Genomic DNA, 60,948 nt, shown 5'->3' with positions numbered 1-60,948 from the left:
GTCTACGCACCCTAGGGCTCCCCTCCGGCCTCTTGTGTCTGATGGCTTTATATACCCCCAAAATATCCCTCAGAATTATTGACCAATTACAGTGAGCCCCCCTTTTCTCTCTCGGTCTATCACAGGCATTAATTCAAAAAATTCTCGATAAATTTCCAACAACAGATAGATTCAAAATTTTGTATTGATAGGACAAATCCATGGGGCAGCAGATTCAACTTCTTTATTTATTGAGAGCAAGATAGACATACACTTGAAAACAACATACAATGGCTACAACATCAACCCAACAATAAACTGGCATATCATCCCCACACGGACCTACATAGTACTCCAAGACAATTATATGTCTTGAAGCTCACATATTTGTTCTTTATCGAGACACACCACAGGACATACGACCACATACAATACACACAAAAGACGTAGGCAAGGATGGAACTAAAAGAAAATGACGCTTCAAGTTCAGGCCGTACGTACGTCTTAATGATTCATCTCTTACCATCTGCCCCCCACATGAAGATTTTAGTTCAATCCTCGGAGGGTTTTGCGACTCCGCTTGCTTCAGGGCAACAAAACCATGTAGCAGGGCTGCAGAGGCAATCCTCAGAGGGTTTTGCGACTCCGCTTATTGGAGGGCAACACCACCATTTTTCAGGGGTGCAGATGCAAAACTCGGAGGGTTTTGCGACTCCGCTTGCTGGAGGGCAACACCACCATGTCGCGGGGCTGCAGAGGCAATCTTCGGAGGGTTTTGCGACTCCGCTTGCTGGAGGGCAACACCACCATGTAGCAGGGCTGCAGAGGCAATCCTTGGAGGGTTTTGCGACTCCGCTTGCTGGAGGGCAACACCACCATGTAGCCGGGCTGCAGAGGCAATCCTTGGAGGGTTTTGTGACTTCAGAGGTTGAGCGCTCCTGCTCTGCGAACTGCAGGAGCGGAGCCGATGCATCAGTAACTGCCTGTTGGAGTTAAACACGACTCAATCCCCTGTTAGTCGGTACGTGTTTAGGTTGGCTTGCATGCATGTATCCGAGTAGTACAAGACTTGGTCTCCGAGTAGTATTGTCCTGGATAACTAGGTGCTAGCACTATTTATATGCGTGTAATCAGCCATGTAACTTGTACCGTGGGTTTGTGAAGTAATACAAATCAGAACAGGCTCGATACGAGCCTGTGGCAATACGCCGGCTTCGTGTGCATGCGTGTTGAGTATCGACCAGAATCGATCAATCGTGAGATTGATCAGGTTGCTAGCTATCTTCTGCTAGTAGCAAGTAGTACACGTCCAACTAGAAGCAATCAAGCTTGGTGCTAGTTTGGTACGTGAGTCTCTAGCCAACTTGGGGCAGGATCCAAGTTAATCAGCGTTGCTTCGCTTCGTCGTCGTTTGTCGTCGATCGTCACCGTCGCTGCCGGAAAGTACTCGGTGCCGGCCAAAACTGCCATCATCTGGCCCATGGTCAGGACCAGCACACAGAGGGCAGCTAACTTGAGACCATTAGCGAAAGCCATGACGACCGTAGCTAAAAGCTCGATAAGATTGTATATATTGTACCGTTCTCGAAGATTGGCGAGATGTGTGAGTGAGGTGTGAGATGTTACTAAAACTTCACTCCCTTTTATAGACATCTCGTGAGCGTGCACGACCCCAGCTTACATGTTAGTTAATGATATAGTAAATCAGTTGGCGTAAGCGTTGCGAACTGTTCGGTTTGGTGCCTGTACGTGCCAAAGCTCGTTAAGCCATCTCTGGCTACTTTGATATTGTCCAATCACCATTTGACTAAGACATCTTGTCCGAGTGCATGCATGTGGGTTACATGAAGAGATCCATCACGTTCGTGCACGCAAGTGCCACATTTTACAAATTATAAAGGCCCCTTTCACAGTCTTCATATTGAATCAGACGTTTGAAAGTATCATAAATTATCTCGATAAAAAGGTTTTGTGTACTATAACCATCATTAATAACAACAATCATTAGATCGCACATATTTCAATGTTTCTAACTTATATGCAATTTCCGTTAAGAGAATATGACCTAAAGAACCCCTGATACTAAAAAATTATCAATCTTTGCCCTTGTAAAAAAGAAACCAAACTACCCAAACACCTACTTCTATCTGAAAAAACATATATTTCTCTATTAGCCACTTATGGCATCTCTAAGGCGGGCCTGCAAACCTCCCACAATCGTCCGGATCACGCTATCCGGACCGCGGAAGTCATCCAACGCCGGTCTGTATCGGTCCGAACGCGATTTCTCCCACAAACCGGAGACACAAGTGGGGGAGGGTTTGTGGCAGTCCGGACCGCCGCCAAGCCCGCTTCTGACCACCCTGGCCCATCAAAAAACCCTTTCCCCTTCCTGCGCTCCCGCCCGGCGCCACCTGCCCGCATTCATGCCGCTGTAGAGCGCACGGCTCCGCACTGAAGATGGCTTAGGCGGACGCGGCGTCTCACTGCCTCCGCCATTGAAGCGGCGCGCCGGCCGAGGGCGTCGGCCGCTACACGCGTGGCTGAACACGCCTCCTCGCCGTATTCATACACCCCCATTAACTTTGTGTGGAAGCCGAGAAACCTACTCCAACCACACGCCCGTTCATGAGCGGCCAACATTAAACGCAACGCCGGCCGAGCTCCTACTGTCCGCCCTCTATTTAAACGAGGGCAGACGTCGGGCAAGAAGCACACCCCTCCACCGCTTCCCCAATCTCCCCCTCAACCACTCTTTTGATGGCTTCTGAAGAGCAGTTCTCCGGCATACAAGCCAGCTGGGTGGCCGCCGAGCCGGCCGGATACGAGCGAGGCAGCTCACTGCTCCACCTCCCGAGCCTCACCCGACGGAGCAAGTTGCCGCCCCAAGCCGCCGCGTGGTTCAGCAACTCGCCGCTCCAGGCCCACTCGATGAGGAGTGGCCAGTTGCTCGACGCCGGCACGCTGGCACGGGCGTCATCGCTGTTGTCGATGACCGCGCCTCCCGCGTCTATGGCCGCGCCATGCAGGCAGATGTAGAAGTCGGGTGCGCCGAGAGTGACGAGTCGGTGGCCGGCACCTCCGCGTCCGCCACCATTATCGAGGAGAAGTAGAACACGGGAGTTCGCCGCCGCTTGGGTCCCACAAAGGCCACCGCCGAGGCGACATCGGTGTACACAACCGGTGTCTTGTCCAGTTCTTCTCTTGCGAGCACCTTCTTGCTCCCGCATGGGCTTCACGGAAGCGTAGGCGCACCCTCCCCCTATCGGTGAAGGATCAGCTGCGCGTTCACTCTGATGAGCAGTGGGGAAGCGAGCCGTCCTTTGCGCTGAAGCATATATCTCCGGGGGTCCCGGCAGTCCGGTGATCGGGCTACCAGACATGAAGGAGACAAAGGGATCCGCGGGCGGCGATTTAGATTAGGTATTAATTATACCTTCAGAGCCAGACTAGCGCCGTTGATGTAAATGTACTGAAATCCGTCATGTTTATATGAAAATCTGGCTTTTTTATATGAAAACCGTCATGTTTGCATGAAATCCGGCCGTGTTTGCACGAATTTCTTCGGTTGATTTGAGTTGTTATGAAAATGTATGCGGCTAGCATTGGATGGCTGTCTTCCGTATCCGTGTCCGTGGACTGATCCCACCTGTCCGCGGACGGATGCGGGAGGTTTTTTCCGGGTTGCCGTTGGAGATGTCCTTATGCCATTATATAAAAGCCAAGCCAAATAATTACTCACATATACAATTATAAAAAAATAAGCACAAACAGTTGTTGTCTTGGACGATTACACATGCTTAAGAAAATCTATATAGACCAGTCACATATGAATAGCCACTGTCCCGAGGACGTGGGCTGCAAGCCTGCAAGGCTATACCTCGCTATAAGAAAAATCATGTTTCGGTGTTGTTCTTGTGTGTGGTTCGTTGTTCTATGGCATCTCTGATCTTGTGCACTTCCATGTGTCATCTACCAATGTACCAGTACTTTTTTTTGAAGCACCAACCGTAGAACAATTGTTCTACGGTATTTTCTATTAATATAAAAGATATTTACAAATTATACAGAAGCAAGGAGCAAAAGAATCTATCCTATTCCAGCTTTTTCTAACATGTGGACAGATACAAGACTAAAAACTTCTTAAGGCATCATTCTAGATGATCCCTAATCCACTTTTGCAAGGTGCTTAGATGCTTTGCTTTTATCCTATGAGCCAAAAGGCTCAGATCTTCTTTTTAGTCTGAACTTCCAGCATCTTATACTGTATGCTTCATTTCTGAATTTTTTTCCATTTTTTTGACACCAAGTTGCCCAGCATCCTTGAATGATAATCTCCATGGCAATGCCTTTGGGTAAAAGTTGGGAAAGGAGTTGAATGTCATCTGATGAAGATATTCCCAGTTTTCTTCTAGGCAACACACTGTGCCAATAGCTTTGAGCAAAATCTCAATCCCAAAAGAGATGTCTCAAAGTTTTTTCTGTCCGATCATTACACATCACACAGTCATAACAATCCAGATGGAAGCTTTTCCTGTTTAGCAGATTCCTCGTGTTGACTCTGTCATGTAGTAACAGCCAGAAGAAAATTTTATGCCTAAGCCTACATGCATTTTTCCATAGCTTTTTGAATATTATTTGCTTCTCCTGCTGTGGTATCAAGTTGTAGTACATTGTAATCAGGTATCAAGTTGTACCAGTACTTTCGATGGTTTCCTATTAACATCTTTCGATGGTTTCCTATTAACATGAATGCTTAATCGACTAGCCCAACGAGAGCGTCGAGGATAAGAACGACGACGGACCATGCATGCAAGATTGCAAGTTGCATGCTTTGGTGATGTGTACCCACCTCTTCTTTTTCTTCTTCTTATCCTACTATAATTGCAAGAGAGCGTCGTCGGCCTTGCAATTTCTTCATCCGCATTTAAGGAGCTATCTCGATTCATGCATGCTCGAGTATACTTCTTTTCGGGGAAAAAAAGCTCGAGTACTTGGACGTACGAGAGAGTGGTGATCCTTTACATCGCCCATTAGAGCAACTCCAAATGGGGCGACCGTTTGGGTCGGCGCGGACAAAAAAGTCGGCCCAACGCGCCGACCCAAACGGACGCGCGTCCGCTTTCGTCTGTCTGCCGACCCATTTCCGGCCCATTTTTGAGCCGGATTTGCGTCGGCGTGGACACAAGACGGACGCGCGCGCTCCCCCTTTTTCCTCACCGGGCCCGCTGGTCGGTGGCACATTGAATTGGCCTCTCCATATCAAACAGCACACCCTCGCCCGCCTGCTTCGTCGTCGACGCCGCCGGCCATTTTTTCCGATAAAAATGGATACATAGGTAGTTCTAGCGTACACAGATAAAAAAAGACCAACTACTCGTCGCTTTCCGACTCCGACTCGGTAATGTTCTCCTCCGACGCCTGAATGTAGGCATCAGCATGCTGCTCGTCTTCGAAGTCCCAACCCGACGTTTCTCGTAGCTTCAGTTTCAGTTGAGCGGCCTGCTTCCGCGAACGCTTGTCCTCCCGATAGGCGGCTCGCTCCGTCCTCCTCGCGTCCCTCTCCAACCTCCTTTGCTTGTAGAACTGGCGCTCGTCGACGATGTCCTGCGGGAAGCGTTCGCGTCACACCACCATGGCTTCCACGTCCATCTCAGCGATGGCGAGGCGACGCTGCCGCCTCCGGTGGACACGACGATCCTCGCCGGTGAAAAGCCGCGGGAGAGGCGCCAGATCCTGCGCCCGCAGGCTCGACACGTCAGGAAAATTCATATCCGGACGAGGCCTCAGGAGGCGCCACGCCGCCACGTCGTGCGCGCGGGCCGCCTCCTTTGCGGTGTCGAAGGTGCCGAGGATAAGGCATTTCTAGCGAAACCAGATCTCGGAGGAGAAGGCGCCGGAGCGGCGCTCGCGGACTCCACGAAAATCCGAAGCGTCCAGGCGGCGGATCGATATGGTGGCGCAGAGGCGGCGAGGCTAGTGAGAGGGGGCAAGACGAGTGGGCGGCGGACAGAGTGTGGAGGGAGTGCCTTCTTATAACGAGCGCCGGCAGCAGCGCGCGCGAACCTTTTCCCACGCGCTGGAGCGCGAAAACCAACGTGCGCTAGGCCGCTTTCCCACGCACGCGAACCTTTCCCGCACGCTGGAGCGCCAAAACCAAGGCGACGGCATAGCCGCTGGCATGATCTAAAGCGCGCACGGTTATGAAATGAATCGGCCTGTTAGGCGCACTGCCGACCCAAAACTAAAAGAGGACGGACAGCAGACGGGCGGCCGACCCAAACAGACAAAAAACGAAGAAAACACCATCCATTTGAGTCGACCGTTGGAGTTAGCTTACATCGCCGGCATGGATAAGAGACGGGGGAGGCCACGCTGCTATAGTTCATTTCATGTGTCCCCGTTCTTATCCTAAGAGCATGTCCCGTTGCCATCCACAGTGGCCGCTTTATTAATTTATTTACTCCCTATTGCATGCATATGGGCGTGGAATTATCACCACACGCAATATTATTATTTGACATTTTATCCCTCGTGCATGCTTATGGACATGTATAGAAAGCAGAGAATTATCAACACATGTTACCTTGAGGAGCCGTATTTATCAACACATTTTACCTTGAAGTAGTGTCAGGGCATCTCCAACGGCGACATGCAAATCTCCCGTATCTATTTGGACCGCGCAATTCGAACCGAGGAAACCATCTAACATGGTCTTGTACCGGTCCGTGGCACGGTCCGAACGTGTTTTCTCCCGCAAACCGGAAACAAACGTGGAGAGGTTTGCGGGAGTCCGGACCTCCATTACGTCCGCCTCTAACCATCCTGGCCCACCAAAAACCCCTTCCCCTCCCGCGCGCACTTTCCACCCGTCGCTAGCTACCTGCATTCATACTGTCATAAAGCGTGCCGCTCCACGTTGAAGGCGGCTCAGGGCGGACGCGACCTCTCACTGTCTCTGCCGTTGAAGTGACGCGCGCTCGCTGCACGCCCGACTGAACATGTCTCCTCACCGCATTCAAACACCTCCATCAAACCCGCGTAGAAACCGAGAAACCTACTCCGTCCACACGTCTGTTCAGGAGCGGGCCGACATTAAACACAACACCGGGCAAGCTCCTTCCGTCCGTCCTCTATTTAAACCAGGCCAGACGCCGGGCAAGAATCGCACCACTCCGCCACTCACCATCTCCTTCTTCCATCATTTTCTCCACTCTTTCAATGGCATCCGACGAGTAGGAAAAGCAGTTCTCCAGTATAAAAGCCGGTGGATGGTCCACTGAGTCTGGCGGATGCAATGGGTATGAATGCAGGTCCTATTTCTATACCCATGGATAACTTTTTGTCCCATACCCTTGCCTTAATAGGGTTTTTACCCGCAGGGTACGTGGGTAATGGGTACCCATTGCCATCCTTAGATGCAAGCGAGGTAGCTCGCTGCTCCACCTCCCTCACCTAGCCCAACGAAGCAAGTTGTCGCCCTAAGTCGATGCGTGGTTCAGCAACTCGCCGCTCCAAGCCAGCTCGCGGAGGAGTGGCAAGTTGCTCCAAGTCTGCACGGGCTTCGTCCCTGCCTCCGACGACACCGCGCCGTACCGCACCTTCAATGCCTGCGACCGCATTGTCCGCCGTTGACGCGCGCGTAGCCGTGCCATGCAGGCAGAGAAAGAAGTCGGCTGCGTGGATGTCGACGAGGTGGCAGCCAACACGTTCGCGCTCGTCGCCATCATCGAGCAGAAGTAGAACACGGAAGGCCGCCGCCGCTTGGGTCCCATGAAGGCCACCGCCGAGGCGACGCCGATGTACACAGCTGGTGTCTTGCCCGGTTCTTCTTCAGCATAGACCATCGTCGACCCCCGCCTAGGCTCCATGGAGGAGGAGGTGCCCCTTCCCCTTCGGATAAAGCATCAACGGCGGTTCCACTCTGATGAGCGGTGGGGAAGCAAGCTGCCCTTTGTGCTGAAGCATATACCTCCGAGGCTCCCGGCAGTCTGATGATCAGGCTGCCGGACATGAGGGAGACAAATGATCCGCTGTGGCCGGCTATAGACTGATGTAGTGTATCCGTGTCGTGGGAGTGTAGCTCCGCGCGACCGTACATGCACATAGTTATACCTTTTTAGTTAAAATATGTTCAAAATGTAGACGTTTTCGTCTGGTTTGTATGGAATCCGTCATGTTTATATAAAATCCGGTCGTGTTTGCACGAATTTCTTCCGGTTGGTTTGAAGTGTTGTCAAAATATATACGGCTACCTTTGAATGGCAGCCTCCCGCATCCATGACCGGGGGCTAGTCCCTCCTGCCCGCAGGTGGATACGGGAGGAAATTTGCGAGTCGGTGTTTAAGCCTTCATAATGGACACCGTAAATGTCCGCAGACATATAGGAGAGGGAGCCATCCATTGGTACCCCACGCATTTTTCATAGTTGTCTGGTCCCATCCAATGCCATGCACTGGTTTTTGAAGAGAGAAAGAGGGGAGAGAGGAGAAGACGTAGTGTGTGGGGCACATGGCGACTTTTGATTCGTCATCTAAATATCCAGACTCCTTCACTGCTCTAGGAGATTTTCTTTCAATATAGTGAATTTCGGACTAGTAGTCTGGTACATGGACAGTTAAAAGACCACGTTGGGTAGCAAAAGCAATCCGGACACTGCGGTCCAAAAAAATGTATATGGACATTTTGAGAGTCTACTTTGAAGATGCCCTAAACCCACATAATGGCACGTTTAGAGTTTTTAAGAAGCGCACCTTCCGGTTTGTAAATACCACACGTGTTCCTAGATTAACAATTCGATTAATGTAATGCGAGTTGTGTATCATTAAAGTTATATCATTAGAATGTAGGCCATTATAAGTTTCGAATGGTAGTACAATTTTTTTTGATATATAAACTATATTAGTTTGGTCAAATTCTCAGTCCAGGGATACACATGGGTCTTCCAAACCGGAAGAGAGGGAGTATAACAAAGAGGTATTAGTAGATCTTCGCTTAGCACCTGGGTGAATGGATCACCCAATTTTGCAAATGAACCCTCACTGACAGGTGAAAAATTGCCTCGAGTGACGAGTTTTACGACCAAATTCTATTTGACGAGTTTGTCAACATAGGGGCACAAACATCCATGTCGCTAGTAGCTAAAGTTAGCCCAATTCGATGGTTCCCGTTATTCATCCATTGCGCCCATACAAAGACTTCTTTTAAAATTTCTGGTCTTATGTTTCCTTTCTCTAGGTTTTCCTTTCCAGTTTTAATGTCAGATGCCTAAAAATGTCGGTAGAGCAGCGGCTAACAACATATTACACTCGTTGGTCAGCAAAAAGGCAAGCCGATAGGATTAAAAGAAATCAGACTGATGAAAATGCAAGGAAATGAGATCCGGCGGCCGCAAACACTAGTAGCCTGAGATGTCCGGAAAGATGTTCAGTTTTAATGTCTTTGAAAGCAAAAGAAGCCAGCCGAGGTAGGGATTAAAAGAAACCAAACGACCAAAAATGCACAGAATTGAAAATCCGACGGCCACAAACACTAATAGCATTAGATGGTCTGAAAGATGCACAGTTTTAATGTCTCTAGATATGATATGTATGGTAAAAAGCCCTAGAGATACACAAAGAAGTAAAAAAACTACTATTTGCTTTTTCATAGGAGAAATCTACATTTTGGCCACTAGAAAGAAGAAAAGTACGACTCTAGTAAGTCCCGGAGGGACAAAACGTCGAGTCCGTCGCGGATCAGCTAAAGACTAGCCCATAAAGGGAGGAGCTCGGTCGATTTGAATAAGGAGAGTAGACCGTTACGAACTCATATTGATATAGTTAATTGTCTACATGTGCGCCCGACGCCCCTTTTGTCCAACCGCCACAATTACATTGATCAAGATTTGTTTCCGATTGACATTGCAACTTACTAGAGTTTGTACCCTTCTAGTTTCAAGTACTACAAAAGCTCAGCGATATCCTATTGCCGACCGGTCGAGTTAACTAGTTAGTAATTTCTTTCATTGTTGTATGACAAACTCATCAGCCGCGCTTGTAGCCAGTCAAGAAACCTCATTGCAGACATGTCTAATTTGATTGTCGTCGGCTTTTTAGTGGATGTAAGGGCAGCGACAACCTTCGATGGTCATCAACGCCAAGGCGCCAACCTAGCCAGCAGGAACAACTTCAAAACCGAAGGTAGAAACATGAATTGTATGAAATAAAATCTTGTTTTATACTAAAATGCAATAGGATATTCTAGTTTTTGTGGTCATAAAGAAATTTATACTAAAATTTTATACTTTATTGTACATAACTTAGCATATTGTAGTGGTAATGAGTACATTTTTTTTATCACTTATTGGCATTACTTAATCATATAACAAAGTTGTTACATATTAGTTTTAATGGTATTTGTTAAACAACCGTAACATATATTATTGAGAAAGACTTGTGTTGTGCTAGATTTAATTGTATTTTGTAATAAAATTGTGTTCTTCATTTATTTTTTGGCAATTGCGTCAAGTACATCTCGTGTATCATATTTATGATAGAAATGTCTAAAGCATTTGGCCTGAAAGTTATCACAATAGCAATTTTTAGTGTTTGATTAGGTAAGTGTACTTGTAGAGTATAAATTGAACCATTGGCATGATTGTTTTAACTCTTCTTCCTAGTCAAATGTTTCTTGCAATTCAAGATACGTTCAGTAATAAGCTAACAACACGATATTTGGTATTGAAATACGTTTAGTATTCACCGGCAAATAAAAAATGTAATGGATTTCAGAGGCACTTGTAGAGGATAAACTAACACCCAGTGTCTCTTCTCAAGTTGGACATTAATAGGTAGGCTTTCAAATATGTTCGATGGGAACATTTGTTCGATCTTATGCAGAGAAGAAGGTTCCCTTCGACGTGTTTTGATTGGTTGGCATGGTGTTCTAGGCAGCTAGCATGGTTGCATGAGAGATGTCTTTGTCAGGGGGATACTTGTGGCCGCTCTTGTTTGTTCCCGCTATTTATCTACTTCAACACGTTCTAGACATGGCCACGGCCAATGTTGCCCTTGACAGATTGCGAGGTCGGGATGCTTGTCCCGGCACCTGTTTATACACAGACAGTGCAACTTTTTTTGTTGTGCCTGCTGATCCACTTATGCACATTCTACACTTGTATGGAAAGATCCAGAGCTTGCTTTGGGTGGGTTAGGGCTATCTTTGCGATGATGTACATATGGATAGTTTCTATGATGTGACTACCATAGCAATGAAAGATTGCAATTGTTTGGTTCTCTCCTTGGATTGAGGGACACAAGCTGAAGGATATCATGACGTTCATTTTCGCAAGCTCTAAGTGCAAAAACCCGCAAAAAAAAAAAACTCAAAGTGCCAAAAGATCATTGCTAACAGAGCTTTGGAGCATAGCCACAGGATTAACAACATCAATTTCAGCACCCGCAAAAAACAACAACATCAATTTCAGCTTGGGTCTCTCGGCCCAACACATCAATTACTATTTGTTAATCTATGGGTCAAATTGCAAGACACCTACCTGGCTACCTTAGCAACGACATCGTCCAGAACCTCACCGCTTCGGGTAGGTACCCCGGTGCCGTCTGCATACTATTCACAACTTGAGACAAATTATGTTTTGGTTTTTATCTTTTTTGTGCGGCTGATTGGTTGTAAGTGAACAGGGTGGCCGAGTTGTGGCTATGTCAATTGTGTAAAAGGGAAGGGAGTCAGCCGCACTTCTGTTGTGCAAGTGTAGATTTCTAGGTGCATTTTGGTTGAGATTAAAGTTTGGCTATGCCTTGATGAGATCAATACCAAGCATTGCAACAACTTCAAATCGGTCATGGATTGGTGGTGTTCCATGATCATCATCAATGGCATCATGCCCGTCGTTTCAAAAGGATACACCAAAGCTCATTTCAAAAAAATGGAAGAAGAAAAAAAAGAAAGGCGTGGAGAAATCTTATCTATATGTCGGCCGGCCACGGGAAAGAAGTAGAATACGAGTCCAACTAACAAGTCGATCGAGCAGCAACAAAGCTTAGCCGCCCATCCGGGAGAAGGAGCTCGCCCGATTGGAACAAGAAGAGGAGACGCTGACCGACCGACTCGGATGGACACACACGTTCGATCGCCTGCATATATTGCAGCCGTCTAGCTGCTTGTACGATTCCGTCAGGTCATCAAGAGCGTAGGTGAAGTCCTCGAGGAGCACCACACCACCGCCCACCGGTCGACTCCACCAAGAGCGAGCAGCTTCTGGCGCTTGTGGGGGCAGCGGTGATCCTCGACGAGCAGGCGCGGTCGGGAAGACGCCAACAGCAACAGCTTCTGGACCTCAAGGCGGAGCTGAAGAAGCATCAACAAGCTGTACAAGCGCAGGTCAACATGCTGCTCAAGGAACGCAACGGGAAATAACTAATCACCCTGTAATGCGTGCTGCTCCCTTCATGTTGTTACCGATACGATCTCCATTACCTAGAAAGTATATCTCCTTACCTTGGCTTAGTTTATGGCCAAAATAAAATGATTGTTATGCATTCATGATTACTACTCCCTTTCCTTTTTTTTTTTTGAGATAATTTATTTTTCTCTTCCAGCCAACCCAAGCGTTCGTACTTCACAAAAATATGTCTTTGGAAACCAGAATACTTTTTTTTCAAAACGGAGACAAAATATTTGCCTCATCTATTAAATAAGGAGGGAATAGAGAGTACTACAGGTGAACCACAATCACGGCATGACAATTACTCACACGATAAAATTACCCCCAAGCTTCCTCTAAGATTACCCCAAAGTTTTGCCTCTAAGATTATTTTAAGAAGAATCAGTGGTGGTGCACTCTTGTGGCGGAAGATCCGAGTGAGAAAGGTCATTACTCGTCTGTCAGGATTTTGCATGCTGGTTCTCTTGTCCCACCAATCTTCAAACGGAATCATGTGGAGGTGTCCATGTGGACAAGAGCCAACTTGTCAATGACCTAATTCCAAAGTCTAAGGGTGCAACGACATTTGAAGAAGAGATGTGCTCTCATTTCTTGCTCTTTTGCAAAGTTGATAGAGACCACAATTTTGCCAACCCCGCTTCCCCAACCTATCGGCGGTCCAAATCCAATCTTGTAGAGCTAACCATGCAAAGAATTTGATTTTTGGGGGCACAACCTTAAATCCTAAACCAGAATACTGGGAAGTGCACAGAAACATGGAACCGCTGCTGCACCAGCGGGCGCACCTATCAAGCCAAATAACCAATGGGTGCAAAATGTGGCGGAGCATACGGCACACTAGCTCAAAGCATCCGAAAGCACCGCGCGCGTACAGTAGGCACCAAAAAGGGCAGGCTACAGCCATCATTCATTCATGCAGCCACTAAATTACACAATGCGCTCCCGAGTAAACCATTTTGAGGAGCAGCCAAAATTTATTACCCTATCGACACGCTGTGAAAGGCGAAACCGCCTCTCTGAAACTCAGACGCAATCTTTCCGTCGCCGCGAAAATGCTGATCGCTACGCATTGTAAGAGTGAGGAGGTAAAGTTGAGAAATGCACAACACGAAGAAAAAAGCGGTGTAGGGTCAATTGGGTCAGCTGCCTTTCTCAAGATTCTCAGCTTCTCGCCGCTGCCTCTCTTTCGCCTCCTCCCGTAATCTGTCCTCCTCTCGCCTTAACGCTTCGGCTGCCTCTTCCTCGGCCTCCTCTCGCTCCCTGCGCTCATCCTCTGCGTCCTCTCTTTCATCAAGATAATCAAACTCCTTTTCTGCAGCCATAGCCTTCACTATAGGATCCCGCAGCTCGGATATCAAGCCTCCACCAACCTTGTACTCCTGCTCGTCGCCGACAAGGAATAGCCGCTGGTCAGGCCCTGTCGCCATCGGTATGTCAACAGCAAGCAGCTTCATGTCATACTGCAAACGAATTAGAGTAAGGTCAGAAAATTTGCTGTCATTGGGATAATAATACCATTCGTTTACTACTTTCTCAAGCAGGATGAGATCTTATATTAGCTCTCTTCATATACGTAGTATATAATACTAAATGAACGTAGTATATAACACCAAAACAAACTAATTGAATACAAACAATGAGTCAACCATAATGTTGTATGACAAAAATATCAACTTTCTATGATAAACTTTGTTCATTTCTACAGAAGGGCTGCCAAAAAAACTGACATAAGCACAAGATTGTGCATTAAGTTTGAAGAGAACCGATAATTTGATGGAAATTTTCTTCACTTAACTCTACCTTCGGAATAAATTGTTAAAAGTGTTCACTCACACACTAATGGTCCGGTACTTAATTATATGGTCCATGCATAAGTACCAGGCTGTTCAATCTAGAGTTACTGAAGTAGAGTTTGCTACAAAATAGAGAAGAACATTTTAAATACCTGTCCTTTTTTCTTCTTGACCTCAACACTTACAAGACCCTTTCTTTCTGATCCTTTGATGGGGAAGATAAGAAAGCACCGTTTGCCACCAACCCTGAATTTGAAGTCCTTTAGTTTAGGGCCTCCACCAGACATAACATATGCTCTGACATCAGTGCCAGCTAAGGGTGCACCCATGACTTCAAGGATTGCAGCAGAGGTATTGAGCTTTGTCATTGCAATTCTGTAAACCTTGTCAGGATTTATGGTGAACCTTGCACGTGCGTACATACCCTAAGACAAACATAGACAATAGAAATCATTTAATTTCCCAAAAACATGGCATCATCTGTCAAGAGAAGTTGCACTAAAAAGCCTAGATTATCAACTACACGCTATTACGAGTAATTAACATGACAATAAAACAGAGGATAAAACAATATGGGCCACCCAAAATTTGTGATGAGCTATATTGTGCCGCAAGTAGACAACTTATTGACAATTTGCCGGTTTAATAGTTCATGTCCCTCATATTTGTATACTCCATCTCTGCATCTCAACAAACAGAAGACCTTTTTCACCATAAAATTAATATCGCCCAGGCCATGAGCACCCAAAAGTTGAGGGCCTCTATGTTTCAAGGAATATTCATAACATTTCTAGGATGTAATCCTAAAGAACTTCCCTATGTGGGTTGTTTGATTTGTAGGATTACAATCCATACAATTGTTCTATGATCTCATCTGCACTCTATCTCATAGCAAAATTTCCATTGATTAAGACCTCCTGAGAATACTATGGTTTTCTGATGGTGCAATCAAACAGCATTTTAAGTCCATAGAACTCAAGAGGGTGCGAACCTGTAATCCTATATTTTCTCTATTCCTGCATTTTCAAATTCTGTGAATCAAAGAGACTCAAACTACTGTATCATCCATGCGCATGAAAAATGACAGACATGAATGAGCGACGGTATTATAAGCATGCTTATCCAGTATTTTGGCTCCGTGATTAACTGCTACTGATATTTTGAAACAGCATAGGCCCTTGGTATGTTGCCCTACATGGTAAAGCACAATGGGCATACCAATTCTCGATGAATATCCCACCAGGTGGATTCTGATTCATCATCCATTGTTAACGACAAAGCATTTACTTAATGAACAATAGACTTAAGCAATAAAGGGTGCAAGTACATAGGCAATGGCTCATATGGTTTTCGATGGTGCAATCAGGCATTATTTTAATCTCCCTAGAACTCAAGAAGGCATGACACCAGAATCCAACGTTTCTCTATTCCTGCAATTTTGTATTCATGGGAATCAAAGAAACCAAAATTACTACATTGCTCATGCGCACCAAAATGACAGACACATGAACGGGCGACATTATTATAAGCATGGCTATCTAGTTCTTTGGCTTAGCAATTAACTGGTACCGATATTTTGAAACATGGTGTAAACTCGGTTTGTTGCGCTATATGGTAAAGCATCATCTGTGAGGCCAGTAGTTGGCAACTTGGCAATTCCAGGGCAATCAGCCACTATCTAAGAACCCAGTACCAGTTGTCGATGGACATCTGCTTGGTGAATCCTCATCCATCCTCTATGTTTAAGAACAAACTGTATGATACAATGCATTTACTGTATGAACAATAGACAGTGAATTTGGTTCTTAAGCAATCCAAGGTATAAGTACATAACCAAAGTAATGGCTTGTTGCAGCTCAGATGCAATAGTAAATCAAAAGGAAAACTATCTTCACACTGATAGCACGGTAATATGGTGCGATCTCCACATTTCTAACATTGCATGGATCACACGCATGGATGCCAGCCCATCAGGGTGAAGTGTGGGTTCTTTTAGTAACAGTGTGGCAATTTTGGAAGCATGGCATATACAGCACAGTTTGGAAGGGAAAAATACAGTGGCATTGCAATCCCTACGAAATGAACCGCCTAGAATAACATTGAAGGTTACCCGGAATACTTCACCAAGCTAGATTGTGAGCATAGCCCCGTGGTGTTACTGGAATAGCGCTACCATTCGTGCAGTACTACAGTATATCTTATAGCTAGTGAGACAGAGAAGGGGAGCAACTCACAGCGAAGGCGACCATGGCGGTGGCGAGCGCGAGGAAGCCGTACTTGGCCATGCCCTCGGAGAGGCCGACGAAGGTGCTGGCGATGCCGAACATGACCCGCCAGAGCGCGATGCAGACGATGACGCCTCCGGCGCCGACGAGCAGCAGGTAGTTGCGCCGCCAGAAGGCCTCGACCTGCAGCCCCACGGCCTCCCGGTACCGCGCCGCGGCGTTCTTGGCCGCCTCCACCGGCCGCCCCAGCCCCCTCACCCCCTGCCCGAGCGGGGCGAGCTTCGCCCCGCCGCCGCCGCCGCCGCTCGCGAACGACCTGACCCCGCCCACAAGCCGCTGCACCGCCTTGTGCTGCTGCGGCAGGGCCGGAAGGTCATGCCGCGGCGGCCTCGCCTCGGGGCGCGCGGTGGTGAAGAAGCGGGAGGAGGAGGGGGCGGGAGGGGCGGGGAAGTGGCGGGGGACGGGAGTGGGAGGGGCGCGGGGGGAGGGGAAGGGGGAGGGGCGGAGGAGGAGGTGGCGATGGACGGTGTGCAGGGCTCGCCGCGAGGAGGAGAGCGCGGCCGCCGCCATGGGGATCGAGATCGGGTTCGCACCTCGCGGCAGTGGTGGGGGAGGGGACGAAGGAGCCGATGGAAGGGAAAGGGAGAATGGTCTGCCTAAGACTCGACTGCCTCCACCGGGTTGGACTCACTACTGAGAGAGTAAATTGCAAATTTGTTGAAAATTTGTTGGAACAAGAGGAGATTTACTGGATACAGCGTGGTCGCACAAATTGGCTATTGCATGGGATCGTAACACCTCTTTTTTCCATACTGCGTCAACATCAAGAAGAAAAAGGAATCAGATTAAAAAAAATGCTTGGGGACAATGGGGTTTGGGTGCAAGATACGGAGATGAAGGATTATATTAGAGGGTATTTTAAAAATCTTTTTACGTCAGAAGTCTCTCAACCAAACCCGGATGTTCTCTCTCATTTCAAAAGAAAAGTGACAGATGGAATGAATAATGCCCTTACGGCTCCTTATACATCAGAGGAAGTTCGGAAGGCTTTATTCGACATTGGTGATTTTAAAGCACCGGGTTCAGATGGTCTACACGCTGTCTTTTACAAGAGATTTTGGTCCATGTTGGGAGATGGCATGATAGAAGAGGTCCTCAAGGCGGTGAATACTTGTTCAATATCGTCAGGGTGGAATGATGCTGCAATAGTTATGATCCCAAAGGTTAACTCTCCGGAAAAGGTTACTCAGTTTGGACCAATTAGTTTATGCAATGTGATGTACAAGGTTATCTCCAAAATGATTGCTGCGCGATTGAAGATAATTCTATCAGATGTTATCAGCCCAACTCAGAGTGCCTTTTTTCCTAGAAGAATGGTCACAGATAATATTTTAATACCATATAGTGCTTCCACACAATAAAAAAGAAAAGAGCGGGTAAGGAGGGATAGTGTGCCATCAAACTGGACAAGGAAATTTTGCTCGAATTATTATGAAGATTAATGGATGGAGGGAAAAGTTGTTATCTGCTGGAGAAAAGGAAATTTTGCTTAAATCTGTTGTTCAAACTATCCCATCATATGCCATGTCTGTCTTTAAAATTCCTATTTTTTTTTGCAAATGAATCATTGACGCGATGTCGCAATTCTGGTGGGGTGATGAAGACAATCAGAAAAGGATGCACTGGATGGCGTGGTGGAAGATGTGTGTTCCAAAAGGACAAGGAGGAATGAGTTTTCGAGATATACATTGTTTTAATTTGGCATTGTTAGCTAAACAAGCTTGGCGTCCCCTGGATAATCCTGAATCGTTATGTGCCACAATCTTAAGAGCCAAGTATTTCCGAGAGGGGGATTTGATGAATGCAAGTTTAAAAAAGGGTCCTCTTTTACTTGGCAAAACATTATGGCGGGAGTGGAATCTCTCAGGAATGGTTATATATGAAGGGTCGGTAATGGAGAAAATAATGATATATGGAGAGACGCATGGATCCCGAATTGCGCCAATAGGAGAATTATTACTCCTAGAAAAGGGAATCTACTGACGAAAGTTTCTGCTCTTATTGATCCAGTCACGAATTTTTGGGATGAAGATTTGGTGCGACAAACACTGTGGCCAATTGATGCTCAAAGAGTCCCGGCGATCCCTCTCCCTATGCACAATATGCCGGACTTCATTGCTTGGAGCTATACTAAAAACTGGTTATTCACGATAAGATCAGCCTATGTGGAGAAATGGAGTAAACAACACAGAGGAAATTGGAATACACAAATGGTATGGGTAAAAGTAAGATCAACCCTATTTGGGGTAAGATATGGAAATTAGCTTGTCCGGCAAAGGTCAAAATTTTCATCTAGCGTACGCTTCATGGGACTCTACCTTGTCGGGTTACGCGGGCCAATAGACACATAAAAACTTCGCCAATTTGCCCAGCATGTCCGAACGGACCAGAGGATACTAAACACGTGTTGTTTCTGTGCCAATAGGCAAAAGAAGTGTGGGAAAATTTGGGGTTGTATGAAGTGGTTAAAAAAGCTTGTGTGGTGGATCGTGCAGGAGAGGCAGTCCTTGAAGTACTACTCCTTACGCCTGATCAATAACTTCCTATCTTGGTGAGGGAAATATGCCCTAGAGGCAATAATAAAGTTATTATTTATTTCCTTATATCATGATAAATGTTTATTATTCATGCTAGAATTGTATTAACCGGAAACATGATACATGTGTGAATACATAGACAAACAGAGTGTCACAGTATGCCTCTACTTGACTAGCTCGTTAATCAAAGATGGTTATGTTTCCTAACCATGGACAAAGAGTTGTTATTTGATTAACGGTATCACATCATTAGGAGAATGATGTGATTGACTTGACCCATTCCGTTAGCTTAGCACACGATCGTTTAGTATGTTGCTATTGCTTTCTTCATGACTTATACATGTTTCTATGACTATGAGATTATGCAACTCCCGTTTACCGGAGGAACACTTTGTGTGCTACCAAACGTCACAACGTAACTGGGTGATTATAAAGGTGCTCTACAGGTGTCTCCGAAGGTACTTGTTGGGTTGGCGTATTTCGAGATTAGGATTTGTCACTCCGATTGTCGGAGAGGTATCTCTGGGCCCTCTCGGTAATACACATCACTTAAGCCTTGCAAGCATTGCAACTAATGAGTTTGTTGCGAGATGATGTATTACAGAACGAGTAAAGAGACTTGCCGGTAACGAGATTGAACTAGGTATTGAGATACCGACGATCGAATCTTGGGCTAGTAACATACCGATGACAAAAGGAACAACGTATGTTGTTATGCGGTCTGACCGATAAAGATCTTCGTAGAATATGTGGGAGCCAATATGAGCATCCAGGTTCCGCTATTGGTTATTGATCGGAGACGTGTCTCGGTCATGTCTACATAGTTCTCGAACCCGTAGGGTCCGCACGCTTAACGTTTCGATGACGTTTATATTATGAGTTTATATGTTTTGATGTACCGAAGGTTGTTCGGAGTCCCGGATGTGATCACGGACATGACGAGGAGTCTCGAAATGGTCGAGACATAAAGATTGATATATTGGAAGCCTATATTTGGATATCGGAAGTGTTCCGGGTGAAATCGGGATTTTACCGGAGTACCGGGAGGTTACCGGAACCCCCCGGCAACATAATGGGCCTTAGTGGGCCTAGGTGGAAGAGAGGAGAGGCGGCTAGGGCTGGGCCGCGCGCCCCTCCCCCCTAGTCCGAATAGGACAAGGAGAAGGGGGCGGCGCCCCCCTTCCTTCTTCTCCCTCTCCTCTTTCCCCCCTCCCAAGTCCTAATCCAACTAGGAAAAGGGGGGAGTCCTACTCCCGGTAGGAGTAGGACTCCTCCTGGCGCGCCCCAAGGCTGGCCGCACCTCTCCCCCTTTGATCCTTTATATACGGGGGCAGGGGGCACCACATAGACACAACAATTGATCTCTTGATCTCTTAGCCGTGTGCGGTGCCCCCCTCCACCATAATCCACCTCGATAATATCGTAGCGGTGCTTAGGCGAAGCCCTGTGTCGGTAGAACATCATCATCGTCACCATGCCGTCGTGCTGACGAAACTCTTCCACAACACTCGGCTGGATCGGAATTCGAGGGACGTCATCGAGCTGAACGTGTGCTGAACTTGGAGGTGTCGTACGTTCGGTACTTGATCGGTCGGATCGTGAAGACGTACGACTACATCAACCGCGTTGTGTTAACGCTTCCGCTTTCGGTCTACGAGGGTACGTGGACAACACTCTCCCCTCTTGTTGCTATGCATCACCATGATCTTGCGTGTGCGTAGGAATTTTTTTGAAATTACTACGTTACCCAATAGTGGCATCTGAGCCTGGTTTTATGCGTAGATGTCATATGCACGAGTAGAACACAAGTGAGTTGTGGGCGATATAAGTCATACTGCTTACCAGCATGTCATACTTTGGTTCAGCGGTATTGTGAGATGAAGCGGCCCGGACCGACATTACGCGTACGCTTACGCGAGACTGGTTTCACCGTTACGAGCACTCGTTGCTTAAAGGTGACCGGCGGGTGTTTGTCTCTCTCACTTTAGTTGAACCGAGTGTGGCTACGCCCGGTCCTTGCGAATGTTAAAACAACACCAACTTGAACCGAGTTGTGGTTTTGATGCGTAGGTAAGAACGGTTCTTGCTAAGCCCGTAGCAGCCACGTAAAACTTGCAACAACAAAGTAGAAGACGTCTAACTTGTTTTTGCAGGACATGTTGTGATGTGATATGGTCAAGACATGATGCTAAATTTTATTGTATGAGATGATCATGTTTTGTAACCGAGTTATCGGCAACTGGCAGGAGCCATATGGTTGTCGCTTTATTGTATGCAATCCTATCGCCCTGTAATGCTTTACTTTATCACTAAGCGGTAGCGATAGTCGTAGAAGCATAAGATTGGCGAGACGAAAACGATGCTACGATGGAGATCAAGGTGTCGCGCCGGTGACGATGGTGATCATGACAGTGCTTCAGAGATGGAGATCACAAGCACAAGATGATGATGGCCATATCATATCACTTATATTGATTGCATGTGATGTTTATCTTTTATACATCTTATTTTGCTTAGTTTGACGGTAGCATTATAAGATGATCTCTCACTAAATTATCAAGGTATAAGTGTTCTCCCTGAGTATGCACCGTTGTGAAAGTTCTTCGTGCTGAGACACCACGTGATGATCGGGTGTGATAGGCTCTACGTTCAAATACAACGGGTGCAAAACAGTTGCACACGCGGAATACTCAGGTTAAGCTTGACGAGCCTAGCATATAACAGATATGGCCTCGGAAAACGGAGACCGAAAGGTCGAGCGTGAATCATATAGTATATATGATCAACATAGTGATGTTCACCGTTGAAACTACTCCATCTCACGTGATGATCGGACATGGTTTAGTTGATATGGATCACGTGATCACTTAGAGGATTAGAGGGATGTCTATCTAAGTGGGAGTTCTTAACTAATATGATTAATTGAACTTAAATTTATCATGAACTTAGTCCTGATAGTATTTTGCAAATTATGTTGTAGATCAATAGCTCGCGTTGTTGCTTCCCTGTGTTTATTTTTGATATGTTCCTAGAGAAAAATTATGTTGAAAGATGTTAGTAGCAAAGATGCGGATTGGATCCGTGATCTGAGGATTATCCTCATTGCTGCACAGAAAAATTATGTCCTTGATGCACCGCTAGGTGACAGACCTATTGCAGGAGCAGATGCAGACTTTATGAACGTTTGGCTAGCTCAATATGATGACTACTTAATAGTTTAGTGCACCATGCTTAACGGCTTAGAATCAGGACTTCAAAGACGTTTTGAACGTCATGGACCATATGAGATGTTCCAGGAGTTGAAGTTAATATTTCAAGCAAATACCCGAGTTGAGAGATATGAAGTCTCCAACAAGTTCTATAGCTAAAAGATGGAGGAGAATAGCTCAAGCAGTGAGCATGTGCTCAGATTGTCTGGGTACTACAATCGCTTGAATCAAGTGGGAGTTAATCTTCCAGATAAAATAGTGATTGACAGAATTCTCTAGTCACCATCACCAAGTTAGTAGAACTTCATGATGAACTATAGTATGCAAGGGATGACGAAAGTAATTCCCGAGCTCTTCGTGATGCTGAAATCGACGAAGGTAGAAATCAAGAAAAACATCAAGTGTTGATGGTTGATAAGACCACTAATTTCAAGAAAAGGGCAAAGGGATAGAAGGGGAACTTCAAGAAGAACGGCAAGCAAGTTGCTGCTCAAGTGAAGAAGCCCAAGTCTGGACCTAAGCCTGAGACTAAGTGCTTATGCTGCAAAGGAACTGGTCACTGGAAGCGGAACTGCCCCAAGTATTTGGTGGATAAGAAGGATGGCAAAGTGAACAAAGGTATATTTGATATACAAATTATTGATGTGTATTTTACTAGTGTTCATAGCAACCCCTCGGTATTTGATACTGGTTCAGTTGCTAAAGAGTAGTAACTCGAAACGGGAGTTGCATAATGAACAAAAACTAGTTAAGGATGAAGTGACGAAGTGTATTGGAAGTGGTTCCAAGATTGATATGATCATCATCGCACACTCCCTATACTTTCGGGATTAGTGTTGAACCTAAATAAGTGTTATTTGGTGTTTGCGTTGAGCATGAATATGATTTGATCATGTTTATTGCAATACGGTTATTCATTTAAGTTAGAGAATAATTGTTGTTCTATTTACATGAATAAAACCTTCTATGGTCATACACCCAATGAAAATGGTTTATTGGATCTCGATCGTAGTGATACACATATTCATAATATTGAAGCCAAAAGATGCAAAGTTAATAATGATAGTGCAACTTATTTGTGGCACTGCCATTTAGGTCATATTGGTGTAAAGCGCATGAAGAAACTCCATGCTGATGGGATTTTGGAATCACTTGATGATTGCGAACCATGCCTTGGGCAAGATGACTAAAACGCCGTTCTCCGGAACAATGGAGCAAGCAACAGATTTGTTGGAAATCATACATACTGATGTATGTGGTCCGATGAATATTGAGGCTCGTAGCGGGTATCATTATTTTCTGACCTTCACAGATGATTTGGGCAGATATGGGTATATCTACTTAATGAAATAGAAGTCTGAAACATTTGAAAAGTTCATATAATTTCAGAGTGAAGTGGAAAATCATCGTAACAAGAAAATAAAGTTTCTACGATCTGATCGTGGAGAAAAGTATTTGAGTTACGAGTTTGGTCTTCAGTTAAAACAATGTGAAATAGTTTCACTGCTCACGCCACCTGGAACACCACAGTGTAATGGTGTGTCCGAACGTCATAACGTACTTTATTGGATATAGTGCAATCTATGATGTTTCTTACCGATTTACCAATATAGTTTTGGGGTTATGCATTAGAGACAGCTGCATTCACGTAAAAAAAGGGCACCATCTAAATCCGTTGAGACGACACCGTATGAACTGTGGTTTGGCAAGAAACCAAAGTTGTCGTTTCTTAAAGTTTGGGGTTGCGATGCTTATAAGAAAAAGTTTCATCCTGATAAGCTAAAACCCAAATCGGAGAAATGTGTCTTCATAGGATACCCAAAGGAGACAGTTGGGTGCACCTTCTATCACTGTTCCGAAGGCAAGATAATCGTTGCTAAGAATGGATCCTTTCTAGAGAAGGAGTTTCTCTCGAAAGAAGTGAGTGGGAGGAAAGTAGAACTTGATGAGGTAACTGTACCTGCTCCCTCATTGGAAAGTAGTTCATCACAGAAACCGGTTCCTATGACACCTACACCAATTAGTGAGGAAGTTAATGATGATGATCATGAAACTTCAGATCAAGTTGTTACTGAACCTCGTAGGTCAACCAGAGTAAGATCCGCACCAGAGTGGTACGGTAATCCTGTTCTGGAGGTCATGTTACTTGACCATGACGAACCTACGAACTATGAGGAAGCGATGATGAGCCCAGATTCCGCAAATTGGCTTGAGGCCATGAAATCTGAGATGGGATCCATGTATGAGAACGAAGTATGGACTTTGATTGACTTGCCCGATGATTGGTGAGCCATTGAGATTAAATGGATCTTCAAGAGGAAGACAGACGTTGATAGTAGTGTTACTATCTACAAAGCTAGAACTGTCGCAAAAAGGTTTTCGACAAGTTCAAGGTGTTGACTACGATGAGAGTTTCTCACTCGTATCTATGCTTAAGTCTGTCCGAATCATGTTAGCAATTGCCGCATTTTATGAAATCTGGCAAATGGATAAACAAAACTGCATTCTTTAATGGGTTTATTAAAGAAGAGTTGTATATGATGCAACCAGAAGGTTTTGTCAATCCTAAAAGTGTTGACAAAATGTGCAAGCTCCAGCGATCCATCTATGGACTGGTGCAAGCATCTCGGAGTTGGAATATACGCTTTGATAAGTTGATCAAAGCATATAGTTTTATACAGACTTGTGGTGAAGCCTGTATTTACAAGAAAGTGAGTGGGAGCACTACAACATTTCTGATAAGTATATGTGAATGACATATTGTTGATCGGAAATAATGTAGAATTATTCTGCAAAGCATAAAGGAGTGTTTGAAAGGAGTTTTTCAAAGAAAGACCTCGGTGAAGCTGCTTACATATTGAGCATCAAGATCTATAGAGATAGATCAAGACGCTTGATAAGTTTTTCAATGAGTACATTCCTAGACAAGATTTTGAAGTAGTTCAAAATGGAACAGTCAAAGAAAGAGTTCTTGCCTGTGTTACAAGGTGTGAAATTGAGTAAAGACTCAAAGACCGACCACGGTAGAAGATAGAAAGAGAATGAAAGTCATTCCCTATGCCTTGGCCATAGGTTCTATAAAGTATGACATGCTGTGTACCAGATCTATTATATACCCTACACTGATTTTAGCAAGGGAGTACAATAGTGATCTAGGAGTAGATCACTGGACAGCGGTCAAAATTATCCTTAGTGGAATAAGGATATGTTTCTCGATTATGGAGGTGACAAAAAGGTTCGTCGTAAAGGGTTACGTCGATGCAAATTTTGACACTGGTCCAGATGACTCTAAGTCTCAATCTGGAGACATATTGAAAGTGGGAGCAATTAGCTACAGTAGCTTCGTGCAGAGCATTGTTGACATAGAAATTTGCAAAATACATACGGATCTGAATGTGGCAGACCCGTTGACTAAAATTATCTCACAAGCAAAACATGATCACAACTTAGTACTCTTTGGGTGTTAATTGTTGGAAATATGCCCTAGAGGAAATAATAAATGGTTATTATTATATTTCTTTGTTCATGATAATTGTCTATTGTTCATGCTATAATTGTGTTATCCGGAAATCGTAATACATGTGTGAATACATAGACCACAACGTGTCCCTAGTAAGCCTCTAGTTGACTAGCTCGTTGATCAACAGATAGTCATGGTTTCCTGACTATGGACATTGGATGTCATTGATAACGGGATCACATCATTAGGAGAATGATGTGATGGACAAGACCCAATCCTAAGCATAGCTCAAAGATCGTGTAGTTCGTTTGCTAGAGCTTTTCCAATGTCAAGTATATTTTCCTTAGACCATGAGATCGTCCAAATCCCGGATACCGTAGGAGTACTTTGGGTGTGCCAAACGTCACAACGTAACTGAGTGACTATAAAGGTACACTACGGGTATCTCTGAAAGTGTCTGTTGAGTTGGCACGGATTGAGACTGGGATTTGTCACTCCATATGACGGAGAGGTATCTCTGGGCCCACTCGGTAATGCATCATCATAATGAGCTCAATGTGACTAAGGAGTTAGCCACGGGATCATGCATTACGGTACGAGTAAAGAGACTTGCCGGTAACGAGATTGAACAAGGTATTGGGATACCGACGATCGAATCTCGGGCAAGTAACATACCGATTGACAAAGGGAATTGTATACGGGATTGATTGAATCCTCGACATCATGGTTCATCCGATGAGATCATCGTGGAACATGTGGGAGCCAACATGGGTATCTAGATCCCGCTGTTGGTTATTGACCGGAGAGGCGTCTCAGTCATGTCCGCATGTCTCCCGAACCCGTAGGGTCTACACACTTAAGGTTCGGTGACGCTAGGGTTGTAGAGATATTAGTATGCGGAAACCCAAAAGTTGTTCGGAGTCCCGGATGAGATCCGGACGTCACGAGGAGTTCCGGAATGGTTCGGAGGTGATGAATTATATATAGGAAGTCCAGTTTCGGCCACCGGGAAAGTTTCGGGGGTTATCGGTATTGTACCGGGACCACCGGAAGGGTCCCGGGGGTCCACCGGGTGGGGCCACCTATCCCGGAGGGCCCCATGGGCTGAAGTGGGAAGGGAACCAGCCCTTAGTGGGCTGGGGCGCCCCCCCCTTGGGCCTCCCCCTGCGCCTAGGGTTGGAAACCCTAGGGGTGGGGGGCGCCCCACTTGGCTTGGGGGGGAAACCACCCCCCTTCCCCCTTGGCCGCCCCCCCGATGCAGATGGGTTCCAGGGCCGGCGCCCCCCCTCCAGGGGTCCTATATATAGTGGGGGGGGGGAGGGGGGCAGCAAGACCACAGCCCCTGGCGCCTCCCTCTCCCCCTGCAACACCTCTCCCTCTCGCAGAAGCTTGGCGAAGCCCTGCCGAGATCCCGCTACTTACACCACCACGCCGTCGTGCTGCTGGATCTCCATCAACCTCTCCTTCCCCCTTGATGGATCAAAAAGGAGGAGACGTCGCTGCTCCGTACGTGTGTTGAACGCGGAGGTGCCGTCCGTTCGGCACTCGGTCATCGGTGATTTGGATCACGGCGAGTACGACTCCATCAACCCCGTTCATTGGAACGCTTCCGCTCGCGATCTACAAGGGTATGTAGATGCACTCCTTTCCCCTCGTTGCTAGTATACTCCATAGATGGATCTTGGTGATGCGTAGGAAATTTTTAAAATTCTGCTACGATTCCCAACAGTGGCATCATGAGCCAGGCCTATGCGTAGTTACTATGCACGAGTAGAACACAAAGCAGTTGTGGGCGTAGATGTTGCCAATTCTTCTTGCCGCTACTAGTCTTATCTTGTTTCGGCGGTATTGTGGGATGAAGCGGCCCGGACCGACCTTACACGTACGCTTACGTGAGACAGGTTCCACCGACTAACATGCACTAGTTGCATAAGGTGGCTAGCGGGTGTCTGTCTCTCCCACTTTAGTCGGAACGGATTCGATGAAAAGGGTCCTTATGAAGGGTAAATAGAAATTGGCATATCATGTTGTGGTTTTACATAGGTAAGAACGTTCTTGCTAGAAACATATACAAGCCACGTAAAAACTTGCAACAACAATTAGGGGACGTCTAACTTGTTTTTGCAGCATGTGCTATGTGATGTGATATGGCCAGAAGATGTGATGAATGATATATGTGATGTATGAGATTGATCATATTCTTGTAATAGGAATCACGACTTGCATGTCGATGAGTATGACAACCGGCAGGAGCCATAGGAGTTGTCTTTATTATTTTGTATGACCTGCGTGTCATTGAATAACACCATGTAAATTACTTTACTTTATTGCTAAACGCGTTAGCCATAGAAGTAGAAGTAATCGTTGGCGTGACAACTTCATGAAGACACAATGATGGAGATCATGGTGTCATGCCGGTGACGAAGATGATCATGGTGCCCCGAAGATGGAGATCAAAGGAGCAAAACGATAATGGCCATATCATGTCACTATTTGATTGCATGTGATGTTTATCATGTTTTGCATCTTATTTGCTTAGAACGACGGTAGTAAGTAAGATGATCCCTTATAATAATTTCAAGAAAGTGTTCCCCCTAACTGTGCACCGTTGCGAAGGTTCGTTGTTTCGAAGCACCACGTGATGATCGGGTGTGATAGATTCTAACGTTCGCATACAACGGGTGTTGACGAGCCTAGCATGTACAGACATGGCCTCGGAACACACGGAATACACTTAGGTTGACTTGACGAGCCTAGCATGTACAGACATGGCCTCGGAACACGGAGGACCGAAAGGTCGAGCATGAGTCGTATAGAAGATACGATCAACATGGAGATGTTCACCGATCTTGACTAGTCCGTCTCACGTGATGATCGGACACGGCCTAGTTAACTCGGATCATGTTTCACTTAGATGACTAGAGGGATGTCTATCTGAGTGGGAGTTCATTGAATAATTTGATTATATGAACTTAATTATCATGAACTTAGTCTAAAATCTTTACAATATGTCTTGTAGATCAAATGGCCCACGTTGTCCTCAACTTCAACGCGTTCCTAGAGAAAACCAAGCTGAGAGATGATGGCAGCAACTACACGGACTGGGTCCGGAATCTGAGGATCATCCTCATAGCTGCCAAGAAAGATTATGTCCTAGAAGCACCTCTAGGTGAAGCACCCATCCCAGAAAACCAAGACGTTATGAACGCTTGGCAATCACGTGCTGATGATTACTCCCTCGTTCAGTGCGGCATGCTTTACAGCTTAGAACCGGGTCTCCAAAAGCGTTTTGAGAAACATGGAGCATATGAGATGTTCGAAGAGCTGAAAATGGTTTTCCAAACTCATGCCCGGGTCGAGAGATATGAAGTCTCTGACAAGTTCTTCAGCTGTAAAATGGAGGAAAATAGTTCTGTTAGTGAGCACATACTCAGAATGTCTGGGTTACACAACCGCTTGTCTCAGCTGGGAGTTAATCTCCCGGATGACGCGGTCATTGACAGAATCCTTCAGTCGCTTCCACCGAGCTACAAGAGCTTTGTGATGAACTTCAATATGCAAGGGATGGAAAAGACCATTCCTGAGGTATATTCAATGGTGAAATCAGCGGAGGTGGAGATCAGAAAGGAACATCAAGTGTTGATGGTGAATAAAACCACTAAGTTCAAGAAAGGCAAGGGCAAGAAGAACTTCAAGAAGGACGGCAAGGGAGTTGCCGCGCCCGGTAAGCCAGTTACTGGGAAGAAGTCAAGGAATGGACCCAAGCCTGAAACTGAGTGCTTTTATTGCAAGGGAAGTGGTCACTGGAAGCGGAACTGCCCCAAATACTCAGCGGACAAGAAGGCCGGCAACACCAAAGGTATATGTGATATACATGTAATTGATGTGTACCTTACCAGTACTCGTAGTAGCTCCTGGGTATTTGATACCGGTGCGGTTGCTCATATTTGTAACTCAAAACAGGAACTACGGAATAAGCGGAGACTGGCGAAGGACGAGGTGACGATGCGCGTCGGGAATGGTTCCAAGGTCGATGTGATCGCCGTCGGCACGCTACCTCTGCATCTACCTACGGGATTAGTTTTAAACCTCAATAATTGTTATTTAGTGCCAGCTTTGAGCATGAACATTGTATCTGGATCTCGTTTAATTCGATATGGCTACTCATTTAAATCTGAGAATAATGGTTGTTCTATTTATATGAGAGATATGTTTTATGGTCATGCCCCGCTGGTCAATGGTTTATTCTTGATGAATCTCGAACGTGATGTTACACATATTCATAGTGTGAATACCAAAAGATGTAAAGTTGATAACGATAGTCCCACATACTTGTGGCACTGCCGCCTTGGTCACATTGGTGTCAAGTGCATGAAGAAGCTCCATGCAGATGGACTTTTGGAGTTTCTTGATTACGAATCATTTGACACGTGCGAACCATGCCTCATGGGTAAGATGACCAAGACTCCGTTCTCCGGAACAATGGAGCGAGCAACCAACTTATTGGAAATCATACATACCGATGTGTGCGGTCCAATGAGTGTTGAGGCTCGCGGAGGATATCGTTATGTTCTCACTCTCACTGATGACTTAAGTAGATATGGGTATGTCTACCTAATGAAACACAAGTCTGAAACCTTTGAAAAGTTCAAGGAATTTCAGAGTGAGGTTGAGAATCAACGTGACAGGAAAATAAAGTTCTTATGATCAGATCGTGGTGGAGTATATTTAAGTCACGAATTTGGTACGCACTTAAGGAAATGTGGAATCGTTTCACAACTCACGCCGCCTGGAACACCTCAGCGAAACGGTGTGTCCGAACGTCGTAATCGCACTCTATTGGATATGGTGCGATCTATGATGTCTCTTACCGATCTACCACTCTCATTTTGGGGCTATGGTTTAGAAACTGCCCCATTCACTTTAAATAGGGCTCCGTCGAAATCCGTTGAGACGACACCGTATGAATTATGGTTTGGGAAGAAACCTAAGCTGTCATTTCTAAAAGTTTGGGGATGCGATGCTTATGTCAAGAAACTTCAACCTGAAAAGCTCGAACCCAAGTCGGAAAAATGCGTCTTCATAGGATACCCTAAGGAAACCATTGGGTATACCTTCTACCTCAGATCTGAGGGCAAGATCTTTGTTGCCAAGAACGGGTCCTTTCTGGAGAAAGAGTTTCTCTCGAAAGAATTGAGTGGGAGGAAAGTGGAACTTGATGAGGTGATAGTCACCCCTTCCGAACCGAAAAGTAGCGCAGCGCGGGAAGATGTTCCTGTGGTGCCTACACCGACTGGGGAGGAAGTTAATGGTGATGATCATGAAGCTTCAGATCAAGTTACTGCTGAACTTCGTAGGTCCACAAGGACACGTTCCGCACCAGAGTGGTACGGCAACCCTTTCCTGGAAATCATGTTGTTAGACAACAGTGAACCTTCGAACTATGAAGAAGCGATGGCGGGCCCGGATTCCGACAAATGGCTAGAAGCCATGAAATCCGAGATAGGATCCATGTATGAAAACGAAGTATGGACTTTGACTGACTTGCCCGATGATCGTCGAGCCATAGAAAATAAATGGATCTTTAAAAAGAAGACAGACGCGGATGGTAATGTGACCATCTATAAGGCTCGACTTGTCGCTAAGGGTTATCGACAAGTTCAAGGGGTTGACTACGATGAGACTTTCTCACCCGTAGCGAAGCTGAAGTCCGTCCGAATCATGTTAGCAATTGCCGCATACTATGATTATGAGATACGGCAGATGGACGTCAAAACGGCATTCCTGAACGGCTTTCTTAATGAAGAATTGTATATGATGCAGCCGGAAGGTTTTGTCGATCCTAAGAATGCTAACAAGGTCTGCAAGCTCCAGCGCTCCATCTATGGACTGGTGCAAGCATCTCGGAGTTGGAACATTCGTTTTGATGAGATGATCAAAGCGTTTGGGTTTACACAGACTTATGGAGAAGCCTGTGTTTACAAGAAAGTGAGTGGGAGCTCTGTAGCATTTGTCTTATTATATGTGGATGACATACTATTGATGGGAAATGATATAGAATTCTTGGAAAGTATAAAGGCCTATTTGAATAAGTGTTTTTCAATGAAGGACCTTGGAGAAGCTGCTTATATATTAGGCATCAAGATCTATAGAGATAGATCAAGACGCCTCATTGGTCTTTCACAGAGTACGTACGTTGACAAGATATTGAAGAAGTTCAATATGGATCAGTCCAAGAAGGGGTTCTTGCCTGTATTGCATGGTGTGCAATTGAGCACGGCTCAATGCTCGACCACGACAGAAGATAGAGAAAAGATGAGTGTCATCCCCTATGCCTCGGCCATAGGGTCTATTATGTATGCCATGCTGTGTACCAGACCTGATGTAAACCTTGCCGTAAGTTTGGTAGGAAGGTACCAAAGTAATCCCGGCATGGAACACTTGACAGCGGTCAAGAATATCCTGAAGTACCTGAAGAGGACTAAGGATATGTTTCTCGTTTATGGAGGTGACGAAGAGCTCGTCGTAAAGGGTTACGTCGATGCTAGCTTCGACACAGATCTGGATGACTCGAAGTCACAAACCAGATATGTGTATATTTTGAATGGAGGGGCAGTAAGCTGGTGCAGTTGCAAGCAAAGTGTCGTGGCGGGATCTACATGTGAAGCGGAGTACATGGCAGCCTCGGAGGCAGCGCAAGAAGCAATCTGGATGAAGGAGTTCATTACCGACCTAGGGGTGATTCCCAATGTGTCAGGCCCGATGACTCTCTTCTGTGACAACACTGGAGCTATTGCCCTTGCGAAGGAGCCCAGGTTTCACAGGAAGACCAGGCATATCAAGCGTCGCTTCAACTCCATTCGTGAAAGTGTTCAAAATGGAGACATAGATATTTGTAAAGTACATACGGACCTGAATGTAGCAGATCCGTTGACTAAACCTCTCCCTAGAGCAAAACATGATCAACACCAGAACGCTATGGGTGTTCGATTCATCACAATGTAACTAGATTATTGACTCTAGTGCAAGTGGGAGACTGTTGGAAATATGCCCTAGAGGCAATAATAAATGGTTATTATTATATTTCTTTGTTCATGATAATTGTCTATTGTTCATGCTATAATTGTGTTATCTGGAAATCATAATACATGTGTGAATACATAGACCACAACGTGTCCCTAGTAAGCCTCTAGTTGACTAGCTCGTTGATCAACAGATAGTCATGGTTTCCTGACTATGGACATTGGATGTCATTGATAACGGGATCACATCATTAGGAGAATGATGTGATGGACAAGACCCAATCCTAAGCATAGCTCAAAGATCGTGTAGTTCGTTTGCTAGAGCTTTTCCAATGTCAAGTATCTTTTCCTTAGACCATGAGATCGTGCAACTCCCGGATACCGTAGGAGTACTTTGGGTGTGCCAAACGTCACAACGTAACTGGGTGACTATAAAGGTACACTACGGGTATCTCCGAAAGTGTCTGTTGAGTTGGCACGGATCGAGACTGGGATTTGTCACTCCGTATGACGGAGAGGTATCTCTGGGCCCACTCGGTAATGCATCATCATAATGAGCTCAATGTGACTAAGGAGTTAGCCACGGGATCATGCATTACGGTACGAGTAAAGAGACTTGCGGGTAACGAGATTGAACAAGGTATTGGGATACCGACGATCGAATCTCGGGCAAGTAACATACCGATTGACAAAGGGAATTGTATACGGGATTGATTGAATCCTCAACATCGTGGTTCATCCGATGAGATCATCGTGGAACATGTGGGAGCCAACATGGGTATCCAGATCCCGCTGTTGGTTATTGACCGGAGAGGCGTCTCGGTCATGTCTGCATGTCTCCCGAACCCGTAGGGTCTACACACTTAAGGTTCGGTGACGCTAGGGTTGTAGAGATATTAGTATGCGGAAACCCGAAAGTTGTTCGGAGTCCCGGATGAGATCCCGGACGTCACGAGGAGTTCCGGAATGGTCCGGAGGTGAAGAATTATATATAGGAAGTCCAGTTTCGGCCATCGGGAAAGTTTCGGGGGGTTATCCGTATTGTACCGGGACCACCGGAAGGGTCCCGAGGGTCCACCGGGTGGGGCCACCTATCCCGGAGGGCCCCATGGGCTGAAGTGGGAAGGGAACCAGCCCTTAGTGGGCTGGGGCGCCCCCCTTGGGCCTCCCCCTGCGCCTAGGGTTGGAAACCCTAGGGGTGGGGGGCGCCCCACTTGGCTTGGGGGGGAAGCCACCCCCTTCCCCCTTGGCCGCCGCCCCCCATGCAGATGGGTTCCAGGGCTGGCGCCCCCCCTCCAGGGGTCCTATACATAGTGGTGGGGGGGGGGGGGGAGGGCAGCAAGACCACAGCCCCTGGCGCCTCCCTCTCCCCCTGCAACACCTCTCCCTCTCGCAGAAGCTTGGCGAAGCCCTGCCGAGATCCTCCTACTTCCACCACCACGCCGTCGTGCTACTGGATCTCCATCAACCTCTCCTTCCCCCTTGCTGGATCAAAAAGGAGGAGACGTCGCTGCTCCGTATGTGTGTTGAACGCGGAGGTGCCGTCCATTCGGCACTCGGTCATCGGTGATTTGGATCACGGCGAGTACGACTCCATCAACCCCGTTCATTGGAACGCTTCCGCTCGCGATCTACAAGGGTATGTAGATGCACTCCTTCCCCCTCGTTGCTAGTATACTCCATAGATGGATCTTGGTGATGCGCAGGAAATTTTTAAAATTCTGCTACGATTCCCAACATTAATCACATAGCGATGTGAACTAAATTACTGACTCTAGTAAACCCTTTGGGTGTTGGTCACATGACGATGTGAACTATGAGTGTTAATCACATGGTGATGTGAATTATTGGTATTAAATCATATGGTGATGTGAACTAGAGTATTGACTCTAGTGCAAGTGGGAGACTGAAGGAAATATGCCCTAGAGGCAATAATAAAGTTATTATTTATTTCCTTATATCATGATAAATGTTTATTATTCATGCTAGAATTGTATTAACCGGAAACATGATACATGTGTGAATACATAGACAAACAGAGTGTCACTAGTATGCCTCTACTTGACTAGCTCGTTAATCAAAGATGGTTATGTTTCCTAACCATGGACAAAGTGTTGTTATTTGATTAACGGGATCACATCATTAGGAGAATGATGTGATTGACTTGACCCATACTGTTAGCTTAGCACACGATCGTTTAGTATGTTGCTATTGCTTTCTTCATGACTTATTCATGTTCCTATGACTATGAGATTATGCAACTCCCGTTTACCAGAGGAACACTTTGTGTGCTACCAAACGTCACAACGTAACTGGGTGATTATAAATGTGCTCTACAGGTGTCTCCGAAGGTACTTGTTGGGTTGGCGTATTTCGAGATTAGGATTTGTCACTCCGATTGTCGGAGAGGTATCTCTGGGCCCTCTCGGTAATACACATCACTTAAGCCTTCCAAGCATTGCAACTAATGAGTTTGTTGCGAGATGATGTATTACAGAACGAGTAAAGAGACTTGCCGGTAACGAGATTGAACTAGGTATTGAGATACCGACAATCGAATCTCGGGCTAGTAACATACCGATGACAAAGGGAACAAAGTATGTTGTTATGCGGTCTGACCGATAAAGATCTTCGTAGAATATGTGGGAGCCAATATGAGCATCCAGGTTCCGCTATTGGTTATTAACCGGAGACGTGTCTCGGTCATGTCTACATAGTTCTCGAACCCGTAGGGTCCGCACGCTTAACATTTCGATGACAGTTATATTATGAGTTTATATGTTTTGATGTACCGAAGGTTGTTCGGAGTCCCGGATGTGATCATGGACATAACGAGGAGTCCCGAAATGGTCGAGACATAAAGATTGATATATTGGAAGCCTATATTTGGATATCGGAAGTGTTCCGGGTGAAATCGGGATTTTACCGGAGTACCGGGAGGTTACCGGAACCCCCCGGCAACATAATGGGCCTTAGTGGGCCTAGGTGGAAGAGAGGAGAGGCGGCTAGGGCTGGGCCGCGCGCCCCTCCTTCCTAGTCCGAATAGGACAAGGAGAAGGGGGCGGCGCCCCCCTTCCTTCTTCTCCCTCTCCTCTTTCCCCCCTCCCAAGTCCTAATCCAACTAGGAAAAGGGGGGGGAGTCCTACTCCCGGTAGGAGTAGGACTCCTCCTGGCGTGTCCCAAGGCTGGCCGCACCTCTCCCCCTTTGATCCTTTATATACGGGGGCAGGGGGGCACCACATAGACACAACAATTGATCTCTTGATCTCTTAGCCGTGTGCGGTGCCCCCCTCCACCATAATCCACCTCGATAATATCGTAGCGGTGCTTAGGCGAAGCCCTGCGTCGGTAGAACATCATCATCGTCACCACGCCGTCGTGCTGACGAAACTCTCCCTCAACACTCGGCTGGATCGGAGTTTGAGGGACGTCATCGAGCTGAACGTGTGCTGAACTCGGAGGTGCCGTACGTTCGGTACTTGATCGGTCGGATCGTGAAGACGTACGACTACATCAACCGCGTTGTGTTAACGCTGCCGCTTTCGGTCTACGAGGGTATATGGACAACACTCTCCCCTCTCGTTGCTATGCATCACCATGATCTTGCGTGTGCGTAGGAATTTTTTTGAAATTACTACGTTACCCAACACTTGGGCTCCCAGAATGCACGAGAGCTGATCGCTATAACCGCGTGGTACTTGTGGTGGAATAGAAGGAAGCTAGTTCACGAGGGCAAGTTACAAGAGGCGTCACAAACCTCGTTTGGGATTCAGGCTATAACATCAAATTATGTGAATGCCCACTCACCAAAGGCAGAGAGGAAGAATGAAGGATGGAGCAGACATCCCATGGGGTTTGTTAAATTGAATGTGGACGCTTCTTTTGACCATGATCAGCTAAGGGGCACTACAGGCGCTGTTATCAGGGATGACAAAGGAAAGTTCATTGTAGGTGGAAACTGGAAGATTGAGTGCTGTGCGGATGCTACAGCGGAGGCATAGGTTTGGCTTATTGCTGGCACAAAAGGCGGGTTGCAATCGTCTCATTGTCAATTCTGACAACATGGAAGTCATTGACACAATGAAGAACGGAGGACATTCTGCAGGAGCGGCGGCTGCAATTTTTTAGGATTGTTTTTTATGGCTTGTGATTTTTCTCGTACTAGTTTTGAACATTGTAATAGAGAAGCGAACAAAGTAGCTCATGAGCTTGCTAGAATAGCTAAACGTTCCATGACTAGGGATTGGATTGAGAGCCGATGAAAAATATTGTATCTCTTCTTATTGACATGTAACCATTATTTCTAATTAATAAAGTTGATGTTAAAAAAGAGAGAGTAAATTGCATGTTTCATCCTTGTAATTGCTGGCATGTAACAAAACCATCCTCGTACTCGAAGAATGCTCCAGTACAATCCTCAGACTTGTTAAAACGTAACAGAGACGGTCCTGGGTACGCTTTGCAGAATACGTTCTCCATTTCCCCCCTGCCACGTCAACTGCGGCTTGGTGCAGCAGAACCGGTCAGGCGCGCGGGAGTTGGGCTGAGACGAGACGAACCAAGCCGCACGTCCAGCTCAAAAATAGAAAATAGTAAGATACAAGTGTACAAATGAGCAGCCCTCCATTTCCTAATATAAGACCTTTTAGCTATTTTAAAATAGGATATTGACTACATACATACTAAAACAAGTGAATACACATATAGAAATGTGTCTAGATACATATGAATCAAGAAAAAGCTAAAAGATCTTATATCAAGGAACGGGGAAGCATCCTTTTCTAAATATAAGACCTTTTAGATATTTCAATACGAACTATATATATATGTAATATAGACATATTTTAAAGTGTAGATTCACTCATTTCTCTTCGTATCTATTCCATATTGAAATCTCAAAAAGCTCTTATATTTAAAAACGGAGAGAGTACAAGATTGTTTCATTAAGCAACCAGCAAGATTACCAAGACTTGCAACATATGAACCGCTTATATAGAAGTTGTAACCATCATGTATCAACTCAGCCAATGATTCCATCAGCGGAATGGGCAAAACCATTCACATCATGGGAACCGAACGTATCAACAGTTCAGCACGGTTGCCATCGGTGCCGCTCACAGCAATACAGATGCCAACGCCTTCGCCTCCCTTCTAGATCCGCCAGCTATGCCGGCCTGTCCCCAACAGCCGCTGATCAAAATCCTCCTCCGCCGTGGCCTATGTAGTTCCCGGGAAAGAACACACGAACAAACGCCTACCAAATTCTCGGGGATCGATCGATGGATACAGAGGTCAGTTAGTTCAGCTGGACCAGCTCCCATCGCTGACGTGGCAGGGGAGAAAGGGCCCAACGTATCACAAAATGTACATAGGACCGTACTTTTTTTTTGCGGGTGTACATAGGACCGTACTTGTTATGTATTTGCAAGTCTCAGGATCGTACTGGAGCATTTTTCGAGTATGAGGATTGTTTTGTTACAAGCCAACAAGTATAAGGATGAAACATGCAATTTACTCAAGAAAGTTGGGGCTAGATGGTGGACTGGCGCCTCATGCGCCATCATGTTCACCAAGTGATATTGCTTTTTTGTGCAATCGGTTGGCAAATTTTTCGGTAGACTAAGGCCTTGTTCGGAATCCCTCCTCTCTGCTCTGACTCCGCAGAGTTGTGGAGCTCAGTTTTAACCGCTCCGTGAAAATGAGCTAGAGCCTGGTCCGCTCCGGAGCGGAGTGGAGGGAGCGGAGAGGAGCCGAACGCGGCCTAATAGTTGTTCGGCCAGAAAGAAAGGAAATGATTGGAAAGTAACTGCTGGCATGGCATGTATGCTGATGTGGACCAGCTGCATGTTAAAATAAATACGACAGTAGGGAATTTCCATGTAAGATGATGTGGACATTCTGCATGTAGAGAGAAGTGGGACCAATTTCTTAAGAATGTAAGATTATGATGACTCTTCTCACTGCTTGGTTGTGATCAACAGGGATTTTTTCGGCTTCCCCCAACAAAACAATACATGCACGGAGGTGGTGTAGTATGCAAGGGAAAATTATACGAGACAAAGATCAAACTAGCGCATATAATGTGCAACATGCACTAAATTAATTAAGACATAACTTTTGTTTTACAACACACAGTGACATTACACTTGCATATATTGTATACATAACACAATCCTTACATTGTCTATTGTGCATGCAACACGACAAATACCATGTACCGATTAGTTGAACACGATCACTATATAATTTAGCCTTGCTGAATTTAAGAACGCTCTACACGCAGATACCTGCTTTATTGGTAATATTACAATACAGAAAGACATAAATACTCCCAAAGGAAAGCTTAATTAATCAAGATGATGAGTTTAATAGACGCACGAATTAAAAATTGTACTAGAAATTTCACACGGCCAAGTCCAGTGCAAGCAAGGTCATGCATGTGAGAAGAGTTCTAGTTCTGGTACATGTTGCCAGCTATCATACCTGCCCTCCACCTTCCATCTCGTTGCGTTGCACCTGTTATGTCTTCACTCTTCGTTTTGATGGCCACATGGTTGATCTTCTCCTCAAAGGCAGAATTTGCAGGCTTGACGATGATGGAGCCCTCTTGCAGCATGTTGCAGACCACTACTTCCTTGAGATCTGCCATCAAACCTTCTAGGCTTTCTTCCCCTTCTTTCCCTTCAAGCTTGATCTCCATGTTGGGGCAACCAGATAGAACGATCTTTTGAACCTTCGGAATGGACATGGGTCGTATTGTCCACTTTTTCACCATTGTTAGGTTGGCCATCACCAAGCTTGTGACATTGTTGAATCCTTTATCAGAAAACAAGAGATTTTCTTCACAGTAGGAATCTTCGGACAATACTAGCTCCATGAGGCTTGGCAGCTCACCTATCTTGTCAATGAACTTCTGATCTGCCAATGATAGCTTGAGCACTAGCCTAGTGACATTGGGTAGTGTGTACTGGTCCTCCTCATTAACACTTGATTTGTCGATTTTCCCGAGCAGCTCTAGGATCTGCAGGCGGCGCAGTGTGAATTTCGTGAAGAGTTCGAGTGGAATATCTTTCCCAGCAAGCTGCAGGTACATGAGTGACTCAAGCTTCTTGAACACTTCTCTAAGTGCTTCCCAGTGCCGGTTATCCAGACCTGAAATCTGCAAGTTGCGAAGATAAACCATGTTTTGTAAAGGCTTGATGTCGTTGCCTAAACGATCAGAGCAAAGCAAGCCTGTGAGTGTTTGCATGTTGTTGAGCACCCCAGCTGACTTTGGCAGTCCTAGCATGTTGGCCACAACATGCCGCAGCGTCGGAATCTCCCAGAATGCTCGTGTCACCTTCTTCACCTCAGTTCTCTTTATGTCAAGTGTCTGAAGGTTGATGAGACGAGCAATGGAGGAAGGGAGTTTGGTAAGGGAGCGACTCCGGAGCCCTAGGTACCTTACATGGATCATATCCCCAATTGCACCAGGCACCTTTTTTATCCTTAACCCCCGGAGATCAATTACACGGAGGAACTTGGATGCCGGCAGAAAACGGAGAGCATGGTAGCGTAAATCACTATTGTTACCTTGCTTCTTCAATTGGCCATGCGCTCTTACTTTGGAGCTAAGCGATCGTTTCCCATTCTGTGATCTTTCCTCAGCAAAATCACCCAAGATGGACCGCATCTTAGGGAATGCGGTGCCCATTGGTATATATGTCTCTGTGTAGTTCTGGAGGTGCAGACGGCGAACTGCACCGGGTGCAAGGAGATCAGCATTGTCATGTGCCTCAAGGAAACTCGCCTCATGTGCTTCTGCCTGTGCAAAAGCATGGAGACGGTCATGGATAGCAACAAGCCAAACACCTCCATTCATGTCCCTCTTCACCAGGCGGATCATCTCCCTTGAGATCAGCTCCTTCAGGTAGTTCTGACCAATGTCCTCCATGGTTTTCCCCTTCTTTGGCTTCAGAAACCCCTCGGCGGCCCATAGCCGCACGAGGCGTCTCGCATTGTAGATCAGGTTCTCTGGCACTCCTGCAAAATATAGGAAGCAAGACTTGAGCCGACTTGGGAGATCATCAAAGCTCAAAGCCAAGATCCTTTTCACTTGCTTTGGCTCATTATCCGACTCGAGCTTCTTCAACACCTCTTCCCACTCTGATATGCTCTTTGTCCGAAGAAGCCCAGCCAGCACCACAATGGCCAAGGGTAGTCCGTGGGTTATCTTGAACATGTTCTCGCATGCCTTCTCCATATTTACATTGGGTTCTGAGATTTTGCTGCCAAGGATCTTCTCTTTAAATTGGTTGTTGGCCCCAAAGACTCTGCGACGAAATAGCGATGAGCTATCTTTTTTGTCGAGCTTGCCTATCTTGAGGGTGCTAACTTTTGGGTTAGCATATGCAGCTTCTTTGTCCTCCAGGCGAGTGATGACCATCACTCTACTGCCTTTCTCATTCTGTGGTAGGCTATGGAGTATGGAGTGCCAGTTGCTGAAATTGACCAGGCCATCAAGCATCACCAGGTAGCGTTTATTCTTCAGGTACAGCGAGAGGGCTTTATGAACTTTTTCTGTGATCGAATTTTTTTGTTCACAGGCCTCACTCTCGGGACACAAACGCTTGTAGATGAAGTACAAGATGTCATCATCTCTTATTTGTGGTGGGACATTGATCCAGGCTCGGACATCAAAATGCTTCCGGATAATAGGACTGTCATACACTTCCCATGCAAGTGTGGATTTGCCAGTGCCACTCTCCCCAACTAGTGACATGACAGATCTGCTAGTATCATCACCAGCGAGAAGATAACGTTGCAGCTCTGCACGTTCATCTTTAAAGCCAACCACTTCGCTCCCCTCATCCCTGCATATGTTTGATTTCAAAGGGAAGCACATTTAGTAAAATAAATAAATAAATAAGTATGGGGCAATGTAACATCAAGTGCAATTTTTACATACGTTAACTACTCCCTCCGTCCTATAATATAATAGCATTTTTAGCACTAATCACTCTTATATTATGGGACTGAGGGAGTAGTATTTTAAGCCAATAGCATACAACTAAAGTGAAACGCGACAGAGCAAGCGCGTCTCTTTAACTTTGAAGAAAAGACAAGTGTTTTTGGAAGTTAAAAAAAATTTGGCTTCATTCATTTGAAGTCAGGCCTTCGTGCTTTTTCTCTAAAAAGTTAAAGAAACAGAAAGAATATCTTGGATGTACGTATATATCGTAAAAGTGATGACAAGCTAAAAAAAGTCACTTTACCGAGTGTCTTAAAACACTCAGGAATCTCACTACAGGAAAATCCGTCAACTGTGGTCAACAAGGACATGCGTCCATTTATTTACTGACTATCTATAAATTTACTAGGTGTCATGGAAAAGACATTTGGGAAAAGAAATTACCGAGTGTACCTTTGTACACTCATGAAAGTTAAATGTTTTCCGTGTGTCCCATAAAATACACTCTGGAAAGATCAGATACTATGTGAAAATAATTTCCCGTATAATGTATATGCATTGTTTTCTTGTGCACCGATATGCAAAAAAAAGGAGTATGCTTCATGAGAGCTTGAGCTCCCTTCGCAGTTACTCAAGGGTTCATAAGTTTCATAAATTTTGGAAAGTAATTCTCATTGTGCATATTTAAACAGTAATGGCTTATGGTGTGATCTGGGATATGACATGATTTTTGGAGTAGAATTTTAGTCCAACCTGAATTAGTGGAGTAGAATTATATGCTCCCGTGTCTTATTAACAATATCACAAGGGGCATGAATTCTCTAGAATGTACACCCGAATAGACAAATCCTTATTTGTTTAGCTATATATCATGCATAGTGATGTCCTGGTTATGAAGATACAACTTTGGAGACTTACCGTCTCTCTAAAAGATAATATTTCTCTCTCTCTCTCTCTCTCTCTCTCTCTCTCATAGATGCATAAAGACGTGATCGTAGCCATTGATAACCTCTCAACATAAATTGGGAAAGTAATAAAAATATTCATGTCATCATAGATGAAACTGTATCGGCCTTAGAGCATTCTAAATATGCTAGTGGTTCTCTATGTGTGTAGAATAATTAACTCAGTTTCACAAAAAAAGAATAATTAACTCAATAAACCGCATGGGACATGTGTTTAGCAAACTCAAAATTCACCCAGAATAATTAAGTCAATTATTCTAATTAACCACAAAATATTAAATTGATTTGTGATTAGCTCATTGTGATGTGCTGAATTTATTTTCAAATTCTTTTACGGGAAAATGATCGCCATGAAATGAAAAAATGCTTATCAAAATAATAAAATGAACAAAAATTGGACTATAGCAATGCACAAAGTTCCAGGTCATACCAAGCTTCTAAATCTAGGTTGATACCATAAAAATTGTATATGTCAGTAGGAGGCTCTACGATACAAATATAACATATCATTTCACTCTTTTTCACACGTATCAACTGATATAGACAAATATGTCAACCGATATGGCCAGCATTTGACCCGATATGTCAGCTGATATAGATCATTATGTAAATGGCAATGTTTCTTTTAAAAAAAGTTGATAATAAAACCAAAAATACAACAGTGGACATGGGTGCACATGGACCTGATTTGAATATTTTTTAAAGAAATATTAGAAAATTACAAATATTTCTGAAAGTTTTTTTTTTTGCGCAAACATGGTCTAGCGTTATGCATGTGAGCGTAAAGCTTAGCGACAAATTAAGCACACCATATTCTGGGCGAATTAAAACAAAAAATGATATATGATATAAAGTTACTATTCACATTTTTCATACAAGCATTTTTGTCTTCTTTGCCAGGATTTTCACAGAATACATTTTGCCGCGAAATTTAACACACATGTATAACGCTAGACCATGTTTCCTACAAAAAAAAATTGCAGACATATTTCACTTTTTCTAACATTTTTATTTATCTTTTGCTAATTTGGGTTCACCTAGACCCATATGTCCCAAAAATTCATACCGAAATAAAACAATGCATTTAAAACTTCATAAAAAACCGTAGTCATACATAATACTTTGTAAATATGACATATTTGATGTACCTTTTTGTTAAGAGTGAGGTTTTGTGGGCCTTTGTTAATTATTTCGTAAATAACTAAAATGAAATCTTTTTTTGAACGCAGTGCAGACACAGACGCTCATACATTCGCACGTACACTCATTCCATTAACGCACGCATGCACACCCTACCCATATTTTGTAATGCTGGCACTGACATCTTACATTTGTTTCTGTATTGAAAGTCATGTTTTGAACAAGAATATTGAAGTGTCGATCAAACAATATGAATATGAATATCACATATCAAACAATATATATCTACATGATTTACATGACCAATAACATCGATCGTACTTAAGTTGGGTTTCACGGGTGGACGGTGAACTTTGTTCGTACCGTATAAACTATGCAAATTACGGTGGATTGGAACAAAACGTAAGAGGTAGAGATGGGAGAGATTTTGTACGTACGCGTACCATGCGGGGACGGTGTTGATGGTAGAATTGTGGGCCGACGAAGAAGCGCCGGGGGCGGAGGGGCGGAACGTCCTGATCTTGTACTTGTCGACGTTGTCAGAGATCTCCTTGAGCCTGTTCTTGATGCCGTCCATCCGCTCCCGGAGGTCATGGCGGACGGAGACCTGGGTGGTGCAGGAGGCGGCGAGTCTGAGCCACCTCCTCCAGGCGGGGACCCCCTGCCGCAGCGTGTCGTGGTCGAGGCGGCGGAGGAACTCGTCGAGGACGTCCTCCACCTCGTGCGCCACATCGCGGGTCTGGCGGACCCAGAGACCCACGTACTGGTTGGCGCCCTCGCGCCGCTCCTGGTCGGCGTCCTGGATGAAGGTCTGCAGCCACTCGAGCTTGTCCCGGAGCAGCCGGATGTCGTCGCCCACGCCGCTCAGCAGCGCCGCCTCCTTCACCGCCAGCTCCCCCAGCCGGTTCAGCACGAACGTGATCGAAGCAGACGCCATGCTCGATCGATCTCGAGTCGAGTGTCGATCTCTTTCTCTACCAGCTATACCACACACACGTAGCAGCTCAGCTAGCTAGGCTCCATGTATGTGCAACTGTGCATTAGCGGCTGTATTTGGCTTATCGTGGCTAGATGTATGCTTCCGTTATTCCGTATATAAGGAGCAATGGAGCAATTCAGAGGGATTGAGCCGGCAGGGCACTAGCCAGCTTGTTAGAACTTAGAAGCAAGCCGTCCGGCTTGTCGACCAAAAGTCAGAACTAAGATGCCATTCCCTAGCTCCAGATCTATATGGCTCATGCTTGATACTTGTACGTAAATGCATAACATATGCGTACTAGGTAAGGCAAGTTTGATTCCGTCAAGAAAGATATGACAAGTCGCATGTGTGCTAGTTAGGTGCTGGTCAAGAAAACTAAGGCGTGGCTTAAGAGCATATGCAGGCAAATCCGGCCCCTCAAACACCCGCCGACGCGTCTAGATGTGTAAGCGAATAGTGACCGGTCACACTTAAATTTTGACCGGTCACGCTTAAATTTTTCCTTCTCACAACCGGACATCTTAATTAACAAACCTCAAACTAATGAAACTCATGCAACTACGTAAATGATGCATTATACACATCGTCCGGCTACTACATCAGGACATGTCATCAGACTACCGAAATTTGATATGTTTAACCTACATGCTAGCTATGGAGAAGATCATCCACGGCGGCCATGCCCTTCCCGGCGAGGGCGCCGTCCTTCTCGCGGAAATAGCGGTCGAAGAGACAGTATGGATCGATCTAGATCTGCTTGGCGCCGGAGCTGTCCGACCCGTCGCTATCCTCCTTCTCCTCTTTGGGGGGTAGTCCGGGCATGGCACGGAACGCCCGATTCTGCTCTCGGGCGAGGGCGCGCGCGGTCCGCTGCTGCCTCTTCTTTACAATGCGGGCGCGGATGGCTTCCTCCTTTGCGGCTGCCAGCGGCGCCGGATCAGCCGCCTCCGCCGCCGCCATGTCGGCAGCGAGGGGGGCCTCGGCCACCCTCATCCTCTCCTTCCCATGACGAGCACACCGGTCCCAGTAGGACTCATACTCCGCTGGACCGGTGATGGGGAAAGGGAGATTGGAAGGCTCCCGAGAGGACCGCGATGATCCAGCACTAGAGGACCCGAGTGCTCGACGTGCTGACGCAATGGACTTGCGCCGGTCAGATCCCGCCGGCGGTCGAGCGCTGTTCTGCCGGGAGCGGCGGAGTGCAATGCGGACGGTCATTGCCTCCTCCAAACTGCATGGGACGACGCCCCAGTCGACGGATCTGTACTGGTCGTCTTCGGATCCGCTGCCCGCCATGTCGGAGAATGCCGAAGATCGTCAGACGGGAGCTTGGGTGGCGGAGGGGGGGGGGGGGGGGGGGTGAAGGGGAGTAGAATGAAGTGGCTAGGATTTGGTCCGCGGAGTGGATCGGGAGAAATATATGTGGGGTCGGATGGGCCAGCGTGGGCTAGATCCGACGTGGCGGATGCGCCCGGGCGCACTAGGGCCTCACCATATCTGCCTCATATTTGGGCTGGACACATGAGGTGTCGGTCAGCCCGGACTTTTGAGGCGCCTGGTTAGATTTTTTTCGGCCGGTCCTAACCATGTACCAGGGGGTTTAAGACGTCGGGCTGTAGATGCTCTAATATGAGAGCTTATCTCCGCCTCTCTCAGCAAGCTAGCCATTAGCCAGTAGTTAGCATCCATGTACTCCAGCCCGTTGCTCCGTATACGGTGCGTGCATTCTTCATCGATTGGTCGATACATGACGTTTACTTCGTATATACAATACGACTGACTAACAGACACGGTAAGTACTAAGTAGTCGATATAGTCAGTATTGGCTGTTCACACATACATTGTCCAATCCGACAAACCAGGGTGGCCTAATCAGTCTTGTAAAATGTCAATACCTGCATGCACATGGAGGACAGGAGGGGCATGTATAATGGAGTAGTGCCATCAACGGCTCAGCACACGTAATGCTCCGCTCGTTGTCTCATGCAGGGCTGACGTGCGGGGTGGATACCCGATTCACGATTTTTTTTCTTTCTTTGCGAAGGGATGGGATTCACTCGACAGTCCTCTAAGGGCCGAGTTAAAAATGAGAGCCAAATTAATAAAGTAGAAAAAAGAGACCTCTCAATCTCATTAACGATTTAGATTTAAAGGTTGATGCGAGTATTCTTGATGTGGCTGATAGCGTGGCAAAAGGAGCGGCTGAAGCTTCTCAGAGAAGAGGAGATAAGATGGGCACTCGGAGCTCGATAGGTGATTCAAAGGGATAATAATACTTGCTTTTTCCATCTAATTGTGAATGAAAAATATAGAGTGTCGTGGTGGGCGCACAGCAGATGCCAAGGGATGGCTAAAGAGAGGAGGAGGCTCGAGGGCACCGGTGGGCTCCAGAGGCGAGGTCAGCATGAGCGAGCACGGGACGCAAGACATACCCAGGTTCGGGGCTCTCCGGAGAGATAACACCCCTAGTCCTGCCGAGTGTGGTTTATACGTAACAGTACAGAGTTGCTCCTCGAGCTGTATGGAAGAAGGAGGAAGACGGGCCAAGGCTTAATTAGGCTGCTCCCCCTCCTCGTGTGTGTGGCTAGTCTGGTGGTTCTCGTGCTTGAGTGCCCCCCCCCCTACGCATGAGGGCTCCTAGGGGGTTTATAGGTCAACCCCCCAGGGGTACAATGGTAATGTTACAAGGCCGTGGGCCAGGTTGTCATTGTCCGGGAAGCCGGCGTTGGGACCCGCCGGGTGTCAGGGCTCGCCGGGTTCTCCGGGCGCGGGCCCCGTGCGCCAGGGTGCACTGTTTGCCGTCTTGTCGATCGTCACTGAGTGGCTGGGTCGAGTCCGCTACAGTGGCGCACCGTCAGGTCACCGGTTGCTGGCGTCAGCAGTGACGACGGGTGCACTGTAGCCACGTCGGCCCTGGTCAGCAGGGTAGGTGGGGTACTGTTGCCACGCCCCGGCTGACAGGAGGAGTTGGTGGGGCATTGTTGCCGCGCTCATCCCTGACTGGAGACTCGTTCCATCGTACGACCGGGATGAGACGGGAGTTGACCCGTGGCCGGGTTGAGGAACGCGCCAAGGGAGGGCTGGCTTGTTGGAGAAGTCTTGGTCGCGCCGGGTTCGACCGTCTTGTGCCAGCCGTTGGGGCCGGGTTGAGGTACTTGGCCGGGTTGAGCAACCCAGCCAAGTGCGACCCAGATTGAGGGGCGTTGCTGGCCCCGGTGTTTTTGAAAAGGATCCGAGTTCCGTTGCCTGCACGGGGTTCACCCCCCCGACAGTAGTCCCCGAAGCTGTGAAGGTCCGCCGTCTTCGAGCGGGAGGGCCTTCGCAGTTTTCCCCCATGAGGAGGCGAAGTTGTGATCGCCGAGTCCGGCAACACCCACTATGTGCCGGCTTCCGGAAGCCGGATCGGGGCATCCCGCCGCGGGCGGGAAACTGACACTACAAAAAAAGACACATCCGTAACATTTTGGGCCGAACGAAAATCTTTTCTGTCATACTTATGACATTTCTATGACGATAATTGTGACAAAACCCGGTATCATCATAGATGTGGTGGGTTCCTACTTCTATGACAAAAAATCATGACAAAAAATGGGCTTTTCGTCCTGGGCGTGCCGGAGACGCAGCTGCATGACATTCTTTGGGCCATCGATGACGGAAAAAACCGTGGTAGAAGCGAGGGCGCGGAAAATATCGGGGAGTCCCCGGTTACGGTGGGTGGTCGGGGGCCGAGCGATGCGCGTTTATCTCGTACGTATGCGCGTGTGTGCGAGGCGTTGGGCTCTAACCGAACCCGAGCGAGGCGTTGGGCTCTAACCGAACCCGAGCGATTGCACTACAGGCTACGCGTTACTGAACCCGAGCGATCGATGGATGGCTGTTAACTGAACGCGATCGAGCGATTTCTTCGCTACTGCTGCTAACTGAAGCCGATCGATTGGATGAACAGTGAGCGTTGCGGGGGGGGGGGGGGGGTTGGATGAACAGTGAGCGGTGGCGTTGCCTCTGGATGAACAGGACCCCGTGGTGTGGAGGGTTGGATGAACAGTAGACGGTGAAGGGGTGCCTGTGGAGGGGTGGTTGAACAGGACCCCGTGGAGGGCTGGATGAACAGGACCACCCCGTGGAGGGCAGGATGAACAGTAGATGGTGGAGGGCTGGATGAACAGTAGCCCATGGATGGGTGGTTGAACAGGAGCCCGTGGAGAGGGCTGGTTGAACAGTAGCCGGTGGAGTAGCGCGCGGTGGAGGCTAGATGAACAGGAGCTCGTGGATGAACAGTCGCAGGTGGAGGCTGGAGGAGGTCGACGGTGGATGAACAGTCGCCCGTGGAGGCTGGAGGGGGTCGACGGTGGAGATGAACAGTATCCCGTGGAGTCCCGTTTTGCGGTACGCCACGCCCCTCCCAATGAACATGACCCACGTTTCGACCGTAGCGCTCCAACACAAGTCCGTTTCCTCCGTTTTGCGGTACGCCACATCCCTCCCGATCAACAGGACCCCCGTTTCAACTGTAGGAGGTCCGTTTCCTCCGTTTTGCGGTATGCTAGACCCCTCCCGATGAACAGGATCCTGTTTCGAACGTGGCCGATCGAACACAAGGCCGTTTCCTCCATTCTGCGGTACGACAGGCCTCGTTTCCGTCGGCTGTTCCGTCCAAGCCCTCTCGATGAACACGACGACGCATTCCGTTCCAACCCAGCCGGTTGGCTCCCCATGAACACGACGACGACGTAGTTTCTCCGTTCCGACCCAGCCATGTACACGAGCCCTGGCCGTACGTATGCGCGAGTAGGCGTTCGAGATCCTTCCCGTATGTACGTATGTGGCCGTATTTTCTTTCTTGCACACTGGCCGCTGTACGTACGTGTACATGCTACGTGCGCGCCTCTACTACGACACGTGCGCGCCTCTACATCAATCAATATGTACGTACACGTTCGCGACCAGAATGATAACGCTACGTACGCTTCGACCAGGTGGGTCCCGACTGTCAGGCACTTCCTTGCGTGCGAAGATGTAGCTGGTGGGTCCCAGCAGTCAGGGGGCAAATCATTTTTTTGCCCGGACGCACTTCCTTGCGTGCGAAGATGTAGCTGGTGGGTCCCAACAGTCAGGGGGAAACATTTTTTGTGAAATACGGTGGCCCGTCCGGTGGGTCCCTGCTGTCAGGTGGAGGAATAATTATTATGCGCGTAATAAGGAGGCACTTCCTTGCTGCGGCCGTGGACCCAGCTGTCAGCCTCTCCACGTACAGTCCACGCCCGATGGAAGCCGTTCTTTGACCAAGTTGACCACGCCGCGCCGAGAGCACCAGGGCGGTGGACGACGGCGAGGCCTAGGAAGGGGACGACGCGGAGCCGGGGAAGACGCGGCAGTGGAAGCCCGCGCGGAGAGGAGTATGAGGGTTCACTGGTTCGGCTGCGGTGTGAGGCTGCCGTCACCGCAGGGCCTGGCCAGCGGTGGGAATAGTAGGGGGCGGTGAGGCCTCCGCGGCAGCACAGCCGGCCACGGGAGGCAGGAGCGTGCGGCACGACCGGCGCTGCTTTGGGCGGCTGGAGCAAGAAGACTAGAGGTTGAAGAAGCACTACGGCCGTTGGATGGACATCGTACGGTCATTGGAGCTAGTATTGTTCATATTGACTAAGTTGACAAAGCACTCCATCCCCGTCAACTTAGTAGGCCCACAAGTCAGCCTCCCACCAAGGTGGGTCCCAACTAGCAGGGGGAGTATTCATTTTTTATGCGTAATAAGGAGGCACCTCCAGTGGATCCGAGCTGACAGCGGGGGGGGGGGGGGACTTTTTTTTCGCGAAATACGTTGGCCCGTCCGGTGGGTCCCAGCAGTCAGGGGGAAACGTTTTTTTTCGCCAAATACGGTGGCCCGTCCGGTGGGTCCCTGCTGTCAGGTGGAGGAATAATTATTTTCCGCGTAATAAGGAGGCACTTCCTTGCGGCTGCCGTGGACCCAGCTGTCAGCCTCTCCACGTACAATACTCTTCCGATGGAAGTCGTTCCTTGACCACGTTGACCACGCCGCGCCGAGAGCACCAGGGCGGTGGACGACGGCGAGGCCTAGGAAGGGAACGACACGGAGGCAGGGAAGACTCGGCAGTTGTTTCCCACGCGGAGGGGAGTACGACTGTACGAGGGTTTACTGGTTCGTCTGCCGTCGCCGGAGAATAACAGCAGGTGTGGATGAGTAGAGGGATGGCTAGGCCAGCGATGGGAGTACGGTGGGGCGGTGAGGCCGGCACGGCAGCACAGCCGGCCGCGGGGAGGAGGGAGCAGGCAGTCCCGCCGGCGCTTGTTTGAGCGGCTGGAGCAGAAAGAGCAGAGATTGAAGAAGCACGACGGCCGTTGGATGGACATCCAACAGTCACTGCTTGTGCGTCAACCTTTTTTTTAGAAAAGCCTCAAATCTGTGGAAAACAGCATACAGCCCATCTATCATTATTTCTAATAATTTACAGTCCATTTGCTAATTCTTAAGGTTTTTTTGGAGCCCATATTTTTTGTTAGCATTACAGCCCATATTGTGGCCACGGTTAAAAAATTATACGAAATCTTGCATATTTCGGTGCGGTCCGAACTGTTTTTAATCCCAAAATTTCGAGTCACATTCAAACTGATTTTAAAAATAAATATATATCAATATAAAATCTAACAAATTGTCCACGCATAAAAATTAATGCAATTTAAAATCTCGAAATGAAAAAAAAGAAATTTGAAACTAATTGCCGGTTTGATGTGTTTTAAAAATGTACAGCCCATTTCTCATTACTGATAGGCCATTTTCTCGGCCAGCCGAATGAAGCTCTCCTCGTCTTGAAAGATTTGCAGCCCAACAGGCCTGACAAACGACTTACTTGGCAAATCACAAAAAAAACTGGGCCGTGGCCGTGGACCCAGCTGTCAGCCTCTCCACGTACAGTACTCTTCCGATAGAAGTCGGTCATTGACCACATTGACCACGCCGCGCCAGAGCACCAAGGCGGTGGACGACAGTGAGGCCTAGGAAGGGGACAACGCGGAGCTGGGGACGACGCAGCAGTGGATGCCCACGCGGAGAGGAGTACGAGGGTTCACTGGTTCGGCTGCGGTGTGAGGCTGCCGTCGTCGCAGAATAACAGGGGGTGTGGGTGAGTAGAGGGATGGCCTGGCGAGCGGTGGGAGTAGTAGGGGGCGGTGAGGCCTCCGCGGCATCACAGTCGGCCACGGGAGGCAGGAGCACACGGCACGACCGGCGCTGGTTTGGGCGGCTGGAGCAAGAAGACCAGAGGTTGAAGAAGCACTACTGCTGTTGGATGAACATCGTACGATAACTGGAGCTAGAATCGTTCATATTGACTAAGTTGACAAAGCCCTCCGTCCCCGTCAACTTGGTAGGCCCACAAGTCAGCCTCCCACGATATTGGGTTCCAGCTGGCAGGGGGAGTATTCGTTTTTTTGTGCGTAATAAGGAGGCACTTCCTTGCGTGCGAAGATAGCTGGTGGGTCCGACCTGTCAGCGGGGGGCACATTTTTTTCAAGAAATACAGAGACCCTTTCGGTGGGTCCCAGATGTCAGGTGGAGGAATCAAAGACTTGAGAAGGCGTACAGAACAAGCTAGTGTACCAGTAAAGAGACGTTGCTGAGTTTTAGAAAAAAGAGAGACGTGCTCCTGTAGCTGTAGCTGGTTCGAATCCAAACCTAGACTATGACTATATATGGTGCTATGCTACTCTGCAAGTAATGAAACTGACATATGCAACGTTCGCTTCTCCTCTTCTCTACTTACTCTCCTAGCATCAGAAGCTCTGGCCGCAACAACCATGTCCGCTGGCTGCTCGTCCACCTGCTCTTCAGCAGGCAACAACCAAATATGCGCCAAGTCACCACCCGTACCATCGCCTGTGGGTCTCATCCCCCCCCCCCGCCGGCACGCGCACCGCAGCCGGTTGCTCATCGCAACCCGTTGCCGTTGGTGTGGTGCCACTGCTGCAAATCACGCAGAGTCATCCATCGCGTCTCAACCACAATCCTCAACCCTGGCCGAGTCTTCTACAAATGCCCGAATCATGGGGTAATAATATATTTAAGTGTTCTTCTGCTGCTTTCAGTTACTGATTTTTTTAATAGTTTGGTTGATGATCTTCCAATTTGATTCGTGCAGAAAAGGGAAGATTCGTGTGATTTATATTTCTGGGAAGTTGCTGATGTGGGGGAGTGCAACTACGCTGATTATTTGGTTAGCCGAGGAATCCCAATACCAGCAGGTTGGGGTGTTGGACAAGTAACTGAAGGAACGGCAGAAGAGGAAGATGCAGAGCAGAAGGTTAAAGATGCAGTTCCTCTGATCATGGCCAAGCAACAGCTGCTGAACGGCCTTGACAGCAATGAGGAGATGAAAGAGCTTGTGAAGATAATGGGCAAAATCGATGTGCTCTGTAGGATGATTGTCTCTTTATTTGCAGTGTATGTAGCACTCGTGATGTATTCAGTGGCTATGACATGAGCACTTTGCTGAAACTAGTAATGAATGAAACCTGTGTAGCAGGCTGGGCGTAGTGTTGTGAACATCTAATGATTTCTATTAACGGAAATCAGGGGGTATCCCCTTTTCCTCATAAATAAATAAATAGCAGAGGCCCTTTTGGTAATAAATAAATAAATTAGCAGAGGACCTATCAGGTCAGCTTTGTTCTCATTCGAAGACGTCGAGCAAATTGCAGTCCAACAGCAAACTATGTCATCAAATTCAAGTTTCACAGCCAAATATGAGTACAACTAAACAACAATGTCATCATGTTTTAGTCGTCATACAATCACCAAACACAAATCAGCATACATAACAAGTGATGTTCTCACAGGAAAATACTAAACAACATGTTCATCAGGTTTCAGTTGTCATAGCAAACACAATTTCACATAGTAGATAAAAAACGTCTTCTGACAGGCAAATACGACAAAAGCAATGTAATCATCATCCGCAGCAGTAGTGTCAACATCTTCGCCATGTGTATCAGTCTGAATCGTAATTCCCCATGGTGTCATCTTCTTCTTCGTCCTCAACGTCCTCGAACGTTGGCTTCTTCTTGATCAACTCTTGTATGTCCACAGCACGACAGGCAATCTTTTCGCCGGCGTCATTGATGTGATGGTTCTCAAAGATATTAGGAACATCTGTGTTATCTTGTACATCAGGAGCAGTGTAAGCATCGTCTTGTTGTGCAACTTCATTAAACGAATTCCTCTGCTCAAACCTTTGCACTACTCTCCAGTCATCGCTACGTGCAAATGTGTCTTCCAAGAAAAAGATCTGTGTTGCTTGATTTGCCAAAATAAAAGGCTCGTTGGTCTGGTACGCTGCCTTGACATTGACGGATTTGAAATAATCATTAGCTCTGGGTTTTGCGATCCTGGAAAACAGGTTATACCAACGACAAGACAACAGAACCACACACCGATGATCCTCGAAACTAGAGATATACTGCAACTGAACAATGTTTGTTATGTTAGCATACATTTCAGTTGTCTCTTTGTCATACGTATCCGTGCTCATGATGGCACTGTTTTGTGTCTTCTTGCCTTCGTCTCGTGCAAGGGTGTTGTAGCGCACATCTCCAACAACGCAAGATTCATAATGTCTTACCCGAGTATCAGGACCCATTGCTAGTGAGTAAAGGGCATCATCAACTGCCTGCCCATCCTCCCGCATCTTCTTAACCTATGGCTAGAAAATAGACAAGCTGATCATCTTATGTACTCAATATATTAAAAAAACTGACAGTGCAATTCAAAAGCTTACATGGCTCTTGAACCATTTCGCAAATCCTGCCATAACCAGTTTGTCAATGTTTCTTGGATTTTGCGGCAGTAACTCCTTTTTGTAGATGCTGCACAAAATAGTGATCGCGTCAAACATCTAAATATATAAGAATGTGCTGCAAGTTTAGTAGATTACGATGTATAAGCTGCAGTACTTAGCACTTACTTGATATAAGGTAGTATCTCAGGACAGTTATTCAACACATACCAAACCATTTTGTCCAAATCTTTAGGTTTGTCCTCTTGTCTACTCTTTCCTGTAACTCGAACAGAATAATCGAAAACATTGAGCCCGGGATTGTCTTCATCCATGTCTTTGCTAAGCTGATCAGCTGTTTCAATGTATTTTGAGCAGAATGTCAACGCTTCTGTAGCAATGTAGGCCTCTGCAATGGAACCCTTGGGTCTAGCTCTGTTCCTAACATAGCCCTTGAAAGTGCCTAGCCGCCTTTCAATAGGGTACATCCAGCCATACTGTACTGGACCTCTAAGTAGTGCCTCATCATGTAGATGAACAGCCAAATGCACCATCACATCAAAGAAGGCTGGAGGATATATCTTCTCAAGGTCGCATAGGATAGTTGGTATCTTGTCTCTAAGATGCTCCAAAGCATCTATCATGATATTTCTACCGCAGAGTTCCCTGAAGAATTGTCCCAACTCTGCAACTGCTCTGTATAAGTCAGGGCGGCCCAATCCTCTAAGGATAACAGGTAAAACCCTTTGAAGTAGGACGTGGCAGTCATGAGTTTTCAACCCTTGTACCTTGTCTCCATCTGCACCGACTCTCCTTTCAGGGTTGGAAGCAAATCCATGTGGGAATCTCACACGTGACAGGACCTTGCAGAATTCTTTCCTTTTTACCTTGTCCAAGAGGTACACAGCTAGTGCCATATCCCATGGTTTACCTTCATCTTGCACCTGCAAATCCTTTCTGATACCCAGGTGTGTCAAATCAATCCTAGATTTTAAGGTATCTTTCGTCTTGCTTTCAATATTAAGAAGTGTGCCGATAATGCTGTCACATATATTTTTCTCGATGTGCATCACATCAAGATTATGCCGCAGATCCAAATCTTTCCAATACTCCAAGTCCCACAAAGTGGACCTGCGGGTAAACAATAATCTCTCTTCTGCCTTGCCATGCTTCCTTTTTTCGCTACCATTATCAGGATGGTTTCCTGGTGTAATATGCCTGATCTTCTCTAATTCCACTTGCAACTCATCGGCGGTGAGCCTCTTTGGCGCATCACGGTTTTCATGCTTTGCATTGAACACATGTCTTCGGTATTTTCTAGGATGCGGCTTGTCCTTGGCAAGGAAACGACGGTGTCCAATGTAACAGATCTTGCTAAGTATTGCGTATGACAGCGGATTCCTGTCACAGCGAACACATGCATTGTAACCATGTGTCGTTCTCCCTGACATAATGCCCAAAGCTGGATAATCATGGATGCACCAAATTATAACAGCACGCAGAAAGAAATCAGTTGCTGGGCTGCTATATAGGTCTCGAGTGAGAACACCCCTCCATAGCTGTTGAAGTTCCTCCACAAGAGGCTCCATGAACAAATCAAAATCCTTTCCAGGACTTTTTGGACCTGGGATGAGCAAGGCCATCATGTAGTTTGATTCTTTGGTGCAGACATTTGGAGGCATGTTGTAAGGGATAACAAGCACTGGCCACATGCTATATGTGGCGCTCTGGTGGCCAAATGGGTTAAATCCATCTAAAGCTAAGCCGAGTCTAATGTTTCTCGGGTCAGCAGCAAACGTTTCGTGCTTCTGATTGAAGCTTTTCCACTCACTACCATGTGATGGATGGCTCATTACATTCTGATCTCTGAAATCCTGGTTCCTAGAATGCCACAGTACATCCTCTCTTGTTTCAGCATCATGAAACAACCTCTACAATCTTGGTGTAATTGAAAAATGTCTTAGAACATTATGAGGAATCCTCTTCACAGCATCGCCATCTTTCCATCTTGATGATTTGCATTTCGGGCATTCACTTAAGTTGGCATAATCCTTCCGGAACAGAACACAATTATTCTTACAAACATGGATCATATTATATCCAATTCCAACTGCACGAAGGAAATTCTTCATTTTACTGTAGGTGTGTGGTAGCTCAGACGCATCTGGGAAAGCTTTGCGAAAAGCACCCAACATCGCATCGAATGATTTGTTGGTCATCCGCTCAGATGTCTTCACCTGAAGAAAGGTGCCATAGCTAAGAATACTGACAGCTTATTTCCTGGGGTGACAGCCACGTTGCATTGTTCCAACATGCGGGCCCACCGTTTTTCTTCTGCAGGTGAAAGTTCACGGAATGCACGAGCATTTCGTAGCATTGTTTCAATGTTGGTCAAACTCACTGGCTCCGCCACCACCTCCTCCTCCTCCTCCTCTTCCACCTGAGCATCAGGCAGATCAAGATGGTGATCTGCTGCTTCCACGTAGTCAATAACATTGACGTTCACAGCTTCACTATGATGAACCCACCTAGTATATGTGACCGACATCCCATACAAGTGCAGATGACTTTGCACAGTTGACTGGGGTCTTGTAACTGAGTTCATACAACTGCTACATGGGCAGAGCACATCTGATTTCGGACCACCGTACTCAGCTCTGATAAAGTTCATGAAGTTTTCAACCCCCTCGACATATGCAGCGGAGAATCTTCGAGCAGAAGTTATCCAAGTCATGTCCATCTATTAGACATACAAATTAGTTCTTCTACTAGATATTACAGGAAAAACATATATGCTTTTTTATGAAGTCCAGAAGAAAATACCTAGGTCGATGTCTAAAGCTATGGCAAGATATTTGGACAAGCAGATCTAAGTAACGAAATATATGTAAAGCTAATTCAGCAAACAAATTTGAGTGCAAAATTATGGCAGGCTGTTTCAGCAGTCAATGAGGCCAAGCACACAGCCATCGAACTATCGAAGGCCATCGCAGCAACAAAGATCGAGTATAAAACGGTGTAGAGCTATTTCACCTAACAGATTGGCTACTAGACCATTGCAATCTACGTCACAATAAATATATGGCAGGATATTTTAGCAACTAATCGGCCTTGGCATGCCATCTCAGCTAAGCAGATTGAGTGTAGAACAGGGCAAGGAAGCTTCTTAAGCAGAGCATATTGACTGTAAACTACTTCGGCAAACAGTGAGATTAACAGCGTCTATCAGCTAACATTCAACGCTACGTCGACATGCACGGGGCCTCAGTCTAGAAAGCGCGTACCGTGGGAGAAGCTGACCGCCGTGCGTCTCCACACGAACGTCGCCAGCGGTGGCGGCGCTAACCGCCGTGCGCATCCACAAGAACGTCGCCAGCGGTGGCGGCGCGGCTAGAGGACGACAGTCTACGAGAGCGTACTGTGGGAGCGAGAGGATCGCCGTGCGTCCCCTCGGCGAACCGCAGCGCCGACGTATCAGCATGGAGGGGAGGGCGGCTTTGGCGGAGCGAATGGAGTGGAGGGGACGGGGGGAGGGATGTTTGGGGAATATTATTGGCTAGTTGGCTGAAGGGCGGTTGAATCTAGGATTTGGGGGAATTTTTGGGTGGGTGGGGGGGGAGGATTTTCGCGCGGTGGGCGGGGGGAGTTTGGCGCATGGTCAGTTTCTCCAAGTGCAGTCCCACGTGTCAGTGAAGAGGCAAGCCGAAGCGCGTTCCGTTTGCGTGAGCCGTGTGCAGGACCGAACGTGTGTGGGGTGCAATGCGACCGCGACAGGGGTGCTGTGAGTGTACCGCCTTTTTTCCTTTTAAACTAGGCACTTCGCCCCGTAAAAAAAAACTTGTTGCTTCGCGCGATCCATCGATACTACTACTAGTAATCCGGTAATCCCGACTAAAACGGCGCGACCGGGTCTTTTCCCGCGCGATATGCTGGGAGGTTGTCTTAGTTGGGTTTTTTAGGACTAGTAATGCTACACCTACGTAGTCCCAGTTACGTAATTAACATAATGTGAAACGTGTGAGCTGTTGATTGTAGATTGGGGGGAGGGAGGGGCCCACCACCATGAAAATCAGGGGAGGAGAGAGAGAGGCAATTTACGTTAACCCTTTCGTAGGTTCCCGTAGATGTAGAAAAATGTGAAATGCATGAATGTGCATTTGCAGATAAGGCCTTCCCTCGTTCATCCTTTTCTCCCACAAGATCTTGATCTTCCGTGCAACGCACGGGCATCTTGCTAGTACTCCTACAATATACTATATTATTGTGAAATTCATATACACCGGCCGAGATTAATGCAAACACGGCAGATTTTCATTACATTTCGAACTTTTATAGGACAGAAAAATAAAAGAAACCTGACCCTAAACCTATTCTACGGCGGCGACCGACGTCCTCCATCTGCGATCTCCATGTACGGGGGCGGGGTTCAAGTCCAGTGAAGTGAAGGTGCGGTCTCCGGCGAGGAAAAGTAGAACACGGGAGATGGACTGGCCAGTTGGCACACCATGCCTTGCCGCCTCCCATGCCCTACTCATCCTCGGAGGAGTCCCCGACCTCGGCGGTGCCGGACGTTGGCCGGCGGCAAATAGGACGCGTGGCTGACGGTGCTCCCGTCATCGGCCGCCAGCATGGCCACCACTTGTGCGGCGACTTGAGCAAGGGCGGCGACCTCGAGCTCCATCCCCGAAGACAAGCTCTCCCGTAGAGCGTTCGCGCTTGCAGTCATGGCGGATGTGGTGCCAGGTAGGACGACGATGCGCTATGGTGTGGAGGTTAGCTGGGCGTTGCCGCTTTAAGTAACGCATTCCGGTGAGGCCAAGTGTCCTGGTGCGTCATTAAGCCGCCGGAGTTGGTTCCTCGGGCACCGAGCCTCTTAACGATGGCATACGGATGGACGGCATGAAAGCGGGCAGCTAGCGCCGGCTGGGAACGCACCATGCGACGGTGCGAGGGACGAGGGTTTTTGGTGTGCCAGGGTAGTCAGCTGCGGTCGTGGCAATGTTGAAGATGCCCTTTGCTCACATGCGATCGACGCATGTCATTGAAAAAGCAAGACGACCCGGCATGGTCTCAGGTCCTGAGGATGCAGTTGGCCGCGCTACACCACTCCGCGGACGCGTCCCAGCGCCCCGTGCATCCTCGACGAGCCGGGTGTTGGGGTGTGTTTGGATTGTGGCCAAAGTGCACCTTACCAAAATTTTGGTCTTGACCCAAAGATTGGTCTTTGTTTGGATGGTTGCCATTTTTTTTTGAGGTTTTGGTCATGACCCAAAAATGGATGGTTGCCATTTTTTTGGCATGCCAATGAACTCTAGCCAACTCTAGTTCATTTTTCTTGCCGATGTCGGCCAAATCATGGGCAACCAAAACCTCAACCAAAATTTTGGCTACCTAATGCTTTGATGGGGCAACCTTGGGCACAAACCAAACATACTAGCTGTTGGTCGTGCCACAGCACTAACGCCACCCTCGGCACACTGAAACCGACCGTGTCTAGCGACGATGAGCGTGTCGCTCACCGCGGTCGTCGTGTCCAGAGGCGGTGCTGGAGCTACGCCACGTTGTTGGCCCCCACGACCCACATGAACGGTTGCCGGTGGCGAGGAGGTCGTGGGCCAGCTCCTCCATTGGACTAGTTTGCGCTACGTCGTCCCGATAGGTGTGCCCCACATGTCGGTTTCCCTGTTTTCCCGGCCATATTCGAGCGTCAGTGCTCCGCGTTGCACATTAGGCCTTTCGCTATGTAGGCCAAGCGAGACAACTTATTGTTTATTTGAGCCGGTCAAGTATAATCATGTGGCGTTTGCTTATTTCTCATTCATCTCCAACCCTCTTCTCCATCGACCATGTCGCCCTCCGGTCGAGTCCATCCTCCCGCATGCCTCGTTTGAACATTCTGCCGAGTATCATTCGCATGTGGGCCTAGACCATGCTTGTATTTCCAATGTTTATTTGTAATTTGTCCGACATGCATACAAACAAACGGTTCGTTTGAAGTTTCACTTTGCCTCCACTACGTGTCGCTTCGCGTCTTAGTTTTGGCATCCCATTCGGTTCATGCATGCCCCGACACAGGTTGACGAGATCGATTGATGTTCAGAGATCAATTGCGTGTCGTGCAAGGAGATAAAGGTTTGGTCTGTTTCTATGATAGAAATGACCCGCGGGGGGGGGGGGGGGGGGGGTCTGTGTGGATCAGAGGGAGTATATTGTATGTTCATAAGCGAAACGAACGTATTGTACCCGCCCTAGTCCTCTTTCAATCGATCTCTGGACCCCGAGATGAAATCGAGAGAGAACGAGTGGGGGCATGTGTGATACCTAAGGCGGATTCAAATTTTTGAACCGGTGATCATAGCATCCGCAAATCATATATAAAGGGTATTCAATGTTCGTTTC

General features: G+C 47.0%; 2 protein-coding genes and 1 non-coding gene across 3 annotated transcripts; all 3 read right to left on the bottom strand.

The window, feature by feature from the left end:
* Positions 1-211: 211 nt before the first annotated feature.
* On the bottom strand, positions 212-1,606 carry LOC120975547 (uncharacterized). The gene is made up of 2 exons (XM_073511576.1): positions 1,327-1,606; positions 212-962 (listed from the first exon to the last, which is right to left on the bottom strand). Exons 1-2 carry the CDS (start codon positions 1,513-1,515, stop codon positions 531-533), a joined length of 621 nt encoding a protein of 206 aa, XP_073367677.1. The 5' UTR covers positions 1,516-1,606; the 3' UTR covers positions 212-530.
* Positions 1,607-13,298: 11,692 nt separating this feature from the next.
* On the bottom strand, positions 13,299-17,119 carry LOC109769375 (uncharacterized). Its single transcript, XR_005771925.3, has 3 exons — positions 16,452-17,119; positions 14,370-14,642; positions 13,299-13,884 (listed from the first exon to the last, which is right to left on the bottom strand). It is a non-coding gene; the product is annotated as an uncharacterized protein (transcript).
* A 21,992-nt stretch (positions 17,120-39,111) lies between these two features.
* On the bottom strand, positions 39,112-44,722 carry LOC109739591 (putative disease resistance RPP13-like protein 3). The gene is made up of 2 exons (XM_020298676.2): positions 44,229-44,722; positions 39,112-41,582 (listed from the first exon to the last, which is right to left on the bottom strand). The coding sequence occupies exons 1-2, from the start codon at positions 44,720-44,722 to the stop codon at positions 39,182-39,184; spliced, it is 2,895 nt and encodes a 964-aa protein (XP_020154265.1). The 3' UTR covers positions 39,112-39,181.
* Positions 44,723-60,948: the final 16,226 nt, after the last annotated feature.

Source organism: Aegilops tauschii, chromosome 3 (assembly GCF_002575655.3).
Source record: "Aegilops tauschii subsp. strangulata cultivar AL8/78 chromosome 3, Aet v6.0, whole genome shotgun sequence".
NCBI lineage: Eukaryota > Viridiplantae > Streptophyta > Magnoliopsida > Poales > Poaceae > Aegilops > Aegilops tauschii.
Note: the sequence above shows the minus strand (reverse complement) of the source record. Positions and strands in the feature narration are given on the sequence as shown.

Coding starts and splice junctions, on each gene's coding strand:
- LOC120975547 (XM_073511576.1), bottom strand. CDS start 1,515: ATGGCTTTCGCTAATGGTCTCAAGTTAGCTGCCCTCTGTGTGCTGGTC. Junction 963..1,326: donor CAAGTTGGCTAGAGACTCAC/GTACCAAACTAG, acceptor TAACTCCAACAG/GCAGTTACTGATGCATCGGC.
- LOC109739591 (XM_020298676.2), bottom strand. CDS start 44,722: ATGGCGTCTGCTTCGATCACGTTCGTGCTGAACCGGCTGGGGGAGCTG. Junction 41,583..44,228: donor ATCAACACCGTCCCCGCATG/GTACGCGTACGT, acceptor AAACATATGCAG/GGATGAGGGGAGCGAAGTGG.